This window comes from Dama dama, chromosome 20 (assembly GCF_033118175.1).
Source record: "Dama dama isolate Ldn47 chromosome 20, ASM3311817v1, whole genome shotgun sequence".
Lineage (NCBI taxonomy): Eukaryota > Metazoa > Chordata > Mammalia > Artiodactyla > Cervidae > Dama > Dama dama.
Window position 1 is genome coordinate 113,501,225 of NC_083700.1, and position 60,948 is coordinate 113,562,172.

Genomic DNA, 60,948 nt, shown 5'->3' on the forward strand with positions numbered 1-60,948 from the left:
AAGCAAGTGAACAAAGAAGGACAGATACAAGGGCAGAGGCAAAAATTCAGGGAGCCAGAGAGTACCCGCAGGGCCCACTGAGGCCCCTGAGAAGCTCAGAAGTGGAGGAGGGGGCCAGGGCCCCAAAGATAAGGGCGGGGCAAGAATACTGGGAGGAGGGGAAACAAGCAACCCAAGATCCTAGCCAGCGGCCACCAAGCTTGTCTCTCCGCTCCTCTCTTCTCTGTCCCCGCCCTTTTCCCCCTCAATAGCTAAATTAAGAAATCAAGATATTCAGAACCGAGTCCTTCAAAATAAAGGATATTATTGAGACAAACAACAAAGCTGGGAAGGGTTCTCAGGATTATACATAGCAACCTGTCATTTACTGAGCTTGATGGTTGGATTGAAATTTTGTTGATTGTCCTTGTTTGTACAACACACACCGAAGCATCAGGTCAGCAGCTTACACATTGCAGGGAGGAGTTCTCTGTATAATACTTGTATGTTTTTGTTAGTTTGAGACTGTTTCAACAACTTAAACTTTTAAAATGCCAGCCTAGAATTTTCTCTTAAAAATTGCATTTATCCTTTGAGTCAGCAATTTAATTTTAAGACTTTGTTGGATAGATATGATTGTTTTCATCTGTATGTACAATGATATGTATGTATGTATAATTATATTTACATATCACTTTTATATATCACATATAATTACATTTATATATCACTTATATATCACAAGATTCTTCTTAATTCGGCATGGCTTAGCTGTCAGTTTAAAAGGTTTAATAGATATTTATAACAAATAGAGCATGGTGTTCCTGTTGATGGATTTAGGACATTGGGGTGATTCAGTGTCTCAAGCTAACTCAGTCCAAAGCAGGAACTCCTAAGAAGATAATACTTCCTCAGATCTCAGTGATGCTTTATCGCGACTGTGCTGCTAAAGTACAGTTATCATCTTGATTTTACACACTTTCATCAACCTTTTTGGAGAAGGAAATGGCAACCCACTCCAGTATTCTTGCCTGGAGAATCCCATGGACAAAGGAGCCTGGTGGGCTACAGTCCATGGGGTCGCAAAGAGTCAGACATGACTGAGCAACTAACACACACATGTATCACTTTAAACATGTATATATGTCAATAATATTAAGTATTATCTGTAATATATTTATGGCAGAAATAGTTTAAATAGCAAAAAACCCAAAGTTAACAGTCCATCAGTAGGACAGTAGTAAAATAATGACAGTAAACTCATGGCAGTGGATACTATGCTACCATTTAAAAGAATGAATCGGGTCTATACTAATTGTTGTTGCTCAGTCGCTAAGTCATGTCTGACTCTTTGCAACCCCATGGACTGCGGCACGTCAGCCTTCCCTGTGCTTCACTATCTCCCTTCCTCCAGTTTGCTCAAATTCATGTCTGTTGAATTGGTGATGCCATCCAACCATCTCATCCTCTGTTGCCCGCTTCTCCTCCTGCCCTCAATCTTGCCCACCATCAGGGTCTTTTCCAAATAGCAGTTAATATTCACCAAGCCTTCACTTCGTGGCAGGTCTAATCCAAGCACGTTGTATATATTGATTCAGAGCAAGCCTGCTGTGTAGATCCTATTGCTATTCCCCACCGTGTAGAATGGAGAACTGAGCCTCGAGGAGGTTAAGTAACAGCTGGGGTCCAGCTCCTGCGGCTGGTTCCAGAGTCCACATGCTTAACCACACATAGTAATTGGGGAGAGTACACAGACACCACTGCTAATGATTGCTTTGGGGAAATGCGCTTGGGAGGGAGAATAAGGTTGAACTTGACTTTTCATTTTATACTGTTTATATTCTTTACCATATATCTTTATATCATCACATGTCAGCTTTGCACATTTTAAAAAACCCACTAATTAACAAACACAAAAGCATAAAAAACATTTAAAGATTCTGGGAAAGAATATGGAAGTTACTTTAAAAAGTAAAAATAGAGCTACCACATGATCCAGCAATCCCACCATTGGGCGTATATCTGGAAAAAATGAAAATTCTAATTCAAAAAGATACATGCACCCCAGTGTTCACAGTAGCAGAGTTCACAATAGCAAAGACTTGGAATCAACGTAAATGTCCATCAATAGATGAATGGATAAAGAAGAAGTGGTATTCCAAAGGTCTACAAACAATGGATGCTGGAGAGGGTGCAGAGAAAAGGGAACCCTCTTAGGCTGTTGGTGGGAATGCAAACTAGTACAGCCACTATGGAGAACAGTGTGGAGATTCCTTAAAACACTGGAAATAGAACTGCCATACGACCCAGCAATCCCACTGCTGGGCATACACACCGAGGAAACCAGAATTGAAAGAGACACGTGTACCCCAATGTTCATCACAGCTCTGTTTATAACAGCCAGGACATGGAAGCAACCTAGATGTCCATTGGCAGATGACTGGATAAGAAAGCTGTGGTACATATATACAGTGGAATATTACTCAGCCATTAAAAAGAATACATTTGAATCAGTTCTGATGATGTGGATGAAGCTGGAGCCTATTATACAGAGTGAAGTAAGTCAGAAAGAAAAACACCAATATAGTATATTAATGCACATACATGGAATTTAGAAAGATGGTAACGATGACCCTATACGCGAGATAGTGAAAGAGACACAGATGTAAAGAACACAACTTTGGACTCTGTGGGAGAAGGCGAGGGTGGGATGATTTGAGAGAACAGCATTGAAATATGTATATTGCCGTATGTGAAACAGATCGCCAGTCCATGTTCGATGCATGAGACAGGGTGCTCAGGGCTGGTGCACTGGGATGACCCTGAGGGATGGGACGGGGAGGGACGTGGGAGGGGGGTTCAGGATGGGAACACATGTCCACCCACGGCTGGTTCATGTGAATGTATGACAAAAACCAGTACAATATTGTACAGTAATTAACCTCCAACTAAAATAAATAAATTTACAAAAAAAAAAAGAAGTGGTAGTATATGCAATGGAATATTACTCAGCCATAAAAAAGAATGAAATATTGCCATGGGCAGCAACATGAATGGGCCTAGAGATTATCATACCAAGTGAAGTAAATCAGACAGAGAGAGACAAATATCGTATGATATCATTTATATGTGGAATCTAAAAGGAGGATACAAATGAACTCATTTTTATAAAACAGAAACAGACTCACAGACATAGAAAACAAACTTATGGTTCCCGAAGAGGAGAAGAGGAGAGAGATAAATTAGAAGTTGGGGATTAATATATACACTCTACTATACATGAAATAATAAACAACAAGGACCTACTGTATAGTATAATCTTGTAATAAGCTATAATGCAAAGGGAATCTGAAAAACAATATATATGTGTCAATCACTTTGCTGTGAAACTAACACCTGAAACTAACACAATGTTGTAAATCAACTATACCTCAATTTAAAAAAAAAATAGATGAAAGATAAAGAAAAATTTTTAACTTTTGCCTTAAGCAATTTACAGTTCTGACAGCAACTTTTAAGGGGTCTGTTAATTTTACAAGCAACTATAAAGTTTATGGTAAGGACATGAAAAACATAAGAATTGTTCATAGGGTTTCTGGAAACTCTGGGTTAAGTGTAAGTGTTCCCTACTTCTGGGTTTGCACACACAGTGGATGGTGTTTGGCCAGAGCTGCTACTACCCTGGGGGTCAGAAATACCCAAATGCACTCACAGTGCTTCGCACAGCAGACAACCAACACTAACCAGAGCAGAATTGTGTGGCTTTTGAAAACGCCTTATAAATGATCTAATGTGAGGTCACAGTAATCCTGAAAGGTTTAATTTCCTCTTTTGTAAAATGGAGATATTCCAGTATCCGTTCACCTAATAGCACTTATCATTTACGTATTTATTTATGTTGGTATCCCCATTTCACAGATATGGAAAAGTAGATTCCGGGGGTAAGAATGTACTTCTTGTTTGATCTTCTTTCAGGCAAGTGAGAGGGAGAAGGCGAGCCTGGCTCTGATGCGCCCTAGTCTGGAAGGGAGAGGGAAGGTGGTGATGCCCTTAATGTCCAGGGGATTGGGGAAGGACAAGAGGGCACGGTGGGCTGGAGTTGCTGGAGGTGCTTGGGGCCCTGTGGATTTGAGGTGCTTCTGAGCCATCTGATGCGAAGAACCGACTAATTGGAAAAGACCCTGATGCTGGGAAACACTGAGGGCAGGAGGAGAAGGGGACGACAGAGGATGAGATGGTTGGATGGCATCACCGACTCAATGGACATGAGTTTGAGCAAACTCTGGGAGTTGGTGATGGACAGGGAGGCCTGGTGTGCTGCAGTCCAAGGGGTCGCAAAGAGTCGGACACGACTGAGCGACTGAACTGAGCTCGTGGAGAGGGAAGCAGCTGCAGGCGCTAGGAGGAGGTTACTCAGCGGCTGCCCTATGATCGCCCCCAGGTCATCCTCCAGTCTATTCCTGTCCTGTCTGCGCGCGGATGCTGACTCCGCCGACTTTTCTTGACCGGCGAGGTCTCGGGACCCTCCTCGCGGCGGCGATCCTGGCGCCGGAGCTTCTCCCTCCAAAGTCCCCCTTACCCGCCGGCGTTCCCAGGCGTTAGTTGGCGGCTTTGGGGAAGGCGCCTTCCTGAGCCTCCGTGTCCCTTCTGTAAAGCCGGAGTGAATAGCAGAGTAAACTGCAGAGCTGGGATGGGATTTAAGTCAGATAGCAGCGTGCGCTCCGAGGGCGCGAAAGGCCCCCAGGTCCCTCCGCACCGAGGGGGCCCCCGCGGCGACCGCGTTATCGGCCCGACTCCCCAGGTGCGGGCCCGGCCCTGCTCTCCCTGCCGCCGCCGCCCCCTTCCTCCGCCCAGCGGGCTGTGGGCGAGGAGCGATGGGCTCTGCCCGGCGCTGGCGCCTCCGCGCGGGCGCCCGGGTGCCCGCCCCGCCCGCCGCCCGCACCCGGAGGTGCTCGCCGCTCCCGGAGCTGGGCGGGGCGGGGCGGGCGCGGCCCTCGTGATCCCCGCGGACGCCCGGACCTCGCCCTCCTGCCGCCCTGTGCCCTGCCCGGCCCGCTCGGCCCGCCTGGCCTCAGAGCCCCGAGACCCGACGCCCGGCCCGTCGCCTCGCTCTCCCTGGCAGGACCGGAGCGGGCAACCCGGGAGTCCCGGCGGCCAGGGCCGACACCCCTGGGAACGGAGTCGGTGAGTTCAGGGAGAACCGGGGCGGTGGGCGGGTCCGCGGTACTGGCTGCAGCCCCGCCGGTGTGAAAACGCCCCCAGCAGCCCCCCAGGCCTCGGTCCCTCCTGACCGATGAGGAGGACGCGCCCAGGCCCCCACCCCCACCGAACCCCAAAGCCAGGCTTCACCTGGAGAGCCTAACCGGAAGTCTGGGAGCCCATTCTGGGCAAATCGGTTTCCATCAGAAGTCCTGTCGGGCGATGGCCCTGCACACCGGGCTGAGCCTGGCCCTCCGAGGAGACTCAGGGGCGCTCAGGGGCCCGTCACTCAGGCAGTTTGGGGAGCTACTCCTGCCAGAGAGAGAGCCCTGGGGCGCCCTGGCAGGGGAGGAGGTGTCCTGGATTTGGGGCCCCTGAAAGCCCCACTTTTATTGGAATTTTGTTTGCTGACAGGCCCCCAGACCAGCCCACAGGGCCGGGGGGGAAGGATCTGCAGGTGAAGGGAGTCAGGGAGTGGCCACCAGCCCCAGGCCCCTGCCCCAGCCAGAAAGTGAGGAACGCATGGACTGTGGCCCGCCAGGCTCCTCTGTCCAGGGGCTGCTCCAGGCAGGAATACTGGAGCGGGTTGCTGAGCCCTCCTCCGGGGGACCTTCCCGACCCCCCAGGGATCGAACACTTGTCTCTGGCGTCTCCCACATTGGCAGGTGGGCTCTTTACCAGAATCGCCACCTGGGAAGCCTGGGTCAGACCTGCTTACAAAGGCCCTCGGGTCTCCCAGGCTCAGACACCTGTGTCCTGTGCACCTTAACCACATGTTGGGAAGAACCCCACTCCAGTGTCAGTTGGGACCTTTACATTTTTATGTGTTTTGTTTTGTTTTGTTTTCCGTCTTAGTTACATATTTCTTTCTGAGAGGCTGGAGTGATAAAGAGGGGTGGCAGGCCCCCACTGGCTCACTAGATGCAAAGGCAGCAATGCCGATGGCCATGAAGCCCAGGGAGACAGTCAGGCTTAAAGTCCATGGTGGTGGAGCAGCGGCGTTGGCACCTGGGTTCAGCCAGTCACGTCCATCTTTCACCATCTAGCCCTCTGTCGGCCACTCCACTAGGCTTCAGCAAGACCCACCTTTCTCGGACAGAAGCCCCATGCCTGGGTCTCCAGGGCCTCACGCCTTAGAATCCAAGCACCAATCATAGGCCCCTGTGCTCCCCCTACGTCCAAACTCTGCACGCATTGGTAGGTGCCCCGCAGGAGTGACTGAGGACCGATCCAGGCACACAGACTAGCAGGCAAGGGGCCCTATTGATTAAGGCATTAGTGACTGAAATGCTAAGGCCAGCTCAGGGGGAGGCTTGGGTGGTGGTGAAGAGGTGCCAGAGTCCCGCAGGCTACTTGGAAGGGTGGCTTCGGTGCCCTCAGATGGCAGCGTGGTGATGGCTCATGGGGGCCCCCGCCCCTGCCATCGGGTCAGTGTTCGGGGGCTGCCTGTCTCATTCTTTGCAGAAGCAATCTCTGGAGGATGAGGCTCCCCTCCCCTGCACCCACCCTATGATCTCTCCCTCTAATTCCAACATCCTGGCATCACCCAAGGCTGGAGATGTCCGGAGAAGTCATGGTACAGCTGCAAACGCTGAGACCCGCAGGGGAAGGGGACTGGTCCCTCGTCCAGTGGGGGTCGGCTGGTGCCTGAACCGGGATTGGAGCCCAGCCCCTGACGCCCAGGGCGTCCGTGTCCCGCGGCATCACCTGGGGCCCCGACCTTGCTCCGGACTCTGTAGCCAAGGATTTCCTGCAAGTGTGGAAGGATGTCTGTGTAGAAACAAGGGTTCTAGCAGCTCCCCAGGGAGTTGACAGAGCGGCGAGATGGAGCAGAAGGGAGGCAAGTGGCAGGGCTGGAGCTGCTGGGATGATTTCCGAGCACCTGCAGGGGTGGGCTGCCTCCAGGGTGGAAATGTGCTCATCTTGCAGCTGAGAAAGGTTGAGGGGTTGGTCGCGTGTCTGGGAAGCCAGCCCTGCCTGCAGAAGTAACCACACAATCCTGCTCTGAAGGCAGCATTTGGGAAACAGCCTCAAAGGGTTAATGCAGAGCCCCCCTGCCCCCAGCTAGCACCTGGGCCTTCCCCCAAGAATGTGCCTGTACCTTTCTAGATAAGGGTCACTCACCTGATTCTGAGTCAGAGAGCATTCCTGCCATTGTCAGTAGGGCATTGAAGAGGAACTTGGGCTTGCTGGAAAGTTTATCAGCTCAGGAGGTGACGACTCATTCTTGCCTTTGTTCCCAGGCTCGGGGGGCCCCTCCAATCCAAGTTATGTGTAGGAAGAACCCCCACCCATATTTCCCCTTAATGGGGTCAAAATATGAACTCAAATCTTTAACAGATACAGATGAGCCACGGCTGAAATGCAGTGATCTGGGTTCAGGCTATCCACTTTGTAAAACCAGTTCCACTGTCTCTTTCCAACTCATTAACTTCTATGTAACGTTCTTTTTTCTCCATTATAACTTATAAATGACTGGGGAGGGCTAACAGTCTTGAAGATTAACAATGTGATTAAATCTGAGCCCTGGACCAAGCACAAATTCAAAGTGTTTTGTTCAGGAAGCTCATGACTAGGCGTTATCTACACCCAAGTGGAACCAGGAGCAGATAGAGCCTGGTGAGTCTGCCCTCCCCAGCACGCACACCCTGGGAGGTTCCCCCGGGGCCAGGGCAGGTCAGAACCCTGTCCCCTCTGTGGGTCAGGCGTGTCCTCTGCTCCCATGTTCCCCCTGACTGTGGTGGTTGGAGGGATACCTGGTAGAGACCAGGGTCTTGGTGAGCAAAGTGGGGAGTGGTGGGAGAGATGACCATGGCTGAAAGGCTGTCCCCTCCATGAATCCAGGGTCCTTATACGTGGCTGTACCTGGCAGAGTACCTGGCACCTTCTACCACATCCCAAGCACCCCCATCAACGTACCAGCGTGACACAAGCCAGAAGGATGCTAACAGCTCCCAATTGCTAATGTCTTCTGGTTTATTCACTTTGGTTGCTGAAATCAAACATATTCTCCATTCAGTTTAAGGTTATTTTCTAAAGATAGTTTTTAAAAAGCTTTAGCGACCTAAATGTCCATCAACAGAGAAATGGATAAAGAAAACGTGGTACATATATACAGTGGAATAGTCAGTTCAGTTCAGTCGCTCAGTTGTGTCCGACTCTTTGCGACCCCATGGACTGCAGCATGCCAGACTTCCCTGTCCATCACCAGTTCCTGGAGTTTGCTCAAACTCATATCCATTGAGTCAGTGATGCCATCCAACCATCTCATCCTCTGTCGTCCCCTTCTTCTCCTGTCTTCAGTCTTTCCCAGCATCGGGGTCTTTTCCAATGAGTCAGTTCTTTGCATCATGTGGCCAAAGTATTGGATTCTCAGCTTCAGCATCAGTCCTCCCAATGAATATTCAGGGTTGATTTTCTTTAGGATTGATTGGTTTGATCTCCTTGCAGTCCAAGGGACTCTCAGGAGTCTTCTCCAACACCACAGTTCAAAAGTATAAGTTCTTCAGCGTTCAGCTTTCTTTATGGTCCAATTCTCACATCCACACATGACTACTGGAAAAAACCATAGTTTTGACTAGATGGACCTTTGTCAATTAAGTAATGGAATCTTACTCTGCCATTAAAACTAAAATAATGCCATTTGCAGCAACATGGAAGGATCTAGAGATGGTCATACTAAGTGAAGTCTGTCAGAGAAGGAGAAATATGGTTTGACATCCCTTATATGTGGAATCTAAAAAGAAATGATACAAATGAACTTACAAAGCAGAAGCAGACTCAAAGAGAACGAACTTACCATTGCCCTGGGAAAGATAGGAGGAAGGGATGGATAGGGAGTTTGGGATGGACATGTGCATGCTGCTATATTTTAAGTGGATAACCAACAAGGACCTGTATTTTACAAGGAACTCTGCTCACTGTTATGTGGCAGCCTGGATGGGAGGGGAGTTTGGGGGAGACAGGATGCATGTATATGTATGACTCAGTCTGCTATTCACCCGAAACTATCACATTGTTTGTTAATTGGCTACACCCTAATGAAAAATAAAAAGTTAAAAAAAAAACTAGCTAGAACCAACTAGGTCCAAGATGGAAAAAAAAAAAGCTTTAAACTACCACCTCCGCCCACCCACCATCACTGCTACCAACAACAATGAGATAAACTGACAAAAATAATTAAAAGCTTTAAGCTTCTGTACTTCATCAACTCACTGAATGGGAAGGTTGGTCACTGTTGGGGGCCACAGGCTGCTGACCCCTGGCTGTCCCGGGAACCTGCTTCCCTGGGAAGCATCACCTCCCAGCTGCATGGCATAGCGTCCTATGAATGGGGCGGATCTGAAGTTTCCAGTCACTCTCCTCCCCTCCTCTCCCAGCCCCTCCTGCTCACCCAGAAGTTGGACCAGAGCTAAAAACAGGCACCAGAGTAAAAGTTTTCAGATTATGTCTACCCCATGAAGTATCGACAGTCCGCTCTTAGGTTAGCTACATGGGATGCTTGTTTTTCAAACTCTGTATTACCTCATTCCTGGCTTCATTAAACAGAGCATCATGAACACACATCAGTTTCCCTGGTGGCTTAAGACCATAAAGAATCTGCCTGCAGTGCCTGAGACCTGGGTTTGATCCCTGGGTCGGGAAGATCCCCTGGAGAGGGGAATGACTACTCACTCCGGTATTCTTGCCTGGAGAATCCCATGGACAGAGGCAGGCTACAGTCCATGGTGTGTGTGTAGGGGGGTGGTCACAAGCTGTCGGACACGACTGAGAGACGAACACTGTCACTTAACAACTCAGGGTCACCGCTGGAACCTCTGACTTGGTGCAAAGTCATGAAGCCCTGGTTCCCTTGAAGCACTGTGCCCTGACCATCGCTCTCTGTTCACAGCTCAGGAGCTTCTGCCCGGCCTCACTCCAGGCAGCAGGCAGCCAGCCTGGGTGTCTTCTCCACCCCATCCCTGGCAGGCACCCCGCTCTCCGGAGGTGACTCCCTGGTCCAGGATCGCCAGTCCCCAGGCTGCGATCGACTTGGCTGTCTAAGCCAGGAAGCCAAGTGCCATCCTTGTTAGAAAGGAGCATCAGACAGAAGAGACAGGCTTGAGAGGGGCGGGGAGTGCGTCCTCTGGGTGTGGAGCCTCCAGGCAGGGGTTCTGACCCCGAGTGGGTCATTCATCCATGGGCCATCGGTCACTGACCCACTCTAAGACAGTTAAGCTTGCATGGCAAGAAAAACATACTGGTTTCTTTTTGTTTTATTTTTCTCCCTCACACCTCGCAAGTTAAGTTTCTTGAAATGAAGCCTGAAACTGTGACTTTTCCTTTAGGAGAGGAGACAGAATGCTGACTACTCAGCTGATAGTCACGGCTTTCATCTGCTCTGAAAATAGAATTTCAAATGAATGTTCTTCTTATGACAGAATTTTTTCAACGACAAGTAAAAAGCAAAAATGAATAAACCCCAGTCATCCATCAAATGACTTTTTGTTCCATTTTTTAAAGAAAAACAGAAACTATGTGCTCTGGGGAAGCATCAAGAATCGGTTTGGGTTTAATGTTTTCGCATCCAAAAATCTCAATTCAACTGTAAAGAAAACAGTTTGAATGATTCTGATCCATCAGGGCATCCTCTTAACACAACATTCACAGCATAGTGCTTGAGTTTGGAAATATTGAGAGGGTCAGTGCAAAAAAAAAAAAATTAGAAATTATTTTTCACCTATTTTAAGGCATAGTTTGACAGCCACGGGATCTCTGTGGCCACTTTCATTTTAAGCGGTATCTGAGTGTTACTCCGAAAATGTCACTCTTCATAATTAACCTCTTGTAGGGCAAACTGGCTTTCTAGCACAGAGCAAGTGTCGTTTGCATTTGCACAGAGATCACTTTCAGGAGGTCAGCGTCAGTGAATGGAGATGCTGCTCAGAATTCAGAAGCAGATTTGAGTCTTTGGTTGGTGTGTAAGCTTCCCAGGGAGACCAGACAGGCTGGGTCCCTTCTCTGATGTTCCTAAAAAGCAGGTTCCAGTCCTTCGTGAAGACTCGCTGAGGTCACCCAGAGATTCTTGAACTTTCGGTTCCCACCAAGATCCCATCACCCAAACAGAATCTGCCTCCCAACCCCGTCCCGCCAGAAAAGAGCTGGACTGAGTGCAGCCGCCACGTCCCCGGCCAAGGGCCTGCTGTCCACGCACCGCAGACCAGAGAGGCGGGGGCGCAAAAATGTGTCCCCGAGTGCCAGGGGGAGGTAGCCGCCATCACGATATACGAAATGATGCCCCACTAGCTGTTAGGAGGTGTGACGACACGCTCAGGGGGTGGGCGTGCTGGGGGAGGGGGAGACAGGCAGAGGACCCATCGAAGACATTGTCGGAACGCAGATTCTGAATCAGGAGGGCCAGGGCCTGGGAGTCCGCGTTTCTCACAGGTTCCGGGAGATGCTGCTGGTCCACAGAGCGCACCCTGAGTAGCGAGCAAGATGGCAAAGTTCTGCTCCTCTTGGTTTGTGACAGCTGGGTTTTCCTTCCTTTGTCTTCTTGGTGTGAATTGGGATCTGCAGGGTCCAGAAAGTCACAGTGTCATCTGAATTCTGACTCTGAGCTGTGGGGACTCTACGCATGGGTTTACTTATTTTGACTGTGCGTGTTTCCAGACACACGTTTGCCTGTTTTCAAAAACGACCTAACCCAGGTTCCAGCTCCTGGGAAATCGGTGTTTTCCACGTTGCCTCTTCCTCTGTGACTTGGCCGGCACCTGCACGGGCCTCCTGGGCTGACCGCTGGGCCCTGTGTCACTCCAGGTGTGACCCTGACGAGCAGCCGCGATGGGGAAGACACTGGATCTTTCCAAGCTCACGGATGAAGAGGCCAAGCATGTCTGGGAGGTGGTTCAACGGGACTTCGACCTTCGAAGGAAAGAAGAGGAAAGGCTAGAGTAAGTGTGTGTGGCGCAACCCTTGCAGCGTGGCCCTAGTATCTCTGGAGGGGCCGGCCCCTTGGGGGTCTCTGGGTGGGCAGATGGTAGTAACTCGGTGGAGGACACTGGATGAAAGTCACATGCTTTCTGACCTCAGTTCCCCCTTAATTAAAACAAGGAGCTCTGACTTCCTTCCTGATGGTCAGACATTCCCCGAATAGTTTTATTTCAACTTGATCCAGCGCCAGGGTGACAGTCTCTCCTAATGCTAAGACTACAGCCTTGCACGAATAAAGGTGATGAAGAGGGAAAGTCTCGATGCTGATCTGCAACACCCAGAAGCCGGGATCAAGGGCTTTCAGAACAAAGGCGGACTTTCCCCTCTTCCCAGCAGAGTGGGGGGCACCCCATCCTCACTGTGGAGGCCCCAGAGCCATCTTGCAGGTCTCTCCTGTGGGCTGAGCTAAAGCCCCCTTGGCGTTATTTGTTCTTCTGCTTTGCATCTTCCTCTGCCAAACGTCCAAGGCTTAGCTGTCTCCTGGGCTCCCTTGTTGCCTCGGGGTATTTTGTGGGTTGGCAGGCCTATTGCAAAGGAGACGTTAAGTGAAGACTCAAGGCAGGTGGGAAGTGGCCAAGAGAAAGGCCTAAAAGGCTCCTGGCGGTAGAGGGTAGAGAGGAGGTCAGAGCTGGGGTGGGGCGCAGGCAATCACGGGGCCAAAGACCCAAGCAGGACTTCGACTGGCTGTTCTCTGCTTGGCGCAGGCCTTTAGGCAAGAGAGGAGCAAGACCCAGATTCTGCTCTGCCACCAGCGGGCTCCTGAGAAGCAGTCGGATTAGCTGTCCAGGGGGAGCCAGCAAGTTTGCCTAAGGGCTGGTCGTGGGGTCTTGATTTTAGGGGAGTGGGCGTGGAGGTCACGGAGGACTCGAGTCAGGACCTGAGTAACTGTGGGTGTGGAGGGGTCCTCACCTCACCCGGGGAAGCTGAGGGCGGAGCAGGTGCGGAGGGAACCAGGACACAGATCTGTGGACCCTGGGCGGCCCGTTAGACATGAGGGGGACAGGGCGGCCCCACACACACCGGCCGGGAGCCCAGCGAGACAGGCCTGTGGGAGTGTCCACCTGCAGAGGCCGAGGCTGCTGTGATCACGCCAAATCCTGCGGCCTAAAGCAGGCACACAACTCTCTCCTGGGCCTGGAGCTCGGGAGTCAAGGTGTTGACAAGCTGCCAAGTGAAGCAAGTTCAGTGAAGCCCAGCACCCCCTGGTGATGGCGGGGAGGGGTCCGGAGCAGCACCAGGGGGCTTTTGCTGCCTCTCTGCAGCCGTCCTCCCCTCTGCTCTGTCCCGGGCTGCAGGACACCCCCTGGGTTTTCAGTATGAAGCAGCTTTCACCCCGCTGGTGTTGGGGCCCTGACTCCCATCAGTTGCCGCGACCAGGGCCCAGAGCCGACCTTGGGCGTCATCCCGGTGCTGGCTGGGGCAGGCGCCCACCTTGCCTCCGGTCTCCTCTCTGCCTCAACCTGGAGGCTGTGCCTGGGGCCAGGGCCACATGCTGTTAGTGACAGAGGCCGCCGGGTCTTTCCTGTCTGGGGATCACAGCTCCTCCAGGCAGCCTAGCTGTTGTCAGTCTTGTTTTTAATGGCAGCTCAGACCCTCCCATTCCATGCCTTTATAGAAGCACAGATCGATCGGGGGGAGGGGATCACAGCTCTTCAGGGAGACCTTTGAGGGCGTCAGCCCCTCTCTCTGTCCAGGCAGAGCGCGGGTAGTTTTGTAGAAATTCCTGTTTCTTGCCTACAGGGAGCACCACACCCTTCTGACCCTCATCACCCTTACTTTCCATATTTCTTGTGGTCATTTCATGTTGCAAAGAGGAGACTACCCCCCGTAGCCTCCAGCTACTGCTGGAAAGGAAGTCTCCAAAGGATCCCGCTGGTGACACAGCCTCTCCTGGGGGGCCCTTGGATCAGGTCAGGTCCCTGGTCAGTCAGTTAAGATCAGGGTGACAGCCTCGTTCAGAAGTCCCCGAAGCCTTCTGCTCAGGAGTTTGTGTCTTCTCGGGCAGAAGGTGAACGATTAGGGGTGAGCTTGTTAAATACGACAGCGCAGGACGTGGTCCCTGGGAGTGTCCGAGGCGGTGGTTGGGAGAATCCATGCCAGGGTCAGGGCGAGGATGCTGGCGCCCCGGACGTGCTCCCGTGTTAGCGCCTCCTGTGCGCACCGCCGCCGGTGATAGGTTTGGAAGAGCTAAGCCTCGGGGCCGAGTGAAGGGCGCCTGTGGAAACGCCGAGGTGCTTGTCTCTTGCCAGGTGTCCTTGGTTATCCAAGCAGCAAGAGCTGAAGCCGCCTCTGCCTGTGACAAGCCTTTTCCCCATGTCCCCCTGACCCCCGGGAGCAGGACTCAGGCATGTGGTCGTGCGGCTCTGTGAGGCCAGAGCCCACGGGCTCACGTTCCGCTCCGGCGGGGCTGAGACTTAGGAAAGGCACAGCTCAGAATGAAGACTGGTGTTTGGACAGTGACGTTGGTTCTGCAGAGTGCGTTGGCTGGTATGAAACGGAAGACGGTTTAAAAACCATAAACCTCCTTCTTCCTGGCCTCGTCTCAACGTTAATCTCTGCATTTAACCAATTTCAATGTTAACCATCCATCTCCTGCAACCACACTATCCCAGCCTCTGTAGCACACTGGCGTTTCTGCACGGTCCCTTGGGGTCCTCATGGGCGCTCCCAGTTCCTGGGTCTCTAATCTCTGAATCAACAACAGCCTGAGTGCAGGCACTGGCCCTCAGCTGAGCACTGAGTGGGTGCCTGTAACAAACTGAGCAGCTCAGGGGTTGTTCAGATGAGCAGGGTGTTTTTTTTTATTTTTATTGAAATAGAGTTGATTTACTAGGCTGTGTTAGTTTCACATGTACAACAATCAGATGAGTTTTTGATGTCTTTGATACGCTCCAAAAGAGAGGCCAAATGGATGGACCAGCTCAAAACCTTACCAAGGTCATTGAGAGAACAAAGTCAATAGAGGGGAAAAAACTGTGAAACCAAGAACCAAACACATTCATTACTTGCAAGGCACTTGCCCATCCTGAATACACATCAGATGGACACAGTGTGTGCGCTCAAGGTTGGTTCACCAGCAGCAAGGTCGATTCACCAAATACACCAACTAGGAAACCATCAAACAAAAACGCGTTTCATTCCGCGTTTGCAAAGTGAGCAGAAGTGTGTGTTAGATGGGTTGCTGTTCAGTTTTTCTCCCCAGGTGGGAGCATCCACCTGTTAGGGATACTGGGGCAGGGCCTGGGCGAAGATTCCAGCACCCTCTCGCACGTGGTAGGACCAGCACTGCTTTGACCTCTCCTGTCAAAGTGAGTGACCAGTGAGCTGGCCCAGGCCCTGACCCTAATGCCCAGTGCCCGGTAGACCGTCCCCACGACATGAGAGCCTCTGACCCCTTGGCCAGGCCTGACCTCCTGCCGTTTGTGGAGGACACTTGCGGCCCTGTGGGGAAGACGGATGCCAGCCAGTGTTGAAGGTCTGTATCTGCTGTGAGCCTCCTAAAGAGATGTCCCGCATAGAACACATTTGTTCCAGGGACCACCAGGCCTGCTGGTAGACCTCTCGGACAGCTCCCCTCCAAACTGACCAGGAGGATGTCCCTGGGAGGCTAGCTCCTGAGTGACAGAGGCCTTGTGGAGCTTCCAAACAGCTTTCCTTGCAGACTATTTTGGGAATTTAAGGAGGAAGGGGGAGGCCATATAGCCTCTGATTTAGCCCCAGGCAGATATAGTCTCTCCCTGGAGTTGGTTTGTGCGACCAGCGACTGGGGAGTGGGGTATTTACTGTACAGAGTGTGACGCTATTCTTGGCTTCCCCTCAGAACACCGTGCTGCACTCCAGAGGATCCCAAACCCCAAAACGCACAGAAATCGTTAGGCAGCTCATCAAACCTTCACTCCCCTCCAAGACCCCGGGCCTTGGAATGAGCTTGCCTGCTTCCTCACAGAAGGCTCAAGGCTACCAGGCATCACCTCCCCCCTCCCTGCACTTACCGTGTTCACGTCCACCCTGTCTTCCCTCTCGGGTCCTCGCCGGTACTCTGAACCTTTCCTCTGCTCCCGACTCCTGGAGCTGCCTCAGTTACTCCCGTTCTGTACTCTGGCTTCTGCTTGGAACGTCAGTAGGGTCTAGCACCATACTGAAAGAAACAAAACTAAAGCAAGAACAAAGAAACCAAAACCACAGAAAGCCTTTCCTTTGGCCCTAACGCCCTGCTAAATGCTGGCACATCTTGCTTCCTTAATTTCAAATGATCCAAGCGCTGCACATCCTTACATCTGCCTCATGTTCCACTGGTCTGTATTGGCAGCTACCCCTCGGGGCCCAGTCGAAGCCCTTCTCAGCCCCTAGTCTTCCCTGACCTTGGGCCCTGCCTTCCTCATCAATCCCGTGTCTGTACTGGGTGTTCCTTTCCCCACCCCTTCCTGGCTTTTCTCTGTGGTTACTTTGAAGGCTCCTCTTCTTCCTTGTGGTGCACTAAAGGAATAAGTTGCCTAAGACATGTCTTCTCAAAGTCCGTGAAAGCACCTGGACCCCGTCAGATCTTTCATCTTTCGAATACCCAAAGGACAAAGAATTCCTAAGCTATTTAAACTGCTTCAGACCAGGAAAGAAATGTTCCTTAGGCTCACTCTGATACCCTATATTAACAAAGATGAAGGAGGAAAAATACAGCTCAGTTAAATCACCATTTTAATATGCCTAAGGCCGTAATGGAAGTCACTAGCCTCGTATATCTATTTAAATTAATTGAGTGCAACTTAAAAATCAGTTCTTCTGTCTCATTAGTCGTATGTCAAGTTTTCAATGGCCATACTCATGGGTAGTGGCTGCCACACTGGACCGACAAATTTAGAACGTTTCCATCATCGCTGAAATTGTATTGGACATCCCAGGCTAAGGAGACAAAACTCATGCTTATCTCAGAACTGTGGAAGAATGTTTGGTAGCACACTATTTTTGATGACTTTTTTAAGTAATAAAATTGAAATTAAAGGATACTTTTTTAACATGATGAAAAGATGCTCCAAACAATAGCCATCATGATATATTAATGTTAGAAACAAGGAAAGAATTTCTTTCATTGCCACTTATCATGACCAATTTAGCATGTTCTATTAGTGCTAGCCAATGCAATTAGAGAAGGCAACAAAATAAGTAGTATACCAAGGGACAGGGAAATCCAAAACTGTTACCTGCAGAAGGTAAAAACCTAAGATAGTTACCTGCAAAATTTTAAAAAAGAGAGAATTTAGTAGTCTAGCTATATAAGATACAAGGATATAAAAGAAAATCAGTGTCCCCTTGGTAGACATCAGAGGTAACCAATTAGAACATACATAGAAAAATCCTATTTATTAAAAAAAAAAAAAAATGAAGTACCTAAGGAGGAAGGGGAAGGTGAGGTAAATTGGGAGATTAGGCTTGACATAAATACACTCCCATGTATAAAATAGATAGCTCGTGAGATCCTGCTGAATAACACAGGTAGCTCACTTCAATGTTCTATGATAACCTAGATGGAGGAATGGGTGGGACGTCTAAAAGGGAGGTGCTATATGTATACATATGGCTGATTCACTTCATTGTACAGCAGAAACCAACAGAACATTGTAAAGAAATTATACTCTAATTAAAAAAAGAAATATGTAATAGCCATATAAAGAATAGCATAAAACATCACTAAACAACATACCAAAACTGTAAATTGTAACAAGTGATATCATATCCTCTATATGGGAAGAATGCTGCAATGATGTTGGCTCTTGAGGAATTAGTGTCAAATTCCTAAGGCATTTGAGGGAATATGAAAAAAATATTATAGAAAATGAAGACGTAAGACACAGCAATTTAAATAAGACTAATAAGCAGGGCCTTATTCCATGAGATAATAAAAAGTATTTAATGCTACATTAATTAACATAACATGGGCCTTTCACAGATATAAATAATCAATGAACCAACGTGAAAGTTCTAAAATGCAACCAAATATGTGTAACAGTTTCCAGTACAATGGCAGCATTTCATATCAGCGAGAAAGGGAAGGATTAATTAAAGCTGAGTGTGTGTTGGGACAGTTGACCATGAGTGCAAGACTAGGGGAGGGAGTTTGACCTAAGTTCAATTTTTAATTGATGTATTAAAAATGTAAAGCATGAAACTATGAAAATTACTGGAAGAAAATATAGCTAAACATGTACCTAATCTTGAGGTGGAAAAACCTACATGTGACAAGACAGGTAGAAATCACAATACAACATATCAATAAGTATTGACTAAATATGTACATCTGAATTTAAAAAGACCAATGTTTAATTTTTTAAAAAATTAGAAGAAAGTTTTAACCGAAATGGCAATGATTTATATCTTTGACCTATAAAGAAAGTCTTAAAATTAGAATGATAAAGAAGTTTCTAAATTAGAAAAGCACAGAAACCCCCATGTTTAAAAAGGAAAGGGGTAAATGAGAATGCAGGGGTGACTCCTGTCAGTGGGTGAGGACCCGGATTTTCCTACAGAGAACACTGTTTTATGTGTTAAGGGCACAGCCCACAAGTCAAATATTAGGCTGTGAACCGTCCCCAGAAAGGCAAACAGATGGTGATATGGATTTGTAATCTTTGCAAACAAACCCAAATGCCTGAGATTATCCATGAAAGATCTCCTGGTGTGAGACATGGCTTGCAAACTATGACTTGCTTTAAAAATAAATAAATAATGAGGAAATTGAGGTCGCCCTTTGCTGGGCCACTTAGCACCACAGACAGACAGCTCCAGGGTTGAAAACACAGAAGCTGAACCAGGAAGTCAGCTGCCAGCAAAGCCTAGAGATTAACTTTGGTCTGAGATCACTTACAAGATTTTGGTGAGGCTCCCTCTCAGCGGTCTGTCATTCACACATCACTGTATAATTCCTCTTTATCCTTTCTTTCATCGTTTGCTCACTCTCTTCAGAAGACTTCAAAGAACTTTGTTGTTGTTGTTGTTCAGTCACTAAGTCGTGTCCGACTCTTTGCAAGTTCATGAACTGCGGCACTCCAGGCTCCTCTGTCCTCCCCATCTCCTGGAGTTTGCTCAGATTTCTGTCCATTGAGTCGGTGATGCCATCCAACCATCTCATCCTCAGGTGCCCCTTCTCCTCCTGCCCTCGATCTTTCTCGGCATCAGGGTCTTTTCCAGGGAGTCAACTCTTCGCACTGGGTGGCCAAAGTGTTGGAGCTTCAGCTTCAACATCAGTCCTTCAATGAATATTCAGGGTGGATTTCCTTTAGGATTAACTAATTTAATCTCCTTGCTGTCCAGGAGCCTCTCAAGAGTCTTCTCCAGCACCGCAGTTTGAAAGCATCAACTCTTCAGGGCTCAACCTTCTTTATGGTCCAACCTTCACATCCATACATGAACTGCTGGAAAAACCATTGAACTTCAGCAAGTTTCCATTTCCCTCGTTATAATTCCTGACACTTATTTGTATAGTCAGGACCTTAGATCATGGACTTTCTTTTGATCCTTACTACTTGACGCTTGTCCTCTTTCAGCAATTCTCTCTGACACTTATGTTTCATTTGGTTGACACACTTCTAATACTACTGTCCCTCAGTTCTGTGCCTCATTGGTTCTTTCACACTCATTCTTAAGGGTCATACTTGAGATTCTATTTCCGGTCCTATGGAGCACATCTTCAAGTTGCTTTCTCAAGAAGGACAGGGGGTAAGGATTTCATACTTGAAATCTCTCAGTTAGGAGTAAGATCTCTGCTCACACACTTTCCCCTCTGAATCCTGGTGGAATAAAAACCCCCAAACATGCCCATTTCCTAATCCCCCAATCTATGAGTATGTTGAGCTATGTGGCAAAGGGGAATAAAAATTGCAGGTGCAATAAAGGCTGCTAGTCAGGGGCCTGGATGCAGGGAGACAATCTTGGGTTAATGGGTAGGTCAGTGTGATCACAAAGAGCCTGATAAATGAAAGGAAGGGGGAGACAGGACAATGTATAAGGGTCATTTATTGTGAGAAGGATTCAACCCACCACTGCTGACTCTGAAGATGGAAGAAGAGCCATGAGCCAGAGAATGCAAGTGCCTTCTAGAAGCTGAAAAAAACAAGGAACCAGACCTTCCCTCAGAGCCTCCAGGAAGGATCACACTCCTGCCAAAACTGTGATTTTTAGGTGCAATCTAGGACTTTCATAGCTAGAGAGAAGAAGTCAATGCCTGGCTTCAAAGTGCCAAAGGTCAGGCTGACCTTCTTGTTAGGGGCTAAGGCAGCCAGTGACTTTAAGTTGAAGCCAGTGCTCATTTACCATTGTGAAAATCCCAAGGCCCTGAAGAACTGTGCCAAATCCACTCTGCCTGTGCTCTATGAATGGAACAACAGAGCCTGGATGAACAGCGCGTCTGTTTACAATATGGTTCACTGGATATTTTAAGGTCACTGATGAGACCCACTGCTCAGAAAAAGATTCCTTTCAGAATATTACTGCTCATTGACAATGCGAAACATCCTCCAAGAGCTCTTATGGAGATTAACAGTGATGTTAATAGAGTTTTCATACTTCGTAACACATGTCCACCCTGCAGCCCATGGCTCAAGGAGGAATGTTGACTCTCCAGTCTTATTCTTTAAGAAATCCCTTTCAGGAGGCTATAGCTGCCATAGATAGTGATTCCTCAGATAGATCTGGGAAAAATAAGTGGAAAACCTTTTGGAAGAGATTCATCATTCTAGATGCTATGAAGAACATCTGCAATTCATGGGAAGAAGTCAAAGTATCAACATTAGTAGGAGTGTGGAAGAAGTTGATTCCAGCCCTCACAGGTGGCTTTGAGGGTCTCAAGACCTCAGGTGGAGGAAACCACTGCAGATGTAATGGAAGTAGCAAGAGAACTAGAATTAGAGGTACAGCCTGAGGCATGAGGGAATTGGTGCAATCTCATGGTACAACTTAGATGAGGAGTTGCTTCTTAAGAATGAGCAAAGAAAGCGGTTTCTTGATATAGGTCTATCCTGGTGAAGATGGTGTGAAGATTGTTGAAATGATAACAAAGCATTTATAATATTCATAAACTTGGTTGGTAAAGCAGAAACAGGATTTGAGAGAATTAACTCCAATTTTGAAAGAAGTTCTACTATGGGTAAATTGCTGTCAAATAGCATTGCATGCTACAGAGAAACTGTTGGTGAAAGGAAGAGTCAATCCACACAGCAGACTTCATTGTCTTATTCTAAGAAGTTGCTACAGCCACCCCAGCCTTCAGCAACTAGCTCCCTGATGTGTCAGCAGCCGTCAGCACAGAACTGTCCCCCCACCATCAAACAGAACATGACTCAGAAGATGGTTAACAATTTTTAACACCAAAGTACTTTAGAGTATGTGCACTGCTTTTTCAAACATAATGCTATTGCATACCTACTAGACTCCAGTATAGTGTAAACATAACTTTTATTTGCACTGGGAAACCAAGAAATTCCTGTGACTCACTCACTTTATTGTGGTGGTCTGGTCCAAACCCACAGGAACTCCGAGGTGTGCCTGAATTACCCACCAGATGTGTGCCCTTCTCTGCCCTGGCCATCATCTTCTCTCCTCACTCCTGTCTCTTCAGCCCTTTCCTCTGCATTCAGGAGAGTAAACGTGTGGCTTCAAAATAAGTGGTTCTCAAGCATTTTGCTCTGAGGGACCCATTAGATTCTTAAATTTTTGAAAACTCCAAAGAGGTTTTGCTTACCTGGGTTATATCTGTCTATACTTTCCTATCAAAAATTGAAACTGGGCATTTGAAAAGTAGTTGTTCATTTGTTTAAAAGAACAATAGCCTCCTTATAATGTAATAAAAATTTTATGAAAAATAAATTTTTCCAAAACAAAAGCACAAATGAGGACAATGGCATTGTTCTGTGCTTTTTGAAAATCCCTTCCGTGTCTGGCATGTTCGGAGATGGCTGAATTCTGATATTTCCTCTGCACTCAGGGTGTTGAAATGTGTTGAAGAAAATCTGACTTCATACAGATGAGGTAGGAAAAAAGAAGGAGGAGCCTTTCCAGATGATTATGGATGTTATGTTCTGACAATACATGAAAACCCTATAACTGGTAGTTTCTTAAAGTTGCAATGTGGAATCTGAAACCACATCAGTGAACTTTCCTTTCCCCATTACATTAAAATCCACTGGTCTGTGTCACACATGGAATGGTTCTTCTATCCACGTGTGGACACTTGTGTAGACTTTCCCGATACCAGTGCATTTCATTATACATAACCAAAGCAATCACACTCATCATTATCACTGCTGATCTCATTAGAAACCTCTCTGTGACAACAACTCTGAAGCTCAGGGAAGCAGAGACATAAAAGTTTTCCAAAAGTCTTCTCTGAGCTTGGAAGCCTGGGTTTTGTCACCAGCAACTAATACCACCACTTGACATGCTCTTTAATTAATTAATTAGTTTACTTTTGGCTGTGCTGGGTCTTCGTTGATGCATTCAGGCTTTTTCCAGTTGCAGGGAGCAGTGGCTACTCTTCATTGCTGTGTGAGGGCCTCCCGTTGCGATGGCTTCTATTGTTGTGGAACTCTAGGGCCAGTCCATCCTAAAGGAGATCATCCCTGAATATTCATTGGAAGGACTGATGCTGAACCTGAAGCTCCAATACTTTGGCCACCTGATGCAAAGAGCCGGCTCATTGGAAAAGACCTTGATGCTGAGACACATGGGGGCATGAGAAGAAGGTGACAGAGGATGAGATGGCTGGATGGCATCACTGACTCAATGGACATGAGTTTGAGCAGGCTCTGGAAAATGGTGAAGGACAGGGAAGCCTGACATGCTGCAGTCCGTGGGGTTGCCAAGAGTCAGACGCACCTGAGTGACTGGACAACAGGCAGGCGGGCTTCAGGAGTTGCCGCTCACGGCTCAGCAGTTGTCACACACAGGCTTAGTTGCCTGGTGGCATGTGGGATCTTCACCAACCCATGAAGAACCCGTGTTCCCTGCATTGGCAGGTGGATTCTTAACCACTGGACCACCAAGAAAGACACACTTCATCAAGACATGCTTTCCTTTTCTTTCTGACAGAGAGCAGAGGGACAGTCTGTTCCTCTGGCTTGATCTGTTCTGAGACCCCAGAACTTTCACCCACCACTGCTCTTGCACGGCCAGGCCAGGGGCCCAAGAGCAGAAAAGACAAACCTTAGTGTTATTGTGAAAAGACTTTTGACCTTGTGGCCCCTATCAAGGGATCTGGGGTACCCCTGGAGGCCCCTGGACCACACTTTGAGAACCACTATTCTGAATCACTGGACTTGACATTCTGCCTGTTCCTCTCCTTGTCGCCAGCTTCACTTCCTTTCCATCTTCACTTTAGCCCAGCCTTCTCCATCTCAGTGGACGTGGTCTGTGGTCTTCCCATCTCAGCCTGGCTTCTTCTTATCTCCTGCTCCTCCCTTGTGTGCCCACTCAGCACAGCACACAGATGGCTTCAAGTCTTCCTTGGTTTCTGGTGGGACATCACATTCAGGCATCTATATTCCTAAAGATGACTTTGAGCCACAGCTTCATGCTGGGCTGCACGGACATCTGGTCAACCCCGTGTTTGCAATAAGCAGGCTATAGATGTCTCTGGTCCCTCAAGATTCTTCAGGTTGGTGGATATTGTCTGTGGCTGGCTGGCATGTGGTGTTATTCTGCTGGACCAACATGGGGTCCCCCTTTTCCTGCCCTCCTGTTCTTCAGCTGTGCAGAAGAGAAGTTATGTCTTAAAGAGTCTGAAGCAGAGTATCTTTATCTGTTCCCCCTAAACTCAAAACTGAAATACACCCACCTCCTCTGGACTCCGTGTGCTCTTGTCCCAGCCACCACGTCTGGACTCTGAGCTCTTATTTAAGAGGACCTCACGCCCTGCACTTTCACTTTCACATCCTGAGATGCTGCTACATCCCCACATCCTCATCTTTCTTCCCAGGGGGTCTGACCCTACCTGGATGGAGAATGAGGGACACTTATTGGGAGAGAAGCTGGACAAGACCCTGCCCAGCCAAGGGGTGGCCTCTGTGTTCTATGGCTGAAGTAGAGACATCAGGAGTGGACCTGAAGACTAGGCCTTTACCCCAGGCCCCAGGTGCTCCACTGGGCCAGGTGGGAAGACTGAGGCAGACACTTTCTTCACATTGTCAGTGCAGCTTTATCTAGACTGGTCAGTGGGTAACTTAGGTTCCTACCACCTCTAGCCTGTGTTTCTTGGTTTTGGGGGCCAAAATAAGAGTCTTATTTTGTGTCTGTCTTCATGAGTACTTTAGTGCACAGTTGGGAGACAGAAGTCAGTGGAGCATAGCCAACGCCTAGTTTGATCAGGAGGTTCCCAGAGCTCCTTAGAATCACTGCCTTGTCTTAGACCCCCTCCCTGCTCTGGGACATCCCCATGAGAAACCACAGTTTCTGCGGAGTTCTCTGGAGACAATGGCATCTAGTGTCTGGCTAATTTTTGTCGCTAAGAATGGATTAATTTGATCTCATCTAAAACTAAAAATATTACTTTTGGCAGACATTCTCTGCAGCCAGAACAAGAGCAGTGTGTGCATTGTCGGGGGCACATTTTCCAATCAGTTCAACTTGGCAAGTTCACCAGGAAGCTGCTATTGAACACTTGCTGGTGTGAATAACTGGTTTTCCCGGGACTCTTCAGTCTTATTCTGGAGAACCAACTTGGGGAGTCAGCTCAACCTGCTCCAGGAGGAAATGCTGTCTGACTTTGCCCTTAGGACTCTCTGTGTACCCTTTTTAGGGAGGTTATTCGGGCAGCTCAGGTGGTAAAGAATCTGCCTTCAATGCAGACCTGGGTTCGATCTCTGGGTTGGGAAGATCCCCGGAGAAGGGAATGGCAACCCACTCCAGTATTCTTACCCGGAGAATCCCCATGGACAGAGGAACCTGGTGGGCTACCATCCATGGGTTGCAAAGAGTCAGACACGACTGAGGGACTGACCACATTCAGGCAGCAGTGGGACCACTGTGATTCTGAACCTTGATGGCTCCCTTAACCTGGTCTGGGTTAAGCTTCTCGACTCTCACTATCGGTCCCCACCTGACCTCCACTTACCTAGTATTGTCCCCAGCTCAGCACCATTCACTCAGGCCAGGGAGGCAGAGCGGGTGTGGCCAGCCAAGCCCTGGAGAAGGCAGCATCACCCCAACAACTGGATGAGGCTTCTCACTCTGTCCTCTGACTCCTGCTGCTGTTCTGACCAGACCAGAACCTCCTGGATTTTCTGTCTTCTTTAACCTCCTCTTCTGTTTATTTATTTGGCTGCACTGGGTCTTAGTTGCAGCACAAGGGATCTTCATTTGCCGCACTTGGAATCTTTAGTTAGAGCATGTAAACTCTTAGTTGTGGCCTGTGGGATCTAATTTCCTCTTAAAGAATGACACTGGGCAACAGATTTACTCTAGATAACCGTGTGGCCCAAGCAGGGTGCACCCCTCCAGGATCCCACCTGGCTCCATCTCTGCTAGTTTCCGGAGCTGCCGACCCCACGTGGTCTGAGGGAGCTTGGACCTGGGTCCTAGTGGCCATGGATCCATGCTCGTCCAACTGCGCTGGGTGCCTGGGCGGAGCCTGCAGGCTGTGGGCTTTGAATCAGAAAATCTCCGGGCTCAGGGTCAGAGCTGGGGAATAAACCTGGGCTCCAGGACCTCTGTCCATCCTCCTCCTGTTACACTGAGTCACGTGAGATTGTGGGGGCTGTGGTGGGTGGCCCCCTCCTGTGAGGATGAATCTGTATGGTTTGCACCCCTTTGGCAATGAAAGAAAGTCATGGGCATACAGCCTGGGAAAATGTAACCTCATAGAGAGTCACAGAAGTGTTTAAATGCAATTTCACATCTATGAACATAGCGTGTTCTGATTCCTGGATGGCACGTGTTTGAACCCAGCCTTCCGGTCTTCCCTGGAGTGGGGTGGGGGTGGTGCTGTGGACAATAAGGCCTGCCCGTGGGGTTATTACCTGACTTTGGGGTCGCTATTGCCTGAATCTGATAGCTCTATATGTGTGTGTGTGTGTGTGTGTGTGTGTGTGTGTGTACACATTTAAAGTTTGTTGCAAAAACAAGGGGGTCCAATATTTTCTTGTTTCCAATAAAGGGGGTTGAAGGGCAAGATTAAGAAGGAAAACTCCAAGAGGGAGCTGCTTTCAGACACAGCCCACCTGAGCAACACCCACTGCGCCCGCTGCCTGCAGCCCTACCGGCTCCTTGAGACCCCCAAGAGGCAATGCCTGGACTGCCACCTCTTCACCTGCAGAGGCTGCGGCCACCCCCACCCAGAGGAGCAAGGCTGGCTCTGTGATCCCTGCCACCTGGCCAGGTGAGTGGGACCTGGAGGTCGGAGGGTCCTGCAGATGGGGGGCCTGGCCTGTCCCTTCCAGGGACACGTGTGTGTGTGTGTGTGTGTGTGTGTGTGCGCACACGCGTGCGCGCACGCCCCCCGGGCAGGGTGTGGGCCTGAGCTCCATGTCCCCACCTGCAGGGTCGTGAAGGTGGGCTCCCTGGAGTGGTACTACGGGCATGTGAGAGCCCGCTTCAAGCGCTTCGGGAGCGCTCAGGTGGCGCGATCCCTCTGCGGGCGGCTGTGGGGAGCAGGTAAGGAGTGGGCCTCCTCCCTGGGCGTCCGATTTGGTGCCTAGACTCTGTCTTTTTAACAAACATTCCCCGTTGAGTCTGATGATTATCAAGACTTGAAGAGATGGATTGTAACTCAATCAGTGGCTTTCATACTTTGAATCCAAGTATTTATTCCATGAAGAACTTGAAATCCAGACTGTCCTGTTACACTAAACGTGTGTTCACCTGTGTTGTCCACCTTGAAGCCATTTAGGTTGACCAGTATTTCAGGGAAGGCTGTGAGGTTGCCTGACCTTGGGAGTTCCTCCTGAACTTGAATGGGGAGAACTGAACGGTGTTTTCAGGAAGCACTTAGGCTTGCCCCTGTCATCTGAGCCCCAGGCTCTGCTGTGACACCTGGCCAGGCATCCAGGCTACGAGGGCTATTAGGCCGGGGCTCAGCATCTTGACTGTCTCTACCTGGGGGCCCAAGGCCAGTGCCCTGGGGTCTGGAGCCCCTGCAGGCCCAGAGAAGGGGCCATGCTCCTGAGACTGAGGGTGTCCTCAGTGTGCCCCAGCCTGGCCGCCTCCCCGGGGCCTCCTGGGGAGGTGCCGCCTTGTGTCTTGTGCTCCTTAATGCCCCAGGTTAATGGGCGGATGCAGAAGTTGGGCCTGGCCACCCCCAGGGCATTTGCACACGTACCAGGCCTGGCACAGGTTTCAGAGGGGTCTCAGCACACTCTTTTGTGTTTTTATCATATCTGTTTGTCTTTCTTTGGTTTCGCAGAGTCTTAGTTGTGGCACTTGGGGTCTTAGGTCTTCGCAGCACATGGGATATTTAGTTGCGCCATCTGAACCCTTAGTTGCAGCATGAGGGATCTAGTTCCCTGACCAGGGGTCAAACCGAGGCCCCCTGCATTGGTAGCTTGGAGTCTTAGCTGACTGGACCGCCAGGGCAGTCCCTTAGGACGCTGTTGAATTTAGCACAGACCACCCAGAGGCACCCTCACTTGTAATGGCCCTTAGTACCCAGAGGAACAGACCGCTGCGGGGTGAGGGACCCTTCTTGGGTGGGGACTGTGGGGGCATGTGATAAATCACCGAAACCAGGACATTTTGAAGAGTAAAGTGGTCCTCCTGAGAACCACACTGAGACAGCCAGTGTCACTAGGGGTGCCCCGGAGATACGGGGAGGCACCGTCACCCTATCCTTGGAGGGTTTCCCCGCCTCCTCCCTGGGTTGCTTCTCCACGTCGCATATCTCTATCTCGGCTGGAGCTTATCAGTAAATCCCCCGTGACGGCTCGGCCAGCCAGCAGCCAGCCAGCCGAGGGGTCTTCCTGCAGCAGGAGTTGTGGTCCGGCCCCGCTCCGCAGGGCTCAGGCGTGGGAACCACAGGCCACGTGGGAAAGCCATCCTGCGCAGCATCTGAGAAGCTCAAGCCCCGCTCGCGGTGGGAAACCACAGCCACATCACAACCCTGAGGACCTGGGCCTCGCCCCGGGGTCGGGGTGGGGGTGGGGGGTGGGGGGGACTGCTTATTTCTAGAGACCCGGGTGGGCTCAGGAATCCGCCTTAGGCAAAAAGCCGGGAGGATTTTGACGGCCCAGCCAGGGCCCAGAGCTGCGGGAGCCAGTACCACGCGGAACCGCCCGTTTCAGAACTGTCACCGCTGAGGGCCCGGAGGTGGCGCTGCGGAGCAACCAACGCCTCGGTTCCGGCCGCGGCTGGTGGGGGCGGCGGGCAGCGAGGCGGGCCCAGGCCGGGCGGTGGTCGGGGGCGGCTGCCTTCTCGCCGCTGGCGCCTGTCAGCGCAGCGCACAAGAAAGGGCGCCGGGAGCGAGCGCGACACGGGCAAGTCGTGCCTTTTAAGAAAGTATTCAAACTTACAAAGAAGAAGGGATCAAAGTGAATATTTGGAAACCTGGCCCAGGCAGGGTAGCGGGTGGGGCGCCCGCCGGGGTCTTCCCTGCGCGGGAGGCTTCAGAGCGGTGGGCGCGTTTCCCCAGGGCCCCCTCCTCCACCCCCGAAACAGGACGGGCAGGCAGTGCTCGGGGCGGGAAAGGAAGCCCGGCTCGGGCGGGTGGCTCCCGGAGAGTGCCTGTCCGCTCAGCGCCTTTTCTCCCGTCGTAGGTTTACCTGATGGAGTGCGGAGCGCCCCCGACCTCCACAGTAAGTCCTTCCTGCTCACAGAGATGTCAGGGTGCCCTCAGCCCCTGAGCAGGGGGGATGATCCCCGAGGCTGCCAGACTGAGCCCCAGAATTCACGGGGCCATCCTGGTAGTGTCTTAAGAAAAGAACCCAGGCCAGGCCGGGGCGAACAGGAGAAAAGAGGAAAAAATGAGGCTGCAGTGGGGGTAACAGGGTGATGGGGGGGGGGGGGTCCTGGGGACGCCGGTGAGGAAGGTGCCTGGGTCAGGAGGAGAGAGGCGGGGATGGGGGCCAGGGGCTGAGCCTCCCCCGCCTCCCGGGCGGGTGCTGAGAAGGAGGTAAATGGACTGCAGGTGAAGAGGTTTGTTGGGCTGAACGTGACTGAGCTCCAGGGCTCCTTCGCCCACGGCACCGCAGTGTCTTCAGATCCCTAGGAGGTGGTCAGTGAAGACGACCGTGGGTGAAAGTGATGCGGGGTGCTGGTTTCCTGCTGTGATTCAGACCAGCCCTAAGCGATGCTCTGATAGGGCTCTGGAGGCCAGCAGAGCGCCTGGTTGGGTAGCTGCACAGCAGGTGTGGGGGGTGGGGGGGTGGGGCGGGTGGAGGGATGGGTGGGGGGATGGACAGATGGGTGGGTGGGTGGATGAATAGTTTGTCCTGTCTCTCTCCCTGGTGGAGTCACGCAGGCATCCACTGCAGGTGGGCCTGAGCAGATGCCTGGAGACCCAAGTGGAGAGGAAGAGCAGACTGATGAGGATGGAGAAGGGGACACAGCGGCCCAGGCCCAACCCCTTGGCAGCCAAGTAGGTCTTCCGCCAGCCCTGACCCCATCCCTCCTGAAGCTGGAGCCTCTGTTCTGATTTCCTGAGAAACCTCAGGCTCTGTGCCTCCACTAACTAACCTGGCAGGAGCCTGGAGACCTGCCCAAGCCACTGTGCTCCACGGTCTCTGAGATGTCTGGGTACCAAATCCAGGTGTGCTCTCAGCATCCATCTCCTGGTGGGAACCCAGAGCACGCAGTGGAGGGCGGGGCCTTCCTGGACCTCCAGCCTGGCCCAGCCTGGCCCATCCGGCCAAGAGTCCTGGGGCTCATGGGTCCTGAGGGCAATAGTGTCCCCAATCAGCCTTTGCACCTTTCAGAGAGGCAGCCCCCTCCCGCTCTCTTCTCTGAACTTTCTTGCTTTCGTTTATAGCCAACCATGAGCCCTGTTTGTTTTTTGTTTTGGGAGTTTTCTGGGGTTTTTTTTGGGTTTTTTTTTTTTTTTTTTTTTTTGGTTTTGTGCCTGTTTTCACTTATTTTTTTGAAGACTATGTTCTTTATTTTATTTATTAGTTATTTTTGGCCGTGCCGGGTCTTTGCGGCTGCGTGTTGGTTTCTCTAGTTGCAGCGAGCGGGGTTTTCTCTCTAGTTGCGGTGCTCAGGTTTCTCATTGCAGGGGCCTCTGCTGTTGCAAGGGCTTCCCTGGTGGCTCAGACGGGAAAGCGTCTGCCTGCGATGCGGGAGACCCAGGTTCGATCCCTGGGTTGGGAAGATCCCCTGGAGAAGGAAATGACAACCCACTCCAGTCTTCTTGCCTGAAAAATCCCACAGACAGAGGAGCTTGGTGGGCTACAGTCCATGGGGTCACAAAGAGTCGGACACGACTGAGTGACTTCCCTCACTGCTGTTGCAAAGCACATGCTCTGGGCTACACGGGCTTCAGGACCTTCAGCACATGGGCTCAGTACTTGCAGCTCCTAGGCTCAGTGATTCAGGTGCTTGGGTTTAGTTGCTCTGTGGCATGTTGGATCTTCCCACCAGGCATCAAACCCATGTCTCCTTCATTGACAGGTGGGTTCTGCCACTGAGCCACCAGGGAAGCCCTGTTTTCGCTTATTTTTTAACTTATTTCTGGTGATAAAGGCAGGAAAGAGAGCCTCTGGGGGTCTGGGCAGGACGACAGAAGAGGATCAGAGGAGGGGTGGGGCAGGGCGGGTGGTGTTGGGTGGAGACCCTTGGAGAGTCAGGGGGTCTCTGAGAGCCACACTGGCAGGCAGTTCTGCTGGCTGCTCCCTGGGGAGCACATACATCTTCTTATGAAAATAAAACTGCACTCGTGCTATTTACTGGGCTCCCAGAACACTCTCTAGTGTCTGAAATATCCCCTGCAAATACATTCAAAGGATGGAAACCGTTATGAGGGAAGGATTTGGAACTAAGCTCTACTCCAGCATCTAGAGGTGAAGGAGCTCTTGGGAGCCGCCTTCCCTGCCTCCTCCCCGTGCTGGGTACCCCTCCTTCACCAAGGGGGGAGGGGCAGGACCCCCCCCCCGTTACCCCGAGAAGCCCCGCCTGCCCCCCAAGGCTGCAGCTTGGGCCAGTGACCCCAGAGCCTCTGAGCAGCCGGGTGACCTCGGAGGCCCAGTGGGTATTTCCCCTGCTCTTCTGAGAGGGGCTGCGGGTGCAGATCCTGTGATGGGGGTGGGCTCTGGGCGGCCCTAGGAGCCCCCTCGGGGTCTGCTCGTGTCTAGCACAGAAGGCAGACGGGCCCGTGGAGGCACCCTCCCCGCCCTGCTGCTCGGGGTCGGGGTACCTGGCCCCTGCCGTCAGGCTGACCCTCCCTCTCCTCGCCCCCAAATCCCTTCCTGCTCAGAAAAAGCGCCTCCTCCCCGTCCACAGCTGGGACTTTGAGGCCGACTCTGACGACTCCGATCCGTCCTGCGGTCCCCCGCCAAGCCTGTCCTCAGTCTCAGGGGCCACGGACAGCCTGCAGGTCAGTGGGCTCTCTTTTTGCCCCTGAGTTGACCTGGGGGACAGTTTTTCGGGCCCCAAGAAAGGATAGCATTCTGGGAAACAATCTGATGGCCCTGCGGGCCTAGCAAGGGGGGGACAACTGGGGTGGGGGTACAGAAGCCTCACAGTCTCCCGTCCTGGAGAGCCTGGGTGGGCTGCTTGGAGAAGAGGGGCACGGGGCCGATGAGTCAGGGGCCTGGGTTGTCTCTCCTCTAATGAAGGCAGACCCCCTGTGACTCAGGAGTGCAGGGTAGAGGAGTCAGACGGCCCCCGAGTGTCCGCACCCCTGGTCTCATCCATAGAGCTCCTGTACCTTATTGCCCAAACTAGGCCAGTCTTGTAGGTGGAAGAGGCTGTCGGTAATCACACCAGGACACGGGGCGTCCGCAGGGCTGCTGGGGAGAGCCCGGCCATGTGGTGCCTCTGCTCCTTGGCTCTGTACCCTTGGTCTGGGCAACCTGTATGAGGCCCCCCACCTCCCACCTCGCCTGGAAAAGCAGTGATCTCTGCCTCACGGGATCCCTTCCACGAGGGACTGGAAACTGAGCCTGGTGCACCCCAGCCCCAGAGTGACGGCATCCCAGCTGGAGCCCTGACATCTCAGCGCCCTGGCAGCTCGGGTGGTTCCAGCCCAGGACGGGGTCCACCCAGGGCGATCTCCGCACCCCTGGGTGCCCAACAGGGCAGAGAGCTGGGACCCGGCACCCATCAGGTCTTTGGTCCACAGTCCTGCTCTAGTGGCAAGTCCAGAGCCCTTTGAAATGAAAGGGAGTTGAATTGCTAGGATGGAGAGGAGGGGCGACTTGTGTTTGGTCAGTCGGATGATGCTTGAAAACCCTCAGTCCTTGGACTGGAAAGACCCACATTCCAAGGAGCTGCCTGTTCCTAGTGAAACCTGCCGACCGTTCCCATGTGCTCAGGCCCTCACAGATGACCCCTGCGCGGAGGAGACCACCTCCCAGGAGGCCGGGATCCTGGACCAGGCTGATGCCAGGGCCCCCGGGTGCCACCCCCATCCAGAAGAGCAGAGGGTCGGCCTCTCGCCTGCCCGACTAGACGAGCTCTCGGAGCTCTGCCTGCCGGGGGAGTCCTGCACTGCAGGCCCAGGGGTTGCTGCCACTCCCGGTAAGTGCTCTTGACTGTGGTCTTCCACACGGAGGAGGGGGTCGCTGGAACCCACCCCTCCTGCCCCCACCCCACCCCGATCTGTGCCGGGACACTGGCTGATTGCCAGGAGCCCCTTCCTTCCTGGGATTGTCCAGTGTGTGTGGTCCTGGAAGACGCCGTTGTCACCGGAGCTCCCCAGGTGGGGTGCTGCCGGGCCAGCCGGAAGATTTCAGCGAGCAACACTACGCGTTCCTTTAGGCTAAGAAATAAAGGAGACAGAACAGATGGGGTCGAGAGGATCGCTGCAGTCAACGATGATTCTTTATTTCTCAGGGTTACATATATACTAAACCAAGAAGAGAGGCATCACAAAGAAAATTCTTCCCCATGTACATCATCTTTAAGATAACAATAACCAGAGCTCTCTCATGGCGCCAAAGGCATCCTACTTATCTTAAGGGCAGTCGTGCAAAGCCATCTATCTGCACCTTGTGTACATTCAAGGCTCACTAATGGTCTGTTAGGAGTTAACTTGGATAGTAAATTTCAGAGGGGTGGCGGGACAGAGAGCTATGTCTGCGAACAGACCCTTGATGATCAATCAAGGCAGCTCCCAGAGTCAGCTTTTTCAAGCCGCTCCCCGCAGCTCCCCCTCTTTTATTAAATAAAATGGCACGCCTGATTCTTTTGGCGTAAATAATTACTGTGTAGGACAGCCTTGATGTCCCACAACTCTTTGACAAATTTCTTTATGATACAAGGAGTAATGCACACAAAAAGCGCTAATACCAGAAGCATGGCCACGACCCCTGAAAAAAGATGCCAAAGTGAGGTTATTGAAGGAAAATTGGAAAACAAACTTTTAACAAACTCTTCAGCATTTTCTGCCAAATCCATACTAGCCCGAGGAGCATTTTCTATATCAAGAATTTCCTGATGAAGTTGTAATAGATCTAAGGAAATGTTTTCATTATGCCAAATACCATCTAAATGTAATTTTATCTTATTCCAAGGGGTCTCAGTATTATTATAAATTTTTGGAGTTACACAAATCCAACGATAGTTAGCATGACACCTGATTTTTGCCCTCAGTTTTAAGCCTAATATTTCTTCTCCCAAAAATCTCACGGTATCATAGAGGGCATTTAGCCTATCTTCTAGTTTTCTATCTATATCTTCCTGAATTCCTAAAGCTTTTGAAGTGTTCTTTGCTAAATCATCTACAATATTAGCAGTATGTACAGATTGAGCTAAGGATACAGAAGCAGTAGTAGCAGAAGCAATTAAAGTTATAAGCGTTACTACTCCTAGAATTATTAATCCTATCCCCCTTCGTGGCCTAGCAAGGGCTGTACGCACTTTATTCCACAGCTCAAGCCCTGACTCTTCATACCAGGGCTCAGTAAGATTTACAGGCATCATGACAAAGGGTGGTTGTTTAACTATCAGAGCCCCAGAATTATTTTCCATACCTCTTATACAATTAGTCAGGGTACAATTAAAACAATGAACATGATATAGGCCAGCATTTTTTGAAAGAGTCACAGAGCCAACAAGGATCATAAAGGGATAGGGTACGCAGGCCCGAGGATATCTCCAAGTCTCATTCCACCAATACGCTCTCCAGGATAGTACTCCTTTGGTCTTTCCTCCAGTCCGTAAAAGGGACCCATCTGTTCTGAAAGCAGCCAACAGCTTCCATATCTCAGTCTGATACACCGTGGTGCCACCAAGATTCCAAATTCTAGCTGCAAGTTGTCTGCCGCCTTCCTTTCCGGGGTTCCTGTTGGAGTCTGGCGACCAGTCCCAAAGTGAATGTGTGTCATTAGTAATAGAATATACAGTAGCAGTCTCATCTCTACAAAGTTTCCATGGCACAGCTATATATCGTCCTTTTACCCCCAGGCCACAAAATGGAATGTCTTTAGGTCCGGTTCCATTGACTCGTCGTGCATATCCTGTAGATTTCGTAATGCTAGGAATATCCACTATCCAATTACGGTGGTCATGGTCATAATCATAACCAAAGTATTCTGCATCTGTAACAGTAAGACATCCTGAAACATTATGATTTTGGAAAAAGCACATTGGTAATTGTGAAGAGGATCCTGAATAAGAAATACTGGCATTCTGTGGAAAAATATGCTTATCAGAAAACCCCCCCAAAAGTATTGTGTCATTCACATACACAGGAACAGAACTCATTTCCCATCCAACAGGCTGTAAAAGAGGGGGATCAGGAACATACGCCCAGAAGATACTGGCTTCCATGGAACTTATCTGGTTTAAAAGAAGTAATAATGAAATTAATATACTAGTAGGAGAGGCAGGGGAAGGGTTGGAAGCATTCTCACATGCCATCTGTAACAGTGCCTGTATCTGCTGAGCTGTCGGCAGCGGGACCGTCTCCTGGATTGTGAGCTGTCTCATTCGCTCTACCAGTGAACTCCTCTGCCGTGCGTACCAACCTTTCCGGGAGCCAGCGCGGCGCTTCAGCATTCTGCGGGAAAACACAAACATGACCTCTCCCCCATATTAGAACTGGATCCGGCCCATGCCATCTGCCTTCCAGCGGGTCTTTCCATCTGACTAATGGCCGTGCCTTTTTATTATCATAGTGCCAAAAACGTTGAGCTGCTGATTTTCCATTTTTATCGAGGCTCAGAAAATTTAAAACAAACAAAGCATGACTAAGAAGATTGTTAGGCGTAATAGCATACAAACTCCCCCTTTTTAATTTTTTCAGTTGGTGCTGAAGGGTTTGATGTGCCCGCTCAACAATTCCTTGGCCCTGTGGGTTATATGGGATTCCAGTCTTGTGTATGATGCGCAGCTGGGCACAAAAGGTTTGAAAATTGCGGCCAACATATCCAGGGCCATTGTCTGTTTTGATGCATTTAGGTAGGCCCATAGCAGAAAAACTCCGTAAGCAATGCTGAATACAATGCTTGCTAGCCTCTCCAGATTGAAGTGTGGCCATGATAAAACCAGAGAAAGTATCAATAGTAACATGCACATATTTCAATTTTCCAAAATCAGAAATATGTGTAACATCCATTTGCCACAAATCATTGGGGAGTAAACCCCGAGGATTGACTCCATATGTTGGGAGCACAAAAAACTGTGGACAAGTAGGACAAGCTTTTACAATTTGACGAGCGGCTTCCCGAGAAATTCCAAATTGCAGCCGTAATGAATTGCTATTCTGATGGTGTATTGCATGAGAGGCCTGTGCTGCAGAGGTAAGGGTTAAGGAAGAATAACATACCGTACGGGTGACTTCATCAGCCAGAGCATTCCCAGCCGCTAAAGGCCCAGGAAGGGCAGTGTGAGCACGTATGTGCCCAAAAAAGCAAGGATGAGTTCGGGCTCGAATGAGTTTCTGAATTTTCAAAAACAAGGTTTGAATAGAGGCCTTAGCAGCTCCAATGAGGGGTACTGTTTCAATGACTGAGAGAGCTCTGACAACATAATGACTGTCAGAGTATAAATTAAAACTTTGAGGAACACGTTGCAGAGCCTGGAGTACTGCAAAAAGCTCTACTTCCTGAGCTGATGAATATGAGGTTTGACAATAATAAGATTCATTTTCGATTACCAAACTGGCTATGCCATTGGAAGATCCATCAGTAAAGACAGTTGTCCCCTTTCTCAAAGGGCATTGCTGTACGACTTTTGGAAAAATAAACTGATGCAGCTGTGCAAATTGTAACAATTTATTAGCAGGGTAATGTTGTTTAATCTCCCCTGCATACTGTGCAAGCGCAATTGCCCAATCATCAGAAAATTGAGAGAGCCATAGTTGCTGTTCAGTTGAAAAAGGGATACAGATAAAGTGGGGATCTCTTCCCAAATAAGTCACAGATTTCTGTCTTCCTTTTGCTATTACTTTGGCTACAAGAACATGGTAAGGACTTAATACCCGTAGGGGAGAGACTGATAGATAAATCCACCTTAAAGGATTATCTTGAAACAACACACCGGTAGGTGAATGTTCTGAGGCAAGAATATAAAGTCCCCAAGGCCTTTCATAGTCACAGTAACTGGAGTGCTGCTGTGATAAGGCAGTTTCTACTTTCTGAAGAGCTCGCTCTCCAGCTTCTGTGAGGCTGCGTGGGGAGGTAGGATTCTTATCCCCCTTTAAGATATCAAAAAGAGGCTTCAATTCGTATGTAGCAAGATGTAGGTAGGGTCTAATCCAATTAATGTCCCCGAGCAACTTTTGAAAATCATTAAGTGTTTTCAGATTATCCCTTCGTAATGCAATGGGCTGAACTCCAAATGTTTCTCTTTCTAAACGAAAGCCAAGATAGGAATAAGGAGGAAAGGTTTGCACCTTTTCTTTGGATATTATTAGCCCTACTGCTTTTAAGGCAGGTTCCATGAAGGCATAAACTGCTAATAAATACTCTTTATCAATATGTGCTAGCAGTATATCATCCATGTAATGCAGAATATAAGCATCGGAGTATTTTGTCCGAGTTTCCTGCAATGCTGCTGCAACAAACTTCTGGCACAAGGTGGGGCTATTGGCCATACCCTGTGGCAAAACTTTCCAATGATACCTGAGCATTGGTTGGGAAAAGTTAACAGATGGAACACTAAAAGCAAATCGAGGGCAATCTTGAGGTGCTAGAGGAATAGTATAAAAGCAGTCTTTTAAATCTAAGATTATTATGTGGGCATTTCTAGGAATAGCCATGGGAGAAGGCAATCCTGGTTGTAATGCTCCCATGACTTCCATAGTTTCATTAACCTTTCGCAGATCCTGTAAAAGCCTCCATTTCCCAGATTTTTTCTTAATAACGAAAATGGGTGAATTCCAAGGTGAATTAGACTGTTCAATATGTCCCAGTTCCAACTGTTCCTGCACCAGTTGTTGGGCAGCGTCAATTTTCTCTTTGGAAAGGGGCCACTGATCAACCCACACAGGCTCCCCAGACTTCCAAGTAATAGCATCTGCGTGAATTACAGGAGGATCAGAGGTCCCTTCTAAAAATACCCAAGTCCACTTCTTTTTGGTAACCTTTTTGTCTGAACAGGCGCAACAGTTCCCTGATTATTTCTTCCAAGTCCCGAGGTGGGAAGAAGCCCTTGATCTAAAAGCTGATTGCTAACCTGATCACTGGGGCTGTATAAATATACTCCCATATGAGTCATAACATCTCGTCCCCACAAATTTACAGGGAGGTTTGGGAGGACATAAGGTCTAATGTCTCCTTCGTGACCCTCATGGTCAGTCCAATGTAACAGCTCTGTACTTTGTTCAGGGTTATTAGTTTGACCAATTCCTTGCAATGTTGATATAGCTATCTGTTTAGGCCATTCTCGGGGCCAGTGTCTCTCAGCAATAACAGAAACATCAGCTCCTGTGTCCAGAATGCCTGTAAAGAACTTTCCATTTATTCTTAACGTGAACTCAGGACGATTATTAGTTATTGCCTGGACCCAGTAGGCGTCAGAGGATCCAAAGGCACCTTCCCCTCTCCTGGAAGCCAATGCTTTTCCTGTTTGCACCGCAGGGACCAATATTAATTGAGCTATACGCTGTCCGCTAGCTATGGTGGTAATGCATTGTGGAGAATGGGCCATAATGTTGATTTCTCCTGTATAATCAGCATCAATTACTCCAGGAGCTATGAGCAGCCCTTTTATGGTAGAGCTACTGCGTCCGAGTAAAAGTCCCACGGTTCCATCAGGCAAAGGGCCGTATACCCCAGTGGGCAGAGCCTGCATTCCCATTTCGGGAGTCAGTACTGTGTAGGAGGAGGAACAGAGGTCCAAGCCTGCACTCCCTGAGGTGGCTCTGAACAAGTCTGTAACTCTCCTTCTACCATCTGATTTCCCTGCATTGCCCCATAACATTGTTTCGGGGCCAGGGGCTGGCCCCTCACCCAGTTTCCCGACTGCGAGGGAAGTGGGTTGCCCTGGACATCAATTTTAGATTTACAATCTTTTGCCCAATGTCTTCCTTTTTTACACCTAGGGCATAAATTAGGAGTTTTATTATTCCCTGAATTGGCTCGTTGGGGGCAAAAGGCAGCACGATGTCCAGGCTGGCCACAAACAAAACAGCCAGCATTTCCTCTACTAGGTAATCCTCGTTTATTTTTCATTTGCTGTTGATATAATACTTCTTTTATGCTTTTCCCTTGTAAAGCTGCAGCCAGGGTAATACCCTGCATATAGGAAGGTCCGATATCAGCACATATACGAATGTAATCTGATAGACCTCCCTTTTTTCTGTACGGTCTAAGTGCAGCCTGACAGGCAGAATTTGCATTTTCATAGGCTAATTGTTTAGTAAGCACTATTCCAGCCTGCTCATCAGCTATAATCTTACCTACTGCTTCAAGAAGACGAGCCACAAAATCTTGATATGGTTCATCAGGCCCCTGACAAATTTTTGAAAGATCCTCAGTCTTATTACTAGAGCAAGGGAGCTTTTTCCAAGCCTGCCGGGCAGCATTAGAAATTTGAGCATATGCTCCAGGCAAATAGTTCAATTGAGCATTGGTATTTTGGTAGGCCCCTTCCCCTACCAACATTTCATATGTAGTATTGATCCCTTGTCGCTGGTTTAGTTCAGCTATATGGCCACATTGTTCTGTAAATTCTGATTTCCATAATAAATAGTCCCCTCCTGATAAGCAAGCTCTTGCAATTTGTTTCCAATCACTAGGTGGCAAATTTTGACCTCCTAGACTCTCTATCATGGTCTGGGTAAAAGGAGCCGTAGGTCCATATTGAGCACAGGCAATTTTTAATTCCTTTAGTTGTTTGAAAGGTAAAGCTTCATAATACCTTTGGTTTTCATGTTCGAATACCGGGAAAGTAGCAGAGAATCCCTGAACAGTTTCTCCAGCTCTTTGGGCTTGTTGCATAGCCTTTTGCAAGGGGGACAAACTCTGTGATTCACGAGTTATATTCAACAAATTTTCAGGTTTGGAAATAGGTGGAGGATCTAATCCAGCAATAGTTGAGGGTGCATAAGCAGGAGGCGCAGTAGAGATTGCACCAGCGCCTTCATCCCTACCTTCCCTTTTTATTTCTTCCTTTATTGTTATTAATAATTTCTGCATGAGTGCCTCCAGACCCTTTGTCGGAGGAGCAGCTGCTGCCTGCACATTCGAATTGTCAGTTACAAGTAATTCCCGATGATCATCCTTATGATAAGCAGCTGCCTGTTCTTCTAAACTTTCCTCATCCTCTGAAGTCAGCGTTCCCTCATTTTCCTTCAAAGGTTTTGCATATTCTAATTCAAAGGTTGTGGGTCCTTTCCCTTCAGGAGTAGCATAAACTTTAGGAGTAGCATAAATTGGTTCTTTGGGTGGGAGCATGTGTTTTAATTTACTCCCTTCCTCATGTTCAAAATCAAGGCAGTCTCTTATTAAAGACCATAATGAAAATGTTTCCACAGGAACCTTATTAGGTCCGTGGAGAGTATAATATGTTTGAATCTGTTTCCCTATCTTTTTCCATATCTCTAAACTCATAGTCCCTTCCTGTGGAAACCAGGGACATACTTCCTCAACAAAACTAAGAAAAGTCTGCAATTTTGTTTTAGTAACCTGCATTCCCCGATCCTTCAACATTATCTGTAACATATGCACAAACAACTGACGACTATTATCTTGTCCCATGGTTTATACTCTCGACAATATTCCTTCCTGCCCCTCAATATACAAATACACACACTCTTACTTACCTTAATAGTTTCAACGGGCAGCGGCCGCAAGGAACTTTCGTTGAGCTCCACGCTGTTGGGCGCCACTTGCCGGGCCAGCCGGAAGATTTCAGCGAGCAACACTACGCGTTCCTTTAGGCTAAGAAATAAAGGAGACAGAACAGATGGGGTCGAGAGGATCGCTGCAGTCAACGATGATTCTTTATTTCTCAGGGTTACATATATACTAAACCAAGAAGAGAGGCATCACAAAGAAAATTCTTCCCCATGTACATCATCTTTAAGATAACAATAACCAGAGCTCTCTCATGGCGCCAAAGGCATCCTACTTATCTTAAGGGCAGTCGTGCAAAGCCATCTATCTGCACCTTGTGTACATTCAAGGCTCACTAATGGTCTGTTAGGAGTTAACTTGGATAGTAAATTTCAGAGGGGTGGCGGGACAGAGAGCTATGTCTGCGAACAGACCCTTGATGATCAATCAAGGCAGCTCCCAGAGTCAGCTTTTTCAAGCCGCTCCCCGCAGGGTGCCTCCCCGTAACCCTCAGAGGTACCAGCTCAACCCCCTGGCTGGCCGCGCAGCTCACTGCCGCCTGTGATGGGGGACATGGAGTGGGAGTGAGATAGAGACACACAGGTGTCCCTAAAATGACTAGGGTCACCGGTCGCCTGGACCAACCTTCCTGAGCGCAGGACGGGGCAGTTCCAAACCTGGGACCTAAATAGGGTGCAGGTCCATCTGGGCTGCCTGCCTGCCAGCTGTGACTCTGGAGGTCTGCAAGTGTCAGTGTCAGGGGTCAGGTGTCCGAGTGACGTAGGAGCCGATGAGACCACAGAACAGCTCGGGCTGCCCCCCAGTGTGCTCCCGCCCGACCTGACCACCGTGGGGGCCAGCTCCCGGGGAAATGTGGTTAAGACAGTGTCTGCCAGGAAATGGGTCCTCTTTCCATTTTCCCTTTTCATTGTATTATAAGGACTCTAATCTCATGATCCACACGCCCATTAAGGTGCTGGAGGCGTTTGGGGGGGTGGGGAGGGGACTTTTATTTCCCCACAGACAATGGATAAGTGAATCTACATTGACTGAGTCTTTGGATGAAGACTAGACCAGCACATTTCCTCCCGGGATCCCTAATCACCCCCAGCACAAGGATGGTGGGGGCAGTGGGCGGGGCGGGGGAGACAGGCTCTGTGGAGCTGGGGCAGGTGCCCGGGGGCACAGGCAGCCCTGAGTACCAAGCCCAGTTCTGCTGACCAACTCGCCACCCTATCTCATGGACTCTTAAGACACATTCTGTCACCTCGCCTCTTAAATGGGGAGCATCTCACAGCAAGTGTGGGAGACTGATCAGTAATGCTGTCTCAATAAGTGTAAAAGACAAGCTGCAAGGTTTGAGCTTTAAAGGAGTGCGGTGTGTGCTTGATCAAACCCCTTGACCACCAGGCCTCAGCGTCCTCATTGCAAACCAGGGCTGGTGCCTGACTCACCGCACCTTTGTGGGCTTTAAATGAGACGGTCGTACCCGTCAGCTATTGCCGAGTAAGAACTTATCACAGATGTGCTGGCTTAAAGCAGCACATGTTGATAAGCCCACAGGGGCCAGGTGTCTGGCACGGCTTCCCCAGGTCCTCAGCACAGGTGTGCTGGGCTGCAACCACAGGGTCAGCAGGGCCAGAGCCTCATCCGAGCTCAGAACCCTGCCCCCAGGTCCTGCAGGGTGTTGGCAGAGCTACGTGGCAGGTCAGGCCCCAGAGCAGCTTGTGGACGCTGACTCCTGGGACATGGGCTCCTGTGTGTCCTCCCACGTGAGCTCACCCCCTCCCTGCCCCAGCATGGCTGTGTGTGGTGCTCTCCAGGCCAACTTGGAGCTCAGAGGGTACTTCCTGGTGAGGACTTGGGGGATCTTCCACCACCAGAGCCCAGGAATAAGCCTCTGAAGCCACACCATCGGTGACCCGTGCCCACGAGTCTGGGAATCACTAGTCTGGCAGGACAACCAGACCCCAGAGACTAAGGTGGAAAGACTTCCCAAAGTCATGTTCACGTGTGGAAACTTCCTGGGACCCACGTCTGCCACAGTAGGCACCACCTGGCTGCCCACGCTTGGGGCTCCCTGTGAGTGCCAGCCGGGGCAGGGGCTTCTGTCCCCGAAGTTTCTCGTGGGGGACAAGGACTCTGCTCAATTCTTACCTTAGTTGAGGGATCTTCAGCCCCATATCCTCAATGGAGTAGAATCGCGTCCCTATTCTCTTTGATCTGTCGTTTTTCTTCATTGGATAAGACGCCCACTTGCCTTCAGGTTTTCACTCCACATAACTCAACCCCATTCTTACTCCAAAGGGCCAAACATCCTCAGGAGTGAGCAGCTGCCCTCCCAGTATCTGGCCGACGTGGACACCTCGGATGAAGAAAGCATCTGGGCTCAGAGAGTGGCCTCTCACCATCCCAGACAGACTGGCTGGACCACATCTGAGAACCAGGTAAAGGGGGGCGGAAAGAATGCATTCTGGTTGCTTCTTTGGGTCTGAAGTCTTTTTACCTTAACGTCAGTTCACCTCTGAGAACTTAAAGCTTTCAGAACTTTTAAACTACAAGATTGGCAAGCCTACATAACAGAAATGCGGTGTCTTCAAAATATGTTTTTTATTGACATGAAATTCACATAACATACAATTAATCATTTTAAAGTGAACAGTTCAGGGCTTCCCTGGTGGCTCGGTGGTGAAGAATCCGCCTGCCAGTGCAGGAGACACGGGTTCAATCCCTGGTCTGGGAGAATTCCGCATGCTACGGAGCAGCTAAGCCCATGGACCACAACTGCTGAGCCTGTGATCTGGAGCCTGGGAACTGCAGCTAGAGAAAGGCCTGTGCAGCAAGGAAGACCCAGAACAGCCAAATAAATAAAAAAAATTTAAAAATAAAGTAAACAACTAATTTAGCAGAATAGACATTTAGCAAACATTTTAGCTGAATGTTTAGCTACATAGACATTTAGCAAAATAAACACTCTGCATTTAGCAGATTCACACGGTGGTACAAACATCACCTCTGTCAGTTCCAAACCATCTTTGTCACCACCAAGGACAGGTTGTATCCTCCCACCCCGCATACACCGGCCTGCTTTCTGTCTCTGTGGATTTGCTTCTTCTGGACACTTCATGTAAATGCGATCGTACAATGTGTGACCTTTTGTTCCTGGCTTCTTTCAGTGAGAGCAGTGTTCTTGAGGTTGATCGTGTTATAGCAGGTATCAGTACTTGGTCCCCTTTAATGAAAATATCTATTTTATACTCTATCAAGTATTGTGTCTTTAGGGAATTCCCTGGATGTCCAGGGATTGGGACTCTGACCTTCCACTGCAGGGGACTCGGGTTCGATCACTGGTTGGGGACCTTAAGATCCCACGTGCCATGTGGCCAAAAAAAAAAGAAAAAAACACATATATATATTTTACAAAAGGAAGAAACAACCTGTTATTCTAAAGCCTTTCAGTTCAAATCAGTCACTCAGTCATGTACACCTCTTTGAAACCCCATGGACTGCAGCATGCCAGGCTTCCCTGTCCAACAGGAATTGGCCTGGAGCTTGCTCAAACTCATGTCCATCAAGTTGGTGACACCATCCAAACATCTCATCCGCTGTCATCCCCTTCTCCTGCCTTCAATTTTTCCCAGCATCAGGGTCTTTTCCAATGAGTCAGCTCTTCCCATCAGGTGGCAAAAATATTGGAGTTTCAGCTTCAACATCAGTCCTTCCAATGAATATTCAGGACTGATTTCCTTTAGGATTGACTGGTTGGATCTCCTTTCTGTCCAAGGGACTCTCAAGAGTCTTCTCTGACACCACAGTTCAAAAGCATCAATTCTTCAACACTTCGGCTTTCTTTATAGTCCAACTCTCACATTCATACATGACTACTGGAAAAACCATAGCTTTGACGAGATGGACCTTTGTTGGCAAAGTAATGTCCCTGCTTTTTAATATGCTATCTAGGTTGGTCATAGCTTTTCTTTCAAGGAGCAAGCATCTTTTAATTTCATGACTGTAGTCACCATCTGCAGTGATTTTGGAGCCCCCAAATGCAAAGTCTCTCACTGTTTTCATTATTTCCCCATCTATTTGCCATGAAGTGATGGGACTGGATGCCATGATCTTAGTTTTCTGAATGTTGAGCTTTAAGCCAACTTTTTCACTCTCCTCTTTCACTTTCATCAAGAGGCCCTTTAGTTCTTCTTTGCTTTCTGCCATGAAGATGGTGTCATCTGCATAACTTCACTGCATAACTGCATTGCCGGATATTTCTCCCAACAATCTTGATTCCAGCTTGTGCTTCATCCAGTCTGGCGTCACAGGCTACCAACTGCTCCCCAAGGGCCTTGGGAATGAGAAGTAAGGCTGCCCAGTGGGTCGGGCCTTTGCTGGGCCCTCTGCCCCCATCGGTGTCCACTTCCTGCCCCAGCACTGGCAGCAGGAGATCTGCCCGGGGCTCACCTTCTCCAGCAGGGAGGGTGGGGCGCCGGCCTGTCCTCTGTCCACGCTGGCTTGGAATGGGCAAGGAGCCCTTCCAGCCTCAGGCCCTTCATGACTGCACTCTGGAAGGTGACCTGTGGAGCTCCAGACTTGGAGGAGGAGCCTTTCTTTGCCTGGTCCTTTGGTGAATCGGTGTCAGGTTTGTGTTCAAAAACTTGATTGGACTAAAGCATCAGTGGGGCAGAAGCGTGGCATGCTTCAGCTCTGCGTGTCTCCCTCTCCAGAGTCCATGCCCTCAGCCCAGCTTGCCCTCGTTCCTATAACACCGCCTGGAGGTGTTGCCCGACCCGGGGCCGGGCATTCCTCCTGCTCCCACCTCCATCCCTGAGAGGTGTCGCTGACCCTTTGCCCTGAGCGCAGCAGGGCGTGAGAGGCCCTGAGGAGGCCTGCAGGAAGAGCTGTCTCCCTGCCAGGCGACCCGGGGGCTCTCACTGCCGTTAGGGAACAGCTGGGGAGATGCTGACACAAAGTGTGCTTTGATTCAGACCAGGGGGTCACTGGCTTGGCCCCTGGGGGTGGGTATGGTGGTGGAGGGAAAGGCCACTCCAGGACAGAGACCTCCCCAGGGCAGAGACCTCCCCGGGACAGAGACCTCTCCAGGCAGAGACCTCCCCAGGACAAAGATCTCCTCCAGACAGAGACCTCCCCAGGACAGAGACCTCCCCAGGACAGAGATCTCCCCCAGACAGAGACGTCCCCAGGACAGAGACCTCCCCAGGACAGAGACCTCCCCCAGACAGAGACGTCCCCAGGCAAAGACCTCCCTGGGTTGCAGAACACAGCTGGCAGAGCAGTTCCCAGTTCCCAGGACAATGGGATGAAGACTAGAATTAAGTTGTCTATTTTCAGCAAGTTTTTAATTTAGCAACTTCAGTGACTTTCAGGAAAATACAGATCCCGGTATTAGCCCAACTGACACCAGTCCTCCTTCTCACCTCCTTGAATTTCATGCTTGTACCTTGTCTCCAGAATTCTTCTCCATTTCTTTCTCTTGACTTTCTTTACTCCAACTAACATTTCACCTGCAGGGTGTCCTCCACATCTTTATGAACAGGGAGTTGGGCAGGATGAAGAGCAACCTCCCAAGGCAGCAGCATCCCCGAGTGTCAGTGAAGACCCAGGGCTGACCCTTCCAGGGTCTTCATGGAGGAGCTGCTGCAGGCCCCTGGAGGAAGGTCTCTGCCTCTGTCCACCTCTCAGAGCAGCTCTTCTAAATCGGCTCTCAGAGACGTGCCCGTGGGAGGGCAAGAGTTCTTGAGAATAATCTGAATAATCTGAATGGTCTTCCATTGTCTGTCTCTGAGTCTGTACTCATGGTCAGGACTTTCTGGGTGAGGGATATTCAGCAAAGACTTTGTATAAACAACCACTCGTGCCTAGAGGAGGCCTAAGATGGCATAGCATGTGGTACCAAGGATGCATGTTCCAAGGCGCTGAGATGGCATGCCATGGCACACACCCTTCCCCGAGTGGTGGGTGGTGAGCACTGGGGACCTGAGAGCTTGGGCTCCAGACACTGACTCAGTTTCCCCACAAAGGGCCTCACCAGAATCAAGTGAGAGTAGTTTCTTTTCCTCCATGGCCTGTGTCTGTCTGGACTGTATTTGTAAGTTGTTCATTTACATTTTGCTGCAAAAGAGCTGAAAACACTAGGAGTTTATTCTGAGTTGCTACCTGTGTGTCCCAGGAACGTGTGATTTACCTCAACACAGAGCTCATGCAGGGCAGAGCAACTCCCGCTCTTGCAGAAGGGAAGGCCAGGAGCTCACTGGGTTCCTGAGCACCTGAGAGGCAGGTGTGCCCTGGGCTGTGGGGGAGTGGTGTCTCACGGGGCCAGTGGCTCTCCATCCCAGGTGGAAAAGCAGGATGGTGCTCTGTGCATCGTGTCTGTGCCGTCCAGGAGGCAGACGGCCGAGTCCTCGCCCAGAGAGCAGCGTGGAACCCGAAGCTCGCCTCCGGGACCTAGGACTGTGGCCTCCCCGTGGCTCCACGCCGCCCCCCAGCCCCTCTCTATCAGGACGAGAACTTCCTGAACGCTCATCAGGGGTGCGCTTCCTTCTGTTTCACTCTGGAGGTGACATTTCACCGTGCCTGTGTTGGGCTCTGGTTGGTCCAGCTCTTACGCTCTGGCCACATGTTCCATGCCGGCCATGCTCCCTGGGGAGCATGCTCCCTGTCCTCGGAGCCTCCCTCCCCACCCTGCCAGATGACACAGAGTGTGACCAGAGCTGGTTCCAGTTGCCAGCAGCCACTTGTGACTGCAGGGCTCCCCCTGCCTGAAACCTTCATGGTTAAGTTTCTCAGCTCATGTTCCTCTCTGGGCAGACTTGCCCACTCAGGGCCCTCGCTGCTGTGAAGATCAAACTAATTACCTACAAAACAACGCGGAACAGTCTTCCCAGCCCGCCGGTGCCATTTGCCTCTTAAGACAAGGCAGCCCACGGATGAGATAATGGCAGGAAAGATACATCTGCTGGGCTCAGAGGAAAATGGAAGAATTGATTTCCTCTGCCCCGGCCTGGGAGCTAATAGACTGTGACTCAAGATTCAAGAGCTGGTGACTCAGGGACGAGGAAGCCGTACGTTGAGTCACTTTAGGTCATTACCTGGGCGCCTCCTGGCCCACGGTGACCCGGGGCACTGGCCATTTCGTTCCATCAGCCTGGTGCGATCAATGCCCACCTTCCTGTGTGGCTCACGATCAGCAGTGATGGGTCCACTGCCCATGGCAGTGACGCCGAACATGTCACCTCTCCTGCTGTAGTCGTGTCTCCCGCGCCCCGCTGCCCGCTCCTGCTGCAGCTTGATGTCTCAGAGCCCTGTGGTCAGAACACGGGCCTCCCAGTTACCTTCCCAGCCCACGTCCCCGATGGCGCGCTTAGCTCTCCTTCCATCGCCTGGTGTCTGGAGCTCCCAGGGTGGTGGGTGTCAGTGTCCTGATGGCGGGTGCAGCTCCGTCTTCCAACCACTGAGTCCCACCTTCTGCTCCAGGTCTGTGAGCGGACATGCAGGTGTCAGCTGTGGACATCCTGCTGATATAGTCATGCTTCTGGCGGCCAGGTCACCCCCGGGGGCCAGGCAGGGGCCAGGCAGGTCCCGGCCAAGTGAGGAGAAAGAGCTGAAGCCCCTTTGTTAAGGGAGGTTGAGGCACCCACCCAGGTCTCTCTTGAGATTTCCTGGGTTGTGAGCTCGTGTGTGGTGCTCAGAGAGCCAGGGGTTGGGGGGATCCCCTGCCCCATCCAGGCCCCCTGCCATCAGCTGTCCCTAGAGCCTGTGCCTCAGTGCACCCAGCAGATGGTGCAGGAGACTCAGAGGCATGCAGGGGTGCAGCCTTAGTTCATTTCAGTCGCTCAGTCCTGTCAAACTCTCTGTGACCCCATGGACTGCAGCACGCCAAGCCTCCCTGTCCATCTCCAACTCCCAGAGCTTACTCAAACTCATGTCCATGGAGTCGGTGATGCCATCCAGCCATCTCATCCTCTGTCATCCCCTTCTCCTCCTGCCTTCAGTCTTCCCCTGCATCAGGGTCTTTTCTAATGAGTCAGCTCTTCGCATCAGGTGGCTAAAGTATTAGAGCTTCAGCTTCAGCATCAGTCTTTCCAATGAATATTCCAGGTTGACTTCCTTTGGGATGGACTGGTTTTGATCTCTTTGTTGTTCAAGGGACTGTCAAGAATCTTCTCCAGCACCACAGTTTGAAAGCATCAACTCTTCAGGGCTCAGCCTTCTTTATGGTCCAACTCTCACATCCATACGTGTTGGTTCCCTTCTTTTCCAGCCCCGTTTATGCTCTAACCACAACTGCCGTTATAACAGAGACATTAGCAATTATGACCAAATAATCCCACCCTGAAAATTAGTTTTGAGAAGCACATACACAGATAAGAGCCTGGAGCAGAGATTGGCAGATACAAGCACTATTTCCCTCTGTGTTTCTTAGCAGCTGAGGCAGAGAAGTAGACATTCTGGGTTGTATGAATCTCATCCAAGCCAGGTGACAAACTTCCCTGGCTCTAGATTCAAGAAGGGACACGTGGTGAGGGTGCTGCTGACTGTCTCATAGAAAACATGCCTGCAATGTTCACACAAGAGTCACAAATATGCTGTGGACACGTCTCAGCTCCAGGCGGGCATCTGCGACTCTGACTCCCCTTGCAAAGCTGACAGGAGGGGTGGGCACAGAGCCTGGCAGGCAGAGACATGATGTGGGTGGTAGACATGAATACCACTGTCCTTATGCAAGTTCAGGCCCCACCCCTGAGCCCTTGGGTGATGCTGAGGCCACACGGCCATCATGGGCCTCAGTCTAAACATGAAGGGGATAGAGGAAAACCCAGAGAACAGATGTGTCAACTTGCTGAGCCTCAGCTGACCAGTTGCAAACAATTCAGGCTGAAGTCTTGGTTTGGCACCTTAGCAGTGATGCTAAGCCCTAGGAAATGGCTTGGGGGCCCAGTTTGGGGACAGAGAGATATTCAAAATGGTGCCTCTCCAATGACCTGGATGCTGTTAGGACCTCCAGGACACCCCACCCTGCCTGGTTCTGGAGTGGGGTGGGCAGCACCTTGGCCACACTCATGTGGGGCATGGACAAGACCACAGCTCCAGCTGAGTCCCAGGGGGCCGGGGGATGCGGCGCCTCCTGGAGCCCTACCTCTGAGTGTGGTGATTCCAGTGACCCACTGAGTGAGGCCCACCCACTTGTCCATTTCAGCATCCAGGTGGCGACGAGCCCACCGATGCTGACGCGGAAGAGGCGGCCCTCAAGAGAAAGCTGGAGGAGCTGACCAGCCACGTCAGTGACCAAGGGACCTCATCCGCGGAGGAAGAGGGCATGGACGCAGGGGCTGGGATGGGCAGAAGCAAGCCTGCCGAGGACCACCCCGGGGCCACACGGGAGGTGAGGTCCCTCGAGCAGTCTCAGCAGGAGACAGGGGGAAGCAGGGCCAGAGATCAGCGGTTTGTGACTAAGCCATCAGCCCAGCCACAACCCCTGGTGGGCCCTGAGGGCCCCGGGTGCCCAGCTGCCCCTGCAGTGCAGAGAGAAGCAGCGTCAGGACGGGACGTGCGTCAGTGAGAGCCGCGCAGCCTCTCCGGCTCGTGGTCACGCTTGGGGCTTCCCTGCCCTAGGTGTGCATGGCTGCAGGCCAAACCCCCAGCCGGGAAAAGGACCCGCTGAGTCCTGGGGACCCCGAGCAGCCCATCAGGACCACGGAGGCGGAGCTGGCGGAGCTGGAGGGCCGAGTGGCTGCCACGGCCTGTGAGGTGCGGCGGACAGAGAGCCAGGTAGGCGGGTGGCCACGCGATGCCCGCCCCGCTTGGGAGACGAGACTTGTTTGCTTCACGAGAAGGAATAAGTGAACCCGGAGTCCCCAGGCTGGCCTGCCGCCCGGAACGTGTGTGGCCTGGAGCACGCCGCTCTCCTCGGGGACAGAAGGGCACCCCAGACAGATGGTGGGGGCCCGGAAAGCCTGGGAAGGGCCCTGAGAGCTCGCATAGCGCAGCCCACGCTGTCGGCTCCAGAGCAAGACTTGGGGGTTTCTGTGGGAACCACTCTCCTCACCCCTGGGAGTGGGTGACCCTTCCGGTGACCATGGAAGATGGGTGAAAATGAGGTCCCCCAGGAAGTGCCCCTGGTCGGGACACCCATCTTAGGGGAAGTGTCATATTAGTAAACTCGATGAAGCCAGAGCAGCTGCTCTTTCTGGTCTGCGACATTGAGAAGGGACTTCCAAGTGACGTCTATCTGTCCTTCCTCCAGGTTTCGAATATCGAGTCCAGGATTGCAGCCTTGCGGGCAGCGGGGCTCACCGTGCAGCCCTCGGGAAAGCCCCAGAGGAAGTCTAACCTCCCGGTGAGTGGAGGGACTTCGGGGCCCTAGGAGGTCGTGCCCGGAGCCCTGGGAAGGGGGCACGGGGTGGCCTGGGGCAGCGAGAGCCCCCACCAGCTGCCTCCCTCTTCCCTCCCCTGATGTCAGTGACCTGGGTGGGATTCTTTTTCATCTGTTACTGCCGATTCTAACATAAAGAGCGCTTTATGGGGAGGAGGGGGCCTGGACAGGGTTAATAGAGCTCCGCTTCACAGCGGGTGCGATCAAGGGGCAGGATGGAGATCTGCCCACAACAAACACCTGAGAGTGGCATCCTTCCCAATTCAAGTCGGGGATCCCCGGACAGACCACACTGAGGAAATCTGGCAGAAGAAAGGCAGGTGCTCCCAGGAGAGCCCCAGGGGCAACTGCCAGGATGTCCCAGTTGAACCTGAGCTTAAGATGTGCGACAAGTCATTTCCTGGTATAAGCACATCCTGTGCACTCTTTGGGGCGTGCATACAGTACTGTTCACTTGTGGTTGATCTGCAATTCAAAGCCAGCTGGGCATTCTGTATTTTAATCTGCTGAACCCAGAGCCCTGGAGTGGCGTGTTTGGAGGACTGACAGGTCATCCCAGCCTTTCAGGCTGACTAATAGAAAGAACATCCATCCTTAGTCCTGCTCACCTGCCCTGCGGCTGGAAGTCAGACAGGCTGTCATGACGCACAGACGCCTTCCTTGTTCTCCAGATCTTTCTCCCCCGGCTTATCAGGAAATCTAGCCAGAGTCTGATGGATCCAAATGCAGACCCTTTGAATGAGGCTGAGGTATGTGTTCACTGCACCCAGGCTCGAGGGGGTGGGAGAGGGTAAACAACTGGCCTGACTTTTCTAGCAGCGGGACAAGCCAGTGGGTGGTGGAGCTGAAATATGCAGACTTTAAGAAGCCTGGCGAGTCTCACAGGCTGGCTTCCCGCAGAGGCAAGGCTTGATGTAGGGTGTCTGTAGGAGGGGAAAAAAAGCCAGGAAAACCCAGCAGGGGAGTGGGAGGGTGGGACAGAGGGCAGGGCTGGGGTAGGGGCTGGTGGGGAGGCGGGCAGAACCCCCGGCAGGGTAACCGGCTCAGGGTAACACGGAGCCCCGGAGACACCACAGGTCACAGGGGAGTCGTCCTGTGCCTGGACCACGTGCTGGAAGTGTATCCCCCGCGTGCTCACCAGTCACAGGGGACGCATATTCGCAGGCACAGGGTCTGGGACGGCCCTGCTCTGGGAGCCGCGCGTCCAGGCTGTGGGAGGGAAGCACTGAGCCTCCGTGCAGGAAGCAGCAAGAGGGTAGACGCTGGTGGGGTGAGGACACCCCTCAGCCTGCCCATCAGGGAGACACGGGGTGGGGGTGGGAGGGAGGGGGCAGACTCCAGTCCCAGGGCTCCACGGAGAGCGGCATCTGCCCCACATCCTGCCAGCTCCCGGAGATCTCGAGTAACCATCTAGTCGCTTCTGCTTCTCATGACAGCGGCACTGGGTCGCTCTTCCCAGTAAAGACGGTATTTTTACCATCCCTTCCATCTGAGGTTTACAGTACCTGGTGAGCCGGGGCAGACACCACCCCTATTGCAGTGATGGGAGGAGACCACACAGACCACCAAGTTAGAGGGTCTCAGGCAGGCCCCTTGGCCCCGACCCCACCCTCTTCCCAGGGCCGTGACCTCCCTGACATGTCGCGGGATGCCCGGCCCTGGAGGCATCCACGGCCAGCCTCCCGGTACAGCCACAGAGCAGCCGGGCTGAAACCCCAGGGGGCCAGGGTTGGCAGGACTTCCAGGGAGGTCAGGCTGTTTGCCTCTCGCTTCCCCCTGAGGAGGCAAAACAGAAAGAATTATCCCAGAGTAGAGAGCCAAGCAACAGGAGAGGGCGAGGGAAGGGAAGGTGCGGGCCAGCAGCCATGGGTGCTGGGCGTTGTCGTTGTTCAGTCGCTGAGTCTTGTCCGACTCTTTGCGACCCCATGGACTGCAGCACAGCAGGCTTCTCTGTCCTTCACTGTCTCCCGGAGCTTGCTCACACTCATGTCCATTGAGTCAGTGATGCCATCCAACCATCTCATCCTCTGTTATTCATCCCCTTTTCCTCCTGCCTTCAATCTTTCCCAGCATCAGGGTCTTTTCCAATGAGTCAGTTCTTCGCATCAGGTGGCCAAAGTATTGGACTTTCAGCTTCAGCATCAGTCCTTCCAATGAATATTCAGGGCTAATTTCCTTTAGGATTGACTGGTGTCATCTCCTTGCAGTCCAAGGGACTCTCAAGAGTCTTCTCCAACATCACAGACTCTTGAGAGTCCCTTCCCAAAACTGGCAGTTCTCCAAAAGGCAAGCATCTCTTTTATATTCTCTATATTTGGTAATTTATTGATAACATGCATTTTAGTACTGTTTAAAGTTCTAATATTGCCAAAGAACGGAAGACAGTTACCTTCATTTATCAGAATTTGCTTGAATGATGAGAAATTTGCATTTACCCCTTGGTGCCCCTAAAAATTACAGCTACATAGTGACACCCAGAGACGTGTCATTCTTCTAGGTGGAGGCTGTGCCCTGTCTCGTGAAGGGGAAGCTCAGCAATTACCCCAAAAGCCAAGGTAAGAGTCACTTGCTCCCCTCGTTACCCAGGCCTAAGAGAGCGTGAAAATGACCAATCAGGGCTCGGGATTTCTACATGAGCCATGGGACACAACGTCTCATGCCCTGACACCCACAGGACACCCCAGTGTCCCCTGGCCACCCCCAGCGACTGTTGCAGTGAGTTGATGCTTGGATCCCTGGAATTTTCTGCTTTAAGCACATAAAGGTGGAGCGGTGGGGGTCTGTGTCTTGTGATTTAATTTGTACATACACAGTATGGCACTAGTGGTAAAAAATCAGCCTGCCAGTCAGGAGACACAAGAGACACAGGTTCGATCCCTGGGTTGGGAAGATCCCCTGGAGAAGGAAATGGCAACCCACTCCAGTACTCTTGCCTGGAAAACCCCGTGGACAGAGGAGCCTGGCGGCTACAGTCCATGGGGTCGCAAAGAGTCAGACACTGCTGAGCACGCACACGCATGCACGGTGCACAGCTCCAGACCTTCTCACACAGAGTGTGGGACACACAACATTCGTCCTGGATGGTGCGTTTGTTTTCATGCTCCTTTTAAAATTTCTTAGGAGGCAAACACACTTGTTTGAGCTAAGTGTGTGATTAATAAACAAGCCCCCTTCTGTTTTCCCCAAAGACAAAGATGATGACTCCTTCAGTCGGAAGTCCGTGTACCGCGGATCCCTGACCCAGAGAAACCCAAACGGCAGGAAGAGAGCCGCCAACCACAGCTTTGCGGTAAGTTTTCTCGGTTCACTGGGGCGACTTCTGTGACCTGTTAGGCTGATACATGAAGTCTTCAAAGTAAAGAATTGGGATAAACTCACAAGAAAAGTAAGATCAACGGAAGATCTAAAGGAAAATGGAAAACATCTCTAAAGGTACCCGAGTGTCAGGCTGATGGGGGGCGGATCGCCTCACCCTGGGGGTCTGGGCTTGGGATCGGGGACAGCCCAGGAGGCAGTGGGGACCCCTGCCCAGCCCCGCACGCCTTCCCTGTGCGGTAAAGGTCATGTAGCTGAGTCACCTGTGCAGATGCCAGGGTCGGCGCTGTCCCCCAGCTTCCCTGGGAGGGACCTCGGTGCAGAGGGAGCCTGGGGTCCCTCCCCAAAGCCCAGGGACCAGGGTCACGCCCACAGCCCAGGGGTAGGCAGGAGTCCTCAGTGGCCACCATCAGGGTCCCAACACCTTGGATCACCACCGCTGTCCACACCCACACCCCACCTGCTGGCTGCAACCACCCAGCAACAATTCTGACTCCATCCTGGTTACGCGAGTCTGAGCCGATGCCTTGGCTGTCCAAGAAGACAAAGTGACCGCTCTGTTATTTCCACGGACTCCATCTTTAAACAGATTTCAAGGGATTTCACAACACTCACTGCTGATGCCTGTGGCTGGGAGACGGGCAGGCAGGTGGGGCCCACATGTCCGACACAGCCAGCATCAGCCCACCCCAGATGAGGCTCCCCGCCCGGCCCCATGTGGGCCGGGCAAAGGCCGCCTGGGCCGTGGCCAGAGCAGGGCCATTCTCTGCAGGAGACTGATAATGAAATCGCCAGTGGGGGCTTGAAAATCTAAGTGCTTCCAAATGAGAACACACCTTCCTATGTTTCAGCGCTTTCAGCTGTCAGATACTTTCCATCTTCACAGCCCATTTGATGAGGGCCAGTGTCATGGACCCAAATTCATAGGTGGGGAGACTGAGGCAGAGAGAGGTTGAGTGAAAAACCAGCGGGGTTTGACCGATGCCCTCTGACCAGCAGGTCCATGGGTTTGTGTGTGCAGCTGTGTGCGTGCATGTGTGTGTCCGTGTGCATGCCTGTGTGTTTCTATGTGCACACACTCACGTGTCTAGGTGCGTCTTTACTCGTGTGCACGCCTGTGTGTTTCTGTGTCCCTCTGTCCTCACCTGTGAGTTTCTCTGCCTGTGTGTGCCTATGTGTACGGCTGTGTATCTCACACCCACTTGTGCATATGGTGTGTCCATGTGCGTGTTTGTGCTCCACAGAAACCCGTGATGACCCACCAGCCCTAAGAGGAGAGGTTCGCCAGGACGGGACACCCACCCTCTTCCCCTCCACCTCGGTCACCGCGTCCCGCCTCCTGTCCCGCGCTTTCTGCTGCACACAGCCCAGTGGAGGAAGAAGAAGAGACCCTAGCCTGTGTTGGAAACCCACCCGTGAGCTGTTAGCAGTTCTCAGACTGTCAGCTCTTCGCCCAAGTTCATGGACAACCTCCAAGGCCACCTGGTCCGTGGCTGCTCTGATTTGTAAGAGGCATCTAGGCTGTACGTCTTTCCCTTAGGATGCTGTGGTTTAAGCTTTCTGAAGAGCACAAAGAAGATCTTTCTCAGTGTGACCCTTTACCCCCTCCCTGCTGGCTTCCTAATGCTGCTCTCATGACTGGCATGGACAGGAGAGGACGCGGTGACCGCCCCAGCCATCTGTGTACTCCTGAGTGTGTCTGCCGGGTCATGGACGGATGTGTGAGCACTCCTGGACATCGGGACAAGTGACTGGACTCTTGTCTCTCTGAATAAGAAGGAGGGATAGGCTGTCAGATCTCCTTACACACACATCCCATCTTCGAGTTCACCCGTGCTTCACAGGCTGGGAGAGAGGACCCCGTGGTCCAGGACAGAGAGTGCGGGGGGAGCAGGTGGGCGTCCGCTCACAGCCCGGGTGTTGGGGCGCACTGCCTGCTGGGAGGCCCCGGTGGCACGCTGGACGGGCGGGCAGAAGGCTGGGCTCCGGCCCGGCACTGCCGCTCACTGCAGTGGGATCCAGTGGGGCAAAGGACCAGCTGGTGACGCCCGCCAGCCACTTGCCATTCGTCCGTAGACGAGCTCCGAGTCCTCCCCCACCTCGGACAGTCTGGGAGTCAGGGTGCGGCCCAGCTTTAAGGGGAGCCCACTGGGACCCTCTGCAGCTGCCTTGGGCACAGTAACCGCATCTCCCTCTCCCTGGCGTGGCTGGGGGCTCACGGGGACCTGTTTATTTGAACGTCAGAGCAGCCCATTCTGCAGAGTGGAGCCCTGAGGGTGAAGCAGCCTCCCGCTGGGCCGGAAGCCACCTCGTGACCCTCTTAATGCCTTCCGAGGCGACTCCGGGTCTGCTCTCACTTCCCTCTCGCGGCGGCTCGGTGCTTGTATTCAGTGGTAACTGAAAGGAGATGGTGAACCTGTGATGCCCAAGAGCCTTGCCTACTAAGATGTTCTTCCGACCTGACTGTCTCCCCACGGCTTACAGATTCTGCACCACGAGCTCCGATCCCATCCCCACTGACCCCGCAGTGTCTCAGTCCCCGCAGGGGCCATGTTGCCCACAAGCTGGCCCACAGCCGCTCCAGGGCGATTTTCAGAATCGGTGTCTACATTGATCCAGATGACCTGGGCTTTGGCAGTGTGCTGGGGTTTGTGGAAAAGATGGAGCTGATCCTCCTTCTCCAAATGAAAGCTGCTTCACGTAGGCAGCTCCTAAATTCAGTGCCGGAAATGGTTCAAGATGCCTGTATGTGGAAGAGGATGGGTTCTTTGTGATGTGCAGTCCTCCTTAATTCACAAAGAAAATGGGGGGTCGACGTGAGCTCCTAGCCTTCGAGGGGGAGGCAGTTCTGGCTGGCCTGGAGCCCTGCCCTGGAGGTGAGGGTAACAGGCCCACCAAGGACCAGAGTGGCCACTTCGCTCCATGGCTAACTTGAGTGCAGAGAGCTTCCAACCTGGAAACACACTGGTGCCTCTTTCCAAAGGATTAGGTCCACAGCTGTACTCACTCATTCATTCGTTCACCTGATGGTGTGCACGGCCCAGGGATCTGTGTTCATCCGTGGCCGTGGCCAGGCCATCAGGGATGTGAGTTCTCCCGGTCCCATGCTGGCTCCTCGGCCCTTCCTGCCTCCTCTCCTTCCCTGTCAGGACCATGGTTTTAGGGGCCCATGGCTGGTCTGCCGCCCAGACGCCCCGAGGTCCCCTGCACAGACCAGCCACCCCTTCCTCAGGCACTCAACATCAGCCCATCCTGCTGACCCCAGATCTCACCCCCACACCCTGCTGCGCCCACTCAGGTCACCTCCATCCTCCCCAGGAGCTCTGGGCAAGGCTCTGCCCTCTCTTCAACCTCACGTTCTATCGGGAAAGCTGGCCTCTGCCTTCTGCGTACACCTCCACCCTCTGCCCTCCCGCTTCGTCAGCAGCCGTGTCACTGATTCGGGATTTTTCTTTCAGGTTTATTTTTGATGTGGACCACTTTTAAAGTCTTTATTGGATTTGTTACACTATTGCTTCTGTTTTATGTTTTGTTTTTTTGTGGCCGTGAGACATGTGGGATGTAAGTTCCCCAACCAGGGATCAAACCTGCTCCCCCTGCATTAGAAGGTGAAGCCTTAACCCCTGGGCCCCCAGGGACATCCCTGAGATATGTTTTTATGCCAAAGACGCGCGCTCTGCTGATTCCAGGATGGCAGCTCTGGTTTCACAGGCCTATCCTAGCCCTCTCCCTTCAGTGCCGTCCTGTGTTTTATTTTATACCAGGATGTGTTGCATGGACGCTGTGCTTTCATTTCCAGGGTTACCTGTGGTCCAGCGTGTGACTGTCCTCTCAAGAGCATCCTTGTGACTTGTGGACCCGGGTTTCCCGGGACCACTGGCTGCTGGCTGCCACACTTGGGGCAGCCCGGGGCCTCAGGAAGGTCACCAGAACCCCACTGCCGGCCCCCTGCACCTTGCCTTTCCAGCCCTGGGCAGCCTTGAGAGGAGGAAGCCCCCTGGCCTGGGCCCCACAGTCCTGTCAGTTTGAAGGGATGACGTCCAAGGCGGATCAGCCCTTCCCTTTTCTCCAGAGCCCCTCTGCTCCTGTTCTGTCCTGAGGCTGTCCACTGCAGCGGTCTGGGTCAGGTCAGCAGATCTGGCCACATCCCTATGTTTCTTGTGTCTGTGGTTTCTATGCTACAAAATCAGAGCTGAGTACGTATGGGAAATCTGTGCTGACCCCTGGTCCGGGCCCGTGGCATTGACCTGGGCAGCGGGGGCTGGCAAGCATCATCTCAGGCAGCGCCAAGTAGGGAGGAAGGACCAGACCATGCTTACCTCCTGCATCTTCACCCCAGCCTCCCCGCACCCCAGGTACTGCCACCATCACCCAAACCATCCATCTCAGGTGGCTGTCTGCCCCCCACCCCCCAAGGCTCTTCTCAAAGTCTGGCCTTGTTTGTTCTCTTGTTCTATAATTACTACAACTTTTATTTGGTGAAGGAGCCAGAATCGAGGAATAAGTGATGAGTTAGTCGCTCAGTTGTGTCTGACTCTTTGCGACCCCATGGGCTGTAGCCCGCCAGGCTCCTCTGTCCTTGGAATTCTCCAGGCAAGTACTGGAGTGGGTTGCCATTTCCTTCTCCAGGGGACCCTCCCAACCCATTGGCAGGCAGATTCTTTACCATCTGAGCCACCAGGAAAGCCCAAAGGAGCCAGAATGAGGGGAGGAGGAAGGAGCCAGCATCTCCCATTCACTCACCATCTCAGCATAAAACCGAATACATTGTGTCTTGGAAAACACACCACACGCAGCCTGACCTCGATGGGCCCCCAGCGGCTCAAACAGATTACTACAAACTGGGCAGCTTAGAATGGCAGAAGTGTATCCTCTGGCAGAGGCTGGAAGTCCAGAATCGAGGGGCGCGCAGGGCCATGCTCCCCGCAGAGACTCCGGGAGACTGTCCGCGGCCTCTGCCTGGCTATGTAGACTCCTGCTGTCCCCCACCGGTGGCCTCCTCCCTCTAGTCTTGGACTCCACCATGCAGGCCCTTTCCCTGTGTCTCCTGTCTGTCTGTCCCAAACCTCCGTCTGCCCGTCTCTTACAAAGATCCTCATCGTTAGATTTAAGGCCCATCTGGATTCTCCAGGACAGCCCCCTCATCTCAAGATCTTTACCCCGATCACACAAGCAAAGACCCTGTTCTGAAAAAGGTCATGTGTGGACTTCCCTGGTGGTCCAGTGGTTAAGACTCCATGCTTCCAATACAGGGAGCACAGGTTCGACCTCTGGTCGGTGAACTAAGATCCCAAGTGCCCCGTGAACACTCCCCCTCCAAAAACAAAGCATCTTGCAGGCATTCCCTGGGGCTCATGGGTCCCGGCAGGAGCAGCAGAGCATCTCACCTGCGTGTGCCCCACCAGCTGCCATGACACCTGCAGCTCCCCAAGGGCCCCTCAGTCACTCTGGGTCCTCTGATGACCGCCCCCAGAGACCACGGGGTGGGGGGCATCATTCCGCTCTCTCAGCAGGGCCGCGCGCTCTGCTCTGGGATGAGGCGGGAGAGGCTGGAGCGGTGCCACTGCCTGCTGGTGGACCCCCAAGTAAAGTAATCAATAGACGGTCTACAACAGGAATAGGAAAGGGCTCTATCTGAGCCAAACAGGGCTACAGCCCGAGACATGGCCTCTCAGATCGCTCAGAATCCGCTCCAGGGAAGCAGGCTTTCAGCAGTTTTGTCTCACCAGAACGAAAAAGCATTAAAGTCAGGGATACATCCCTTCAAGGTTTCAGGAAACAGAACAGATCAGCGCGTGCACAGTGAGTCAGCACGGCCTTGGCACCTGGGAGGGGAGTCTTATCACCAAAGGAGGACCAGCCCTGGGGTCCCAGGACGGGAGGCATCTCATCTTTATTTTGAACATGGGTATTCTTAGTTGGGCAGCTTCCCAGGTGATTCAGTGGTAAAGAACCCCCCCAACCCCTCAACAGTGCAGGAGGCACAGAGTCTCGGGTTCGATCCCTGGGCAGGGAATATCCCCTGGAGGAGGAAATGGCAATCCACCCTGGTATTCTTGTCTGGAGAATGCCATGCACAGAGGAGCCTGGCGGGCTACAGTCCATGGGGTCGAAACAGCTGGGCACGGCTGAGCGTGAACAACAGTGACATTCTTTACTTGTGGTCAATGAGCCTTTTCCTTTTTGAGTTTAAGCAGGTGCACAATGTACGTTTGATGGGCCACAAACAGGCTGTTCTAGTTGGTATCAAAGTCAAGGTAACTCCCATATAAGTGGGGCTTCCCTGATGGCTTAGTTGGTAAAGAATCCACCTGAAATGCAGGAAATCACAGTTCTGGGTTCCATCCCTGGGTCGGGAGGATCTCCTGGAGAAGGGAACGGCTACCCACTCCAGTATCCTGGCCTGGAGAATTCCACGGACTGTATAGTCCACGGGGTCGCAAAGAGTCGGACACGACTGAGCGACTTTCCCTTTCCCCTATAAGCCAGCATGACTTTCCCAGGCCTCAGTATGTGGACATTTCTTTCATCAGCACCAACCCTGCACCGTGGCGAAGATGCTTGGCTGACAGGAGAGGGTTCACTACCCCACACACTCACACACACATACACACTCACGCACACATACACACTCACACACACACACACAAGCACAAGCTCCCCCAATGGTCTGCCCAGGAAGCTGCCTCCAGCTGCCCTGGTCTCACAGGGTCTGCTCCCCCGAGGGCCTGGTGCCGGGCAGTCCTGCAAGGA

The 60,948-nt window shown here is 51.5% G+C and overlaps 2 protein-coding genes and 1 non-coding gene across 7 annotated transcripts; 2 read left to right on the forward strand and 1 right to left on the reverse strand.

Moving 5' to 3' along the window:
- The first annotated feature begins 5,028 nt into the window (after positions 1 to 5,028).
- MLPH (melanophilin) lies at positions 5,029 to 57,706 on the forward strand. Of its 4 annotated transcripts, none has more exons than XM_061122552.1 (16): positions 5,029 to 5,163; positions 11,977 to 12,110; positions 26,285 to 26,506; positions 26,669 to 26,781; positions 28,875 to 28,913; positions 29,565 to 29,695; positions 31,526 to 31,645; positions 32,586 to 32,790; positions 42,801 to 42,940; positions 49,705 to 49,890; positions 50,121 to 50,276; positions 50,752 to 50,844; positions 51,552 to 51,629; positions 53,378 to 53,435; positions 54,069 to 54,169; positions 55,440 to 57,706. In XM_061122552.1, exons 2-16 carry the CDS (start codon positions 12,001 to 12,003, stop codon positions 55,464 to 55,466), a joined length of 1,779 nt encoding a protein of 592 aa, XP_060978535.1. In that variant the 5' UTR covers positions 5,029 to 5,163; positions 11,977 to 12,000; the 3' UTR covers positions 55,467 to 57,706. The 4 variants fall into 4 exon arrangements, with proteins under 4 accessions (XP_060978535.1, XP_060978536.1, XP_060978537.1 ...); XM_061122553.1 differs by having other exon boundaries at positions 29,571 to 29,695; XM_061122554.1 differs by having other exon boundaries at positions 29,592 to 29,695.
- On the forward strand, positions 30,352 to 30,423 carry TRNAR-GCG (transfer RNA arginine (anticodon GCG)). The gene has a single exon. It is a non-coding gene; the product is annotated as a tRNA-Arg (tRNA).
- On the reverse strand, positions 33,082 to 40,978 carry LOC133041657 (endogenous retrovirus group K member 7 Env polyprotein-like). Of its 2 annotated transcripts, none has more exons than XM_061122551.1 (2): positions 40,481 to 40,618; positions 33,082 to 34,811 (listed from the first exon to the last, which is right to left on the reverse strand). In XM_061122551.1, exon 2 carries the CDS (start codon positions 34,333 to 34,335, stop codon positions 33,433 to 33,435), a length of 903 nt encoding a protein of 300 aa, XP_060978534.1. In that variant the 5' UTR covers positions 34,336 to 34,811; positions 40,481 to 40,618; the 3' UTR covers positions 33,082 to 33,432. The 2 variants fall into 2 exon arrangements, 1 of the variants encoding a protein (XP_060978534.1); XR_009689278.1 differs by lacking the exon at positions 33,082 to 34,811 and adding an exon at positions 34,827 to 35,272 and having other exon boundaries at positions 40,481 to 40,978.
- Positions 57,707 to 60,948: the final 3,242 nt, after the last annotated feature.

Excerpts from the sequence above, each read along its gene's own strand:
- MLPH (XM_061122552.1), top strand. The coding sequence starts at position 12,001 with ATGGGGAAGACACTGGATCTTTCCAAGCTCACGGATGAAGAGGCCAAG. Across the intron at positions 53,436-54,068 it reads CAATTACCCCAAAAGCCAAG|ACAAAGATGATGACTCCTTC; the intron begins GTAAGAGTCACT and ends TTTTCCCCAAAG. Across the intron at positions 54,170-55,439 it reads CCGCCAACCACAGCTTTGCG|AAACCCGTGATGACCCACCA; the intron begins GTAAGTTTTCTC and ends TGTGCTCCACAG.
- LOC133041657 (XM_061122551.1), bottom strand. The coding sequence starts at position 34,335 with ATGATCCTTGTTGGCTCTGTGACTCTTTCAAAAAATGCTGGCCTATAT.